General features: G+C 47.0%; 1 protein-coding gene across 1 annotated transcript; it reads right to left on the bottom strand.

Moving 5' to 3' along the window:
* Positions 1–14,096: 14,096 nt before the first annotated feature.
* LOC142575195 (PR domain zinc finger protein 12-like) lies at positions 14,097–40,221 on the bottom strand. The gene is made up of 4 exons (XM_075684361.1): positions 40,200–40,221; positions 31,546–31,718; positions 25,917–26,081; positions 14,097–14,273 (listed from the first exon to the last, which is right to left on the bottom strand). The coding sequence occupies exons 1-4, from the start codon at positions 40,219–40,221 to the stop codon at positions 14,097–14,099; spliced, it is 537 nt and encodes a 178-aa protein (XP_075540476.1).
* Positions 40,222–65,244: the final 25,023 nt, after the last annotated feature.

Raw genomic sequence — 65,244 nt, 5'->3', positions numbered from 1 at the left:
ACTGAAATGTTAATACTCAACGTCAACAAATGGCATTGAAAGCAAATTGCGCTATTGTTGAAACATCATTCAGAAAGTTGACAAGTGTTGATAATTGGCCCTCGACATTTTGTCGAAACACCATTGAGACATTTCAATTTGAAAATCATTGGGTGTATTGCTGAAACCATGTATTTCGATATTGAAAGCCCATTGGAGTGTTGTTATAAAGTGTTGTGTGTCGATATTGAAAGTCGATTGAAGCATTGTTGCAGATTTGTTGGGTTTGGCGATGTGTTGAGTTTTGGCGATGTAAATAAACTTCAACTTCTACTTTGTGGGTTGGCACTGGCATGACTGGGCTCACCACGTCTGGTGTCAGCAATTTGTGGGAGGCAGCGCAGAAAAGTAGCCGCCTTGGCAAAGGTTTATTTAGGCCAGCCAGCCATGGTGCAGCGGGATCTCGGGAGCGGCCAACTACACGGCCGTTCGCGTCGAGCACGCTAGCGTGTCCTACTCTTGCGCTACCTGCACGCGAGCCCTCTTCTTCTTCGCCGGAATTGGAGGCGATAGTCGCGCCGCTACAAGTCTCAACATTGAAAGCCCAATCAAATATTGCTCGAGCTGTATTCAGTGTAAACACTGAAAAGATTGAAAAATTATGGGGTTTTACGTGCCAAAATCACAATCTGATTATGAGGCACGCTGTAGTGGGGGACTCCAGAAAAACAACACTGAAAAAAATGTTGAAAGCCCATTAGGCCCCCAATGTGTATTTAGCAGTGTTTAAAACTGCACTTTTCATAAAATACTGCTCAGTTGTGTTGTCACATAGCATTGTTTGTGATGTCACGTTGATACAGTTCTTGAGGTGTGGATCAAATTTAAATACAGGCGCTTTTGCATTGCAGGCCTGGGGTAAAAAGCATGCTCTTTGATAGCCAGTAATAAACCATATTTAAAGCCGCTAGCAGAAGCGTTATGCCAGTTTTCAATTGGCTTAACACAGCAAAATCAACGGTCCTCCACGAAATCAACAGTGCAAAACTAATGCAGACAAAAACTATTTTTCTAGGTAAGGTGTACATTTGTAACCAAATATCTGTGTAAATGTATAACCATTTCTAGCTTGAGAACATCGGAAACTTCTTAAAAAGTATTGCGAAGTACACAATGTCCGCAGCTTGACACCATGACAAAATTAAATACTGACAGATCTGTTCTGTGTGGCCCTCAATTAAAACATTTCCCAAAAGAAATAAATATTAAAAAATAAATAAATACCTGAATAAATATATGCACAAGCAGTCTTATATGACAGTAAGCAAGAACACTAAAAAAAGGTACTTGCTTTCTTTATTAGGTAGTCAGTGGTACCATAACCATGGCACAATTCGCATGAGCCCACAAAAGACACTGCTATGTGGGGTGGTCGTCTTTGAGCTCGATGGAATTTTTAAAGGCTGGCTGCTGCAGTTAACGTAATTCTATATCGAGGTGGATTATACAGAATGCCTGACATTACTTGCATGAGAAATGAAAACACATATTCAGCTAATTAACAATTAAGTTAATTACTATTATAATTAATTACTTTACGGCACCTATTGCAATTTACGAATTGTAGCCCCGGTGACGTTACAAGGTACATGCACTTAAAATGAATTCCCAGAAGATGGCTTCATCAGTAACACAGATGACAGAGAAGCAATGTTGTGGTCTGCGTTTTATTGCCAAGATACGCACGCTCTGACGCAACGCGGCTTGCGCTTGGTGTAGGCCGGGTACACCATACAGTCATTGCACATATAATTCCAGAATGACACCAGTGACGATAAACGCCATCAAACTGTCAGTAAAAATGCACTGTTGTTCCATTTACTTTTTCAGCAAAACGTACTTCTATGCATTGAAGCAGAAAAGTAAATAGAACACCCACGTATTTCATCCAATATTCCTAGAAAAATCTCGAAACTGGTGTCATCCTGCAAATTAATTTCAAATCTATACGTTTTGCAAACTCACTGGCCACAATTTGTAAATTGCAACATGCGCCGTATAGTAACTAAGTGAATTAGTAATCTTGTGAGAATCAGTTGAATACATGTTTTCATTTCTTGTGATAGCAATGTCCACCTCTCAATAAACCAGCTCAAAAAGAATTATGCTATCTGGCAGAGGCAACTTAAAGAAAGATTATGTAAAACTGCAAAAGGATCACACTGTATAATGCTCATTTATTGGTTGAAAGGTGCTTGCCAATTTCACTAAACCTTATATACTTTTGAAACAACACGGAAGTTGCAATAAATGATGCCATGGGAGCAGTTTATTGTGCTGCATTACTTGTTGCATGATCCAATTGTGTTTTCTGCCATCATAACTAGGTTCCTGAGCAAGTTAGTCCATGTCAAGCAACTTACTCATTTTGACTACTACAAATTTTTATGTGAAAAACTATAGCTATTAGTGACCTTTTATTCCTCGTGTGAGTTCTATTTCAATTTTTTTTCAGCGCCACAAAAGATAATACACGAATTCACAAGATATCTGATTTCATGCATACATGAAAGGCACATCACTGCCATTACCGAAGAGCTTTTGTTTCACTTTAAATTTAAGCCAACTTATACCTCTTAATTCTTACTCATGTATTTTTGATAGCAAAATGAACCACTTTTGTGAACTTATGTAAAATACAGTTTTTATTGAACAGAATCACTCTGACAATGACACACATGCACTTGCAGGTTGGTCATTCCATGCCAAATCGACCAGTGTTTTTTCAACACCACAGATATAGCTGAAAAAATTTCCATGTTTACTGAAGTTCAAAACTCCTCCCCCACTTTTATTTATTTTTGCCAAAAATTTTGTTCTGGGCCGTCCAGCGAGCCGAGGAAGCTGCCAAGGGCCAACAACCCTTGGCTGAAACCTAGGCGGGGTTCAGGCCCACCCCACCAAATCGCAGGGGCCTGAATAAAGTTATTTGAATGAATGAATGAAAAATTTTGTGGCATTTTTGGAGACAGTTTATTTCTCCTGCCCAGCTGGGCTACAGGATGTCAATCAACATTTGTTTCAATGGCATATTGTACAGACTGAGGCCTTTAAATAGTGTGCTTGGAAAGACGGTGAAGTGATGTGACTGCCAAAATAGCCAATTTTTCAAATATGTGCATATTTCGAGTGCTTTTGGCACCAGCAAAAACGAGTAAAACTAAAATGTAATTTTTTCTCGTAACGCAGAAAAATTCACAAAACAGAATGTAAACATGGAATGGCAGGCCGGTTGACGTAGTATAGCAGAAAAATTTTAGAAGCTTTGGGGGTTCAGCTGATCGCCTGTAAAGAAACTGTAAAGTCCTTATCTTTTGCAAGAAGCTTCGCGTTCAAGGCCAGAAAAGCAGCTTTACTTGTTCGCTTAAAAATATACGCGATATATCGTTGCATAGCTCTACATGTCTGCTATGCATGGTGAAGTTGAAAAAGGTACTACAGTTAAAACTCGATCTAACGAAACCCAATTTTACCAAGTTCACGATATAACAAAGAAATTTCCATTCCGTATTTCCGTATATTTCCGTATATTTTTCAACGGTTGCTTGTAGGCGCATGAGTAGCGGCTTGCGAGTGCGCATCTATTTCGTATTTCGCGTATCTCGCGACATTTAGTTTTTTCTTCGAAAAAACAAAATCATTTATTATTCATTATCATTATCATTATTATTAAAATCATTATCATTATCATCATCATTATCAGTCATTTTTAAAATCGTTCATTTATTAAATGCATTTATTTCGTGCTGAAGTGTGCCTGGTTGTTTTATCGAAGAAAAAACAACCAGACACACTTCAGCACGAAATAAATGCTTGATTCGTAGGTTATTTAAGGTGCCCTACAACTTTGTAATTTATATGCTTGCGATTTAATCAAAAATTATAAAGTTCACTAATTAAAAGTAATAAAGAAATACGTTGTTCTGAAAGAAATACTGGCCGTAAGTACATACGACTTCGGCCACTGTGCAGTCGGTACGATTTCTCTAGAGCTCTTGGGTATCTTTAAAATCTTGGTCCAAGTTAGCTGGGACACCCTGTGTATATATACATATATATATATATATATATATATATATATATATATATATATATATATATATATATATATATATATATATATATATATATATATATATATATATATATATGCAATATGCGCATCTACTGGGTGGGCAGGCCGCGGTAGATAGATGGAGGAAGCACTTGGAGAGTGGTTTCGGTATGGCTGCGAGCGGACGTGCCGTGCATGGACTCCTCCTTCGAAGTCCACAGCGACCGGACATTTCGACTTGAGGCTCTCAACATCGCCACCATCGTATCCGGGAAGGTGAGCCGCCCATTTTGAGCCCACCCGGTTGTCACTATCCCGCCCGGGTCGGATTTTTCGGCCTTTCCTCCGTCTCCCTGGTGCACGCCGAAGCTACGCCTGTTTTAGGCCTAGCATCCGTGGCCCCCACAGCCCATTCAGCCATGGAATATCAAGTAAACGGCACTGACATCGACCCCGTCGAAGCCTTAAACGGGGAATGGGAGACTGTGCTGCGTCTCCGCAAACAGTACTGGAAGGCGACCACTCACTATCCCCAAACGGGACCCAAGGGCGGCGACGGCCGTTCAACCGCCGAGATATCCCGAGCTGCGGCGCCGCCAGCTGCGCAGCACCAGCTGCGTACGCAACACGCGCCTCTCCCGCAACTTCCGCGGGGAGACTTCAAAATCGTAGTCCGACAACGCGGCGGTTTGGACGTAACCAAGGAGACCCCTCGAACGCTCTTCGCAGCAATCTGTGATGCGACGAAAATCCACCTGCAGGAAGCGCTCGCTCAGGACCAGGTGCGGCTGCATCCAACAAACAATACCTTGACGATCAGCATTCCAGAGAGGCTCGAGTTCGGGCTTATGCCCAAATAACGTTAATCCGCATCGGCACGAGCGCAGCTGATGTCACCGCATACCTCGCTCCGCCCGATGACGCCGTGAGGGGCGTCATTCACATGGCCCACAGTCGCGAGTCGAACGGTGAAATCCTGAAAGGACTTGTTCCCTTCAATCCTCAACTACCAAATATTAACGCTCGGCCCTTCGGGAAAAAGTGATCCATTATTATCACTTTCGCTACCGGCCCCCTACCCAAAGCTGCCCGCTTTTGGGCTGGTATTCACACTTGCTTTCCTCATCGACCCAAAATGGAGGCTTGCTACAACTGCCGCCGTATTGGACACCGCCAGGATGTCTGTCCCGCCCCAACTGGCGATGTTGCCACAATTGCGGTGACAAGCACACGCCAACGGAACCCCCAACCTGTGCACCCAAGTGCATCGTCTGTGGAGACGGACATCATACTAGGAATATTCAATGTAAGTACCGGTACACCCGCCCGCCACCACGCACCCAGCCAATCACCGGACGCCAGTCAAGAACCCGGGAGCAGAAGCCAGCCCTGCAAAAGTAATCGCGCAGTGCAAGCACTGCGCGCTCTATTTCACGTGACCGTAGCCACAAGCCCCAGCAGGACCTCACCTGGGCTGACCGTGCAAGGAAATCGCCGCCTGCCCGCGCCCAGAAAATTCCGGACCACAACGAAGGGGAGCTCCGGGCCCTGCGGGAGGAGGTCCTCACTGAGAGTTCACTTCCTTCTCCTACTCTTTCTCACTCCCCCCAACTTCACCTCCTGCTCTATCACAAACCAACACCGCTCCCTCTCAATTACCCCCTAAAAAAAAAGAAACGTATCACTCCCCCACTCATCTCCGAGCCGATCGATGTCGACTCCAAACTGAAAGACCTCTCCGCCCAATTCGACAAAAAACTCAAAGACATTGAGGTTCGCCTCGAAAGCAAATTCAATGCTCTCATCACTGACCTCACTACGAAAGGGGAGACGCACATGGAATTTATACTTCAGAAAATGGTCAACCTCCTCGAAGCACGCCTCACGCAGCTCCCCCCGCTCTTTACCCCCTTCTCCCCACAGCACAACTAACTGCCATGGAATCCCGCATCCCAACAGACGCGAGACTAACCCCTCTTATCCATCCCTCTACGCTCCAATATGGCGGGACGCATCAACAATAACTCTCTTGACATCATAACCTGGAATTGCCGCGGCTTCCTGGGCAAGCGCGCGCCCCTGCGGCTTCTACTTCCTACACTTTCCCCAACACCCCAAGTCCTTCTCCAAGATACCGCCAATCAGGCTACACTCCCAGTTACAACTCCACACACTCTGACACCACAAACAGACCCAGGGCGTCCACACTTGTGCACCACACTCTAACACACGACACATTACATCACGTCAGAGACGCCCTGCGGGATCACCGAAATTATCCATCATACACATACACTCCCATCCATCTTTATTGCCAATATCTACCACCCCCCATCCCAACCGATGGCCTCGTTGGACTCCCTCCTCCGAGAGTTGTACCGCCTAGCAGGGAAGCACCCCGTACTAATCGGTGGGGATTTCAAGTCAGCACAATGACTGGGGATACAAAACAGCCACACACAGAGGTTGCAGGCTCTGGCTGCTCATGCAGAACCTCTAACTTTCCGTCCACTACAAGTTTCAGATGCCTACGCGAATCGGCAACAGTGTCAGCATGGACACTAGTCCGGATCTGGTGATCAGCCGCTCCCTTCGTGATGTGACCTGGACGAGAACACAACACACTGGGCAGTGATCATTACATGATACAAGTCACAGTTTCATTCAAACCACCCCGCCACACCTACATGACACCGAAACTCATTAACTGGGATGCTCTCTGCACCACGCGGACTGCCCTCCCTGACAACCCCATCACCGACATCACCGACTGGGTAGACTCTCTTCACACTGACATCCAACACATTCGCAGCAGAATGAAACCACCACAGACACCCAAACACTAGACACTGTTAGGATCGGCCTGAAGGGTTACGGCTCTGCAAAACTATCTCAGCCCGCTGCAGGTGCTTCGATCGATCCGCGGTGGTGGCGCCCTTCAGAGAACCAGTGAGGACGACAGCGCTAACCAACCATGAACTCCCTTCGGAGAACTAGAGACTACGGCAGCAGGGCTGGCCACATTTGGCGCCCCGTGTATTGTTAATTGATTTGCCGGGTCTTCATGGTCTCTCTCTGCAGCAAGAAGAGCTTCCCTAACAAAAGGGTGCTTTGCGGTACGTTTTCCCCGGGCCCCAGGATTCGTCACAGTCTGCTGACACTCGTGGCGACTACAGGAGAAAGGCAGCTCTGGAATTTAGAGGCGCAGGGCAATGGACAACCGGCGGGCACACTGCGGGGTCAGCTCGGGGAACAAACGCGCCTATCAAGACTCAAGATAATGGACAACCGGCGGGTAGACTGCGTTGACGTTTGACGCTGCGAATCGGCGGTGAACTGCCGTTTCCCTCACCTAGGGATCTAGGGAACACGGAGTGTTTATAAGCGGCTGTTGTCGGCTGCTAGGATGTGCTCGTCAGGTGCTCTCAGCGTGATGTGTGCTGCGTGTTTGGTGCTCTTGCTCGTCTGTGTGCTCGAGAAGGTGCGCGTCTTCGTGCTCGTGAGCTGTGCGCTCGTTTGCTGTATGCTTCGTCTTGAATGCTCCATTTGGGAGCCACGCTAGACTGTCGATGTGTCTCCTGTTTTAAATGTAAATACTGTAATTAAACCCTGCACGCCTAGTTCCTCCCAAGTTCCTCTCTACGACCTTCAACCCTTACAAATGGTGGCACCGGCAAGATCGCCTGACAACTCCTACAACTGTATGTACGCCAGCGGTGGGATGGTCCGATAACTCTAATAACACCCGACTCGCCCACGTCTGGGAGGCCTACCACAGCCTCCTAAAAAGGTGGAAACGGGGTAAACTTAACACAACGCCAAAGAAACGCTTAGCCGCTTTGCAATCCCAAATTCAACTACATTCGGAGGAGCTATGCAGCTCAAATTGGTGGCAAGTATGCGATGGCATCGCCGGCAAACTGACCACCAAACGCGCGTGGCACCTCCTCCGACTCCTCATCGATTCATCGAAAACAAAAAACACCCCCCAGCACCACGTCACCCGGCTCATACACACACACATGGACAACCCCGATGTTCTCTTGGGTACACTCCGCGACACATACATCTCACCTGGCATACCATCTCATCTCCCCTCATACACAGGACATTTGCAACCCGAACCCGACACCGACATAACAGAGGCGGAGGTCAGAGCAGCCCTCATGACTCTCCGCAATAATTCCGCGCCCGGCCCCGACCAGATCACCAACACAACGCTTCGTAATCTGGACAATCAATCGATTGCTCGCATCACGGAGTACTTCAACCAGTGCTGGAAAGAGGGCACCCTTCGCCAGTCCTGGCGACGCGCAAAGGTAATCTTCATTCCGAAGCCCAACAAACCACTTACACTCCAAAACCTTCGCCCAATCTCGCTAACCTCGTGTATCAGAAAGCTTTTCGAGCATGTGGTATCAGCGAGGCTCACACAGCACATGATAGACCATGACTTATACTCTCACAGCATGGTGGGACTCCGCCCCCATTTGTCCCCAAAAGACGCCATGTTGCAAATCACCCATGATATCTTCGATCCGCTCATTCCAAGCCACACCAAGGCAGTCCTGGCTTTGGATATATCCAAAGCCTTTGATCGCGTCGAACATCACGCGATCATGACTGCACTCTCCCCACTGAATGTGGGCGCACGTACGTACACCTACATTAAGGCATTCCTCACAGCACGCACGGCTGAGCTTCACTTCGGCCCGCTCACCTACCCCACATACTCACTAAAAAGCGTAGGCACTCCGCAAGGCTCCGTCCTCTTACCTTTCTTATTTAATATCACTCTCATCCCCCTAGCACGACAATTGGCAACCGTTCCTCACCTGAAACATACTCTCTACGCTGATGGCAATACGCTATGGACTACCCATGGCAGTGATGCCACCATGCAGGACACCATCCAAGCAGCCACCAATCTGACCCAAAACTATGCAGTTAGCGTAGGACTTTCTTGTTCTCCAGAGAAGTCTGAGCTGCTGTGCATTCGTCCCAAGAACAGCAACTCGCCCTGCTCCCCCATCGTCATCGAGCTGGACGGTAGACCGATACCAGAGGTCGACACCCTCAGGATACTTGGTATGCATATTCAGAGTGATGGGAAGCACACGACTACACTCCGGAGACTTAAGCAGGTAGTAGGGGCGATCTCGCACCTCATCTGCTGGGTCTCGGGCCACCACAGAGGCATGAGGGAGCGTGATCTATGCCGACTTGTTCACGCCTTTGTACTCAGCCGTGTACTCTACTCCACCCCCTATCTCAAGCTCTCTCGCCGTGACACTGACGCCATGGAGGCTCTTATTCGCCGGGCATACAAAGTCGCCCTCCACCTTCCCATAAATACAACTACCGACCGACTCTTACAATTCCTCCACAACACAATCGCGGCACTTGTAGGCGCGCACCGCCAAGCACAGTACCTTCGTCTCGCACAAACCAACACTGGCCGGTATATACTGTACTCGCTTGGAATCTGGATACCAGCCAACGATCCGACATTACGCCCCATATCAAAACCCTTACACCGCGAACTGCTCATTAAGCCACTCCCCCGTAACATGCACCCTGACCACCACGATAAGCGCCGCAGAGCTCGAGCTACAGCACTCCACCGTTATTACGGCTCCGAACCGACGCCGTATGGGTAGACGCAGCCTTCAAGGGTGATGAAGCGGTCGCTGCCGTGGTGAATCACACTCTCTCTTCGATCGGAACGAACACACTCCCCCCAGACACCTCTCCCGAAGCTGCAGAGGAAGCCGCCATTGCCCTAGCTATCATCAACACAGAAGCACCGGTATGTTTTATCAGACTCCAAAACTGTAATCCTAAATTTCTCATGAGGCCGAGTCCACGTCCCTGCTTTTTGCATACTGGACTCGCACGTTGCACCCCCGCCCCGTCATGTGGAGCTGATTTGGGTGCTCACGCACTGCGGGAATCCTGGAAACGAGGCCGCCAACCTCTTAGCCCGAGGTTATTTAAACCGGGCTCTTGCGGCCTCCGATCCGGGATTCACGAAGGAATGCGCGCACACTTTCAACGAGCCCTCCAAGGCGGCGCGTCAGCTGTACCCACACCGAACAAATCCCTTAGCAATCGGCAAGCAACCCTTTGGCGCCGATTACAAGCTCACACTCTGCCATCTGCTCTGACTCTTTCTCACTATCACCCACTTTTCCTCACATCAGCCTGTAATCTCTGTCCCGAACCTCGCGCTTCTGCTCTCCACCTCCTTTCTCATTGCCCTCCGACGGATCCTCCCCCGCGGGGCCTCGAGCACCTGAAGACCTGGGAGGACTGGAAGACCCTGCTGCACTCTGGAGACCCGGTCCTGCAGACCATGGCTACTGATCGGGCTGCCAGCGTTATGGACCGAAGCAACGTAAACGCTTGAGTGCAGTGGGGTCGTGCGGGGGCCCGGGAGCCTGCGTGCCCCAAACTCCTCAGTCTTACAATAAAGTTTTTATGATGATGATGATGATGATGGGAGCACTTGCTCACCCCACTCTCAAGAGCAAGGGAGGGGGCAGGTCACGTAACTTGAACCATAGGTGTATCCACCTGCATGGTTGGCAGGGGTTACCTGCCCCTCTACCCTTCCGGTAGATAAGCATACGATTCAAGTTACGCGAAGCACCCTGAATATGTCTAATAATGATTATATGATTATACTGCTCACAATAACTACCTGATTGCTCTGCGCATTACTAAGCACAAATCTTTCAAATGCAGTTTCATCCACTTTCATTTTCATTAATTTATGGTTTCTTTATTTCATTTATTAAGCACAAGTAATTTTCCCTATGTTGTCCTTGGTGTCAGTGTTTGTTGGCTTCTTATAATATCTCATGATGGAATTTACCTTTGTTATATAACAGTAAACTTTCTCTATCGACAGGCGTCGATAAAATGAATTCCAAGGTGTTAAAGAACGCCAGACATACCATTACTGGATATCTTTGTATTTTCTTTTTTGATTCGCTCTTTGTAGCCCACATGCCAAATGATGGGAAAGTGGGGAAGGTCATTCCTGTCTACAAATGTGGTAATGATTCTCACTAAATTACCGCCCCGTATCATTAATAAGTGTCCCGTGCAAAATTATTGAGCATCTCATTTATTCTCATATCATGGCACTTCTCCATAAAAAAACTTTTTCATCCATCCCAGCATGGCTTTTGAGAGGGCTTCTCATGCGAGACACAACTGGTCATTTTTATTCATGATTTGCATGTTAACCTCGGCACCAACATACAAACTGACGCCATTTTCTTAGATTACGCAAAACCGTTTGATGGAGTGCCGCATCAACGATTGCTGTTAAAATTAAACCAGTTAAACTGGGACCACAACGTTCCGGTTTGAATCAAGGAATCAGTTTAACCTATGTCAACACGTTTTTGTTAATAATCATACCTCTGACCCTGTTCCTGTAACATCTGGTGTACCCTAAGGTTTTTTTTCTCGATCCTCTACTTTTTCTAATGTGCTAACGACTTGCCTCAACACTTATCATGCCAAATCTGAACGTTTGCGGACAATTGTGTAATTTACCGATCAGTTTCTAACCATTGCAACGCAGTAAAACTTCATGATCTAGACCGTGTCCAGGAATGGTGCGACCGGTGGCTAATGACCCTTAACCCGACTAAATGCAAACTACTTACCAATACCCGCCAAAAGCGCCCCATTACATCCCCGCACACAAGTGTTAACGAACCTATAAAACCAGTAACATGGTTCAAATACGTAGGCGTTACGTTGTCCAATGACTCGTCATGGCGTGCGCATGCTACAAATATCATATCATCGGCAAATTGGACTCTCAGTTTTCCGAAACTTCAGCTTCGTCACGCGCCCCAACACGTTAAATTACCAGCCTATAAGTCACTTATTCGTTCGAAACTAGAGTATGCGTCTGCCATATGGTCTCCGCATCAAGTATGTCTCGTAGATGAACTTGAAGGGGTACAAACTCGTGCCGCCAGATTCATTCACTCATTCTCACGAAGTCAGTGTTACCGCCCTCAAAGCGGAATCTGGGCTGCAAACTTTATCCCTGGCTGACGCATAGCAACACCTTGTCTCTTGCATAAGCTTTACTATTCATCACTTAATAGTGCTCCTTACATCACCACACCCGCATACATATCTCCTCGCACTTGTCACCAACTGCAAGTTTCAAGTAGATGTGTGAGAACTGTTAATTTTTCAGCATCTTTTTTTCCTGGTGCAGTCAAAAACTGAAACGGCCTTCCTCACCATATCGTCGCTTTCACCTGCCCATCATCTTTTTCTGCCAATGTGGCTGAGTACCTGTTGTCGCAAATTTGAGTGTTTCATTTCTTCTTTATGTAAACCCACCCCTTATGTAATTCTCCCTAGTGGCATTTTTAAGGTAAATAAATGAAATAAAACAATATATATGTGCAAAAAACGCACACATATACATGTGTGTGTGCGTTTTTCACGTAAATTCCGAATCTCAATGTTGCTCGATAAGGCTTAATAATACACAATATTATTCAAGAACAACTCAACAGCATTTAATCTATGTCTTTACTATTGAGAACTACCGAACAACATTATTCTTGAGTTATTGCTGTGTGATTTCAATAAATGAAGCATTATTGAAATGATTTTGAGTGAAATGTTCGTCAACAATATGCCAACAAAATTTCAAGTCATTTTAAAGGGGTAGCCCCTGTGCATAAGCTTAACCTTGCCGGAGCTCCGTACCCTGTGAAGAACGAAAGAAGCTCTGTTCGTACACTTGCAACTTCAGTACCCTTGAAAGCGATCCCTAATGCACACAAAAACAGAGTTCTTCATGACGCGGGTAGCGAGAAAACTTAGCCCACCCATGTCAAATCGTTTGCGAATATGCCCCGCCGAGGCGACTCGACGGCCAACTGCCATGGTGGTGATTGCGCCGAGACGCGGAAAAAAAGAAGAAATAGAGAAAAGGGTGAGAAAACTACCACGTGACGGTGCTCAACCAAATTGGAAACGCGGACCTTTTCTCCTGCCTCATCTTAGGCTCCTGATAGCAGCTGGGATGGCAAGATAAAAGTATGTCGCTACCTTTAGTTTTATAGAGGGGACTTACTGACGCGCGGAGACGAGCGTCTTCTGGTGGTGCTGCAAGGAACCTGGCGGCGCGCGCAGCGTGCATGCTGCACGGTGATTGGTTGGCCTATTCGGCAAGGGAACAGCCAGGCCGCAGCGCCTACGGTCACGAAACCGGGCGAGGCTCGCAAAGCTTCGCCTTAAATACTTAAAATATTATACATAGTTATGAAGCCACTTTTCTTCAGGTCTGACCGGGATGGTCTCATGGCGAAGGTTCGCGGTTCCAACTTTAATTTCCTCCTCTTCTATATCATGGATCCAGGCTAAATTTCCTGATTTATGCGAGACTAACCATGGTCCGAAGGACAGTATTTGAAGTTTTAAATAAAAACTTTGAAACCACTACCAAAACGCATAAACAGAAAAAACGGCAGTGGCACAAAACGCACGCTTTCATAGCTCTGGGAGATCATACAAAAACTTCTCGAGTGGCAGCTTAAAAAAAAGGCGTTCTATAGGCTTCTTTTTTGTTTGTTTGTTCGTTTGTTGGTTGAGGCAACAGTGCAACATGCTCTGGACGAATCCTCTGTCGACCACTGATACTATCACTTTTGCGTGACGTGACGTCTGGCACGACCCATCACTAGAGCTACGGGTGTTCTGCTTGGCGGCTTAGGCAGTGCATCGTAATTTGAAAGTGATTTACGTGAAAGTGATTGCTCGGAAACAGCGTTCTTCTATGGGTGCAGATAAAAACTACAAAGAAGTCGATGTGTCTGAGGCAACGAAAATGGGTGATCGGAGCTTACGAGGGGAGCTTATGCCGAGTGCATTCATTGAACGGAATTGCGCTAGTTTGGCTGTGCTTTGTGTTTGCGTCAACCCTGTTTCTGTCGACTTGAAATCTGTGTGGTCGTCAGCGCACAACTGCTTCCTTCAACTTTGATAGAGAAGAAATAGGATAAACATCTGTACAACCTTGAGGCTTCTCCTTTACCGGCGTGTCCGAGGGCAGCAAGGCATCCGGAATGCCCATGTAGTGAGGCAGCTCTCCGTCGTACCACACCAGGAGCTCTTCGTCCGGGTGAATGGCCTGCGAGGCGGTTGGGCAAATCAGAGCTTCCAGCAAGTTAATTTTCTGACTGGTATAAAAGCATGCACGATTAGAGTAAATGAATGTTGGCAAGTGCAGTTTCAAGACGGGACAAGAAAAGACAGCGACACACGGGGAACGGTGTCTTTCTCTTGTCCCGTCTTGAAACTGCATGCGTTCACCAGTATCCAATTATTAGTATGAACCAACTAGCCGAGCAACGCATTTTGATAGCCTATGATAAGGAAGTTGCGATGGGTTTGCGAGTGCTCCGCCGACGAGACACGCTAAACAGCCAGGCGGCAAGATGCAAAGATGCAATATACGCACGTAAATAAACCAACTCCGAATATAATACGAGGGGATACTTTGGGTGTCTAAGAAAAGGAAAAAAATATATAATAAAATGTTGTTACGGGGATGTAGGGAGTATATAAAAACTGTTTTTACAATATATATACAGGATGAGTCAGAGTAGATAAGAAGGCTGACCACCAACAATACGCAGCAGGACCCCCCGGGCGGTGCAGCGCCGTCTCGGCGCATGGTAGGCGAAGAATTGCGAGCGAAGTATGGCCTCAGCCACGAAACGTGCACGACGTCAACAGGCGTCGGACTTGAGGATGCATCAAACTGTAGCGGCGAAACATCGTAATTTACGTCGTTAACTTGACGTAGGACTTCATACGACCCTGTGTAGCTAGAGAGAAGCTTCTGGGAGAGACCAACCCGATGACATGGTAACGAAAGGAGCACCCAAGCACCTGGCGCGAACTTAACATCGCGATGGCATCGGTCATAACGCTCTTTTTGTATATGCTGCGAAGCTAATAAACGAGATAGGGTAACCTGACATGCCATGTGAGCGCGATTGATGACTTCACGAACGTACTCAGTTGCAACATGTGGCACAGAAGGGAGGATGGTGTCAAACGGTAATGTGGGGTCGCGAACATACAAAAGTTAAAAGGGTCAACATCCTGCGGTGTCATGTCTGGACGAGTTATACGCGAACTTCACGTAGGCCAGCTTGGCGTCTCAGTCGCGGTGATCGTTGGAGACGTGCATGGACAGCATCTATGTGATTGTTTCATTGAGACGTTCCGTAAGACCGTTCGTTTGTGGGTGGTAGGCGGTGGACAGTTTGTGCTCAGGGACATAAGAGCGGAGGAGGTCGTCGACAACTCGAGACAAGAACGAGCGGCCACGGTCTGTAAGTAACTGTCGAGACGCACCATGGTGGAGAATAACGTCATGAAGGAGAAAATTGGCGACGTTGGTTGCGCAACTAGTCGACAACGCCTTTGTTATCGCGTAGCGTGTGGCGTAATCACTACCTACGGCGATCCACTTATTCCCACTAGTCGTCATCGGAAAAGGGCCAAGCAGGACAAGGCTCACGCGAAAGAACGGTTGAGAGGGAGCTTCAATTGGATGGAGTCGCCCGACAGGTGCCAGGGGAGGTTTCTTCCGGCGTTGACACAATTCGCAGGTTGCGACTTAACGGCGCACAGTGCGGTAGAGACCCGGTCAGAAGAACCGGCGTCGTACGCGGTCGTATGTACGCAAAACTCCAAGGTGTCCCGCCGTCGGTGCTTCGTGAATTTGTTCGAGAACGACGGATCACAGATGACGAGGAAGGACAAGGAGCAACTCAGGGCCGTCAGGGTTGATATTGCGGTGGTAGAGGATGCCGTCATACAGCACGAACATGCGGCACATGCCGTCGGTGATGCCCAGATTCCACTCCGGCGATGATAGACTGTAAGGATGCGTCACGTTGTTGTTCAGCGCGCATGTCGGTCAAGTCAGTCAAAGCCATCACGCAGGCCACCGGATCATGCGCAACAGGATCGGGAGGATCTATGGGGTGACGCTAGAGGCAGTCAGCGTCCTTGTGGAGGCGTCCAGTCCTGTAATAGGCACTAAATGAAAATTCCTGGAGCCGCAGAAGCCAGCGACCATGCCGTCCAGTCGGGTCCTGAAGGGAAGACAGCCAGCAGAGTGCGTGGTGGTCTGTGACGACCGAAAACGTGCGGCCCTACAAATATGGCTGGAACTTGGTGACAGCCCAAACAAAAGCCAAGCACTCCCGCTCGGCGATGGAGTAATTTCTCTCGGCAGGTGACAGCAGGCGGCTGGCGTAACGCACTCGGTACCATTCTGTTGTTGGGCGAGAACAGCGCCGATGTCATTGCCGCTTGGGTCAGTGTGGACTCCGGTCGGTGCAGATGAATCAAAGTGGGCGAGTACGGGAGGGGTGGTCAGAAACCCGATGAGAGCGGCAAACGCGTGAGTCTGCTCCGGGCTCCATGAGGATGGCGTGTTCTTTAGAAGATCTGTCAAAGGCCGAGAAACGTCGGCGAAGTTTTTGATGAAAGGGCGAAAGGAAGAACACAGGCCGACAATGCAGCGTACGTCAGAAGCAGAACGTGGCACAGGGAAACTGCGTACGGCGCGAACTTTTTCCGGATCTGGTTGAACACCGGATCGTTCAACGAGGTGTCCCAACACGGTAATCTGACGGCGCCCGGATTGACACTTCGTGGAGTTCTGTTCGAGGCTGGCTTTCTGGAAGACCGCAGGAATGTGGCTGCCGAACGTGGGAGAAAAAACAATAACCTCGTCAAGGTAACAAAGACAGGTGGTCCCCTTGTAGCCTTACAGAAGAGAGTCCATCATACGTTCAAATGTCGGAGAAGCATTGCATAGGCCAAAGGGCATGATTTTGAACTGATATAAGCCATCCGGCGTGATGAAGGCCGTCTTCTCGCAGTCCATTTCATCAAATGAAATCTGCCAGTAGCCCGTTTGAAGATCGTTGGACGATGTTAAGAACGGCCCGCTGAGGTGCAAGTTTTGCCAGCCAGTTGCGACAGCGGCGTCAACTTTTCTTGGAAAGTTGCATGCACGTTGATGCATGTTGAAGCACCATGCACGATGCACGTTGAAGCCAAACGGCGTCACTAAATCTACTGTGTGCGGAGGACAATGCCGCGTCCTTGCCTCTCCGTCGCGAGAGCCGAGATGAGTTCGACGAACCAGGCTTTATGATTGAACACACCACGGCCGACCTGGTCTGCCGCGAGCGGGGGAGTGCCCGAGGAAACGTAGTTGGTACCCCCTTCCCACGCGCCGTTCAAGACGCAAGACAATGGACAACCGGTGGCCGCGCTGCTGGGGTCAGCTCGGGCAATAAAATGCGCCTTTCTAGACGTAAGCCCCGAGCTCTGCGAAGACCATCTGACGTCGGTGGGGGCCGTGAACCTGTGCGGAAGTGTGTGCGTGAGGGTGTGTGTGTGTCTCCCGCAGAGAGACGACCAGTTTACGATGACTGGTCGAACGTTTCCCTCACCTTGGGATCGAGGGAGGACCGAGTGTTTATAAACCGCTTGCGCGGTTGCTCAGTGTACTTTCTCTCACAGTCATGCTAGACTGATGAACTGCAACGTCCTTATGTAGATACTGTAAATAAACCCATATTCCTCGTTCTTGATGAGAAGCAGTCCTTCCCTTCAACAGCGTCCTCAGCGTGGATAAGTTGGACGACGGCATGGGCCAGCTACCTTCGAATTCATGCCGGACTCCAATATTGACAACGGATCACGAGCGATGGGATTGAGCCCCCAATCCTAACAACTGGCTGACAGCGGTGAGATAGATTTTGCGACGTGGTGCTGTATCTGCGGTGAGTGCTTGATTCTTGCTTTGACTCTCTAGGCTTCATTTTGTGGTTGTTCTGTTTACAACTATAGGGAAGCTAGATTGTTGATTGTTAGCTAGGTTGTATTTTCCTAGCTAGATTTAGCGAGCTGGACCAAGGCAGTAAAGCAGCAATCATGGAGTTAAGGACACTGCTGAGAGACGAGTTGCTGATTGTTAGTGAGGAACTGGGCCTAAATGTACGCAAGGAAATGCTAAAATCGGAATTATTGCAGCTAATTTCCAAACAGGCCAGTGAGGAAGAAATTGAAATGGGGTTTGAACTTCTGAAAAAGAGAAAAAGAACGAGAGAGAAAAGAACAAGAGAGAGAGGAACGTGATAAAGATCGCGAGTTAAGAAAAATGCAACTTGAACTTGAACGCAAACGTTTGGAGTTGTCTCAAGGAAGTGAAGGGGCTCTGGGACGATCAAGTGAGGCAGAATCATACCGCATGGACAGGCTATTAAAGCCATTTGAGGTGGGGACCGACATAGGCTTGTTCCTAAGCAATTTTGAAAGGACTTGCGAGAAGATGAACTTCGGTCCGAGTACATAGCCACAGCGGTTGCTGTCTATGTTGCCGTGTGAGGCCGCAGAGGTAATCGCCAGACTCAGTGCGGAAGATGCATATGATTATGCGGAGGTCAAGGCCAGTCTTCTGAAAAAATACCGCCTTTTAGCCGAAGCTTTTCGGCAAAGGTTTAGAAGCACAGGCAAGAAAGATAGCGAGGGGTATCCGGAGTTTGCATACGGCTTAAAGGCCAACCTAGTCGAGTGGCTGAAAAGCGCGGAAGCGTACGACAGCAGAGACATGATCATTGAATGCATGTGTCTAGAGCAGTTTTACTAAAGCATCCCCCAAGCTGTGAAACTGTGGGTGCAAGACAGAGGGAATGTAAACACTGTGGAAAGGGTGGCTGAATTAGCCGGAGAGTACGCAACGCGTAGAAAGTTGAACGCCGAGGACGGAAATTGGGATGGTCGAAATGGACCGCGGAAACCGTTTCCGTTCAAAAAGGGTTCGCAGACTAGACGATCGGAGCCTGTAGAAGTGGAGGAAAAACCCGCAGAAAAGAGCGAGGGGAAACTTAACGGGGAAACCGCACAAAAAAACAGAAAAGAAAACTCGAATCTTTTAGGCCGATTCGCTGTTATAAATGCCACAAACTGGGACATATAGCTGTAAACTGCGGGAAGCCTAGCCTAGTTTTCTCCTACGTGGAGGAAAAAGACAAGAATATGGAACTTTTAAGTCCATATCTTCACGACCTGCAAGTTAATGGCAAACCATGCTGAGTGCTAGGAGACAGTGCCGCCACGATGGACATTGTCTATCCGTCTTACGTGACGGTAGATGACTTCACCGGAGAAGTAGCATGGATCAAACAGGTTGTAGAAGGACACAGCGTGTGTCTGCCCATGGCCAAAGTCAAAATCAGTGGTGTTATAACGTCATCACGCAGCCAAACCGGGAATGGAATCAGTTTATTCAGTGCCGGCGTACATATATATATATCGCTATGTGACGTCACATGGATCATGGCAGTTAGCCCGCCCAGTACACATGCGGCATGACGTGCTGCGCTATCACAAGTGGACCATTCGGGGACCTAGAGACTGAGGCTGCAGTTTCCAAATTTGTGTCACTGCAGTACCCTTACATCTTTTCGAATCGTTCGAATCGTTCGAATCAGTTACTGCGTGACAAAGGGCTTATATTGGGAGAGGGCGTAGTACAGGCATTGACGCGAGGCCAAGCTCGTAAGATCGCGTCGCTTTCGGCTGAAAATGCACAAGCTGCTCCAGCGGAAGCAGGAAAAGGTATAACTTCAATACCCGAATCCGAGGTAGGCTCGAGGGACAACAAATCGGTGGAGGAGAGCCTGCCAGCTGACCAGCTCAATGTGAGCGTAGCACTAGAGTGTCAAAGTTCAAGCCTGCAGGAAGAGCAAGCTGACACAATCTCAAGCGAGACAGGGTAGTTATTATCACCGGCCTCAAAGAACTTTGATCAGCTCTTGCGTGTGGATAGAGAGTCACTGGCAGCCGAGCAAAAGAATGATGAGAGCTTAGCTAAATTACATCACACTGCTAAAGAAGGCATTGCTAGGCGCAACGTGACGATACATGAAAGAGGAGGATTGTTGTATCGGCACTACAGAGATCGAAAGGGTAGGATTCTAGATCAATTAGTCGTACCTACTAAGTAAAGCGAGGACCTTTTGAGTCTCTGTCATGGAAATGGGTGGTCCGGCCACCGAGGCATAAAAAATCTAAGGAAAGATTGCTCATGGAATACTACTGGCCTGGCTGTTTCAAAGACGTGGAAAACTTTGTAAACTCATGCGACGCATGCCAACGCTCGGGTAAACCAGGAAAGACATGGAAAGCTCCACTAAAGGTAATGCCCTTAATAACAGAACCTTTCAGACGACTTGTGATAGACACGGTAGGGCCTCTACCAAAAACAAAATCGGGTTACAGGTACTTGTTTACCATGATGTGCCCGGCTACAAAGTTTCCAGAAACAATCCCTCTGAAAGAGCTCAGCTCCACCGAAGTAGTAGACGCGCTTTTGACAGTGTTTGCACGAGTTGGGTTTCCAGCCGAAATTCAGGCGGATCAAGGGTCAGTATTGACGACCGCACTGACTTCCACATACTCGCAAAAGTGCGGGGTAAAGTTAATACACAGTTCTGTCTATCACCCTCAGTCAAACAGTGTAGAGAGGTGGCATTCGGTGCTTAAGCGAGTTTTGCGTGCGCTCTGTTACGAGCATAAGGAGGACTGGGAGAACTGTCTGCCGGCAACTTTGCTTGCTTTGCGAACGGTTCCACATGAAGCGACAGGGTTCTCGCCAGCAGAACTAGTGTATGGGAGGACACTCCGTTCTCCACTGAGAACGTTAAGAGAGATGCGGGAGGAAAAAGGGGAGAGTCCAACAGTGGTTGAACACGAGCTAAATCTGCTGGAACGGCTCACCGCAACTCAAGAACTAGTCGAAAAGAACATGGGAGTAGCTCAAAAGAACGCCAAATTCTATTACGACAAGAACGCGAGGCTTCGTACGTTTAACACCAGAGACCAGGTCATGATCCTCAAACCTTCAAGAAAGAACAAGCTTGAAGTTCACTGCGACGGGCCCTTTAAAGTGCTGCACAAACTTTCAGATACTAACTATGCTCTGAAAATGCCCGGTCGCAGGAAGGAGGTTGGGATATATCACTGCAATTTGATGAAGCCGTATGTAGAGCGGAGCGGGGTCGTTAACTATACCATCAAAGAGCAGGATGGCACTAGTACCAAGTTTAAGGAGAATAGGGCAACCTCCAACTCTGAAATCGGCCTAGAAGAAGTAGTAAAACATTCAGTAAGCTCGCACGCTCTAAGACCCGAGCAGCTAGAGAAGCTAAAAGGGGTGTTAGGGGAATATATAGACAGGTTCAGCGATCGGCCAGGTAGAACCGAACTAATAACGCATGAATTAGAGCTGACATCAACCGAACCCGTAAGATCAAAGCCTTACAGTGTGTCTCCAAGACAGAGAGAAATAATGGAGGTAGAGATACAGCGCATGCTAGAGTTGGGAGTTATTGAGCCCGCTGAGAGTGACTACACGTCACCGCTAATACTGGTAGAAACCCCTAACAAGGACCCTCGTCCGTGTGTTGACTACAGGAAGTTAAATTCCATCACTAGGGATCAGCTGTACCCGATACCCAACATTGAGGAACGAATTGAAAGAGTTAGCGCTGCTAAATACATTTCAACTATAGATCTCGTGCGGGGGTACTGGCAAGTTCCCTTTCAGAAAGTGCCAGCCGCTATGCCGCATCCATCTCACCTGTAGGCACTTTTCGCCCTCTCGCACTCGGCTTCGGGCTGAAGAACGCCCCGTTTAGCTTCTCTAAGTTAATGGATATTGTCCTAAAAGACTTGCAGGAGTTCGCCTTGCCATATCTTGATGATGTAGCAATTTTTTCGGACAGCTGGGAACAACACGTATCGCACCTCAAACAGGTGTTCTCACGGTTGAGGGAAGCCGGCTTAACGATGAAAGCGGAAAAGTGTAGATTTGGTTGTTCACAGGTTACTTATCTGGGCCATTTTGTCGGCCAGGGCACGAGACGGCCGGCCAAGCTGAAAATAGCTACGATTGGAAAATTTTCTCAACCGCGCACGAAAACAGACCTTCGTTCATTTTTGGGACTTGTGGGGTACTATCAACGGTACATTCCGAATTACTCGCAAATGGCAAGTCCATTAACGGACGCCCTCCGAAAAGGAGCACCAAGTAGCGTACCGTGGGATAAGGACAAAGAGAACGCTTTCCAAAGTTTGAAAACGCTATTGGTTTCTCGTCCTGTGCTTCGCGCGCCAGACTACACAAAGGAATTCATAGTTCAATGCGACGCAAGCGACAGAGGTATGGGCGTGGTACCTAGTCAGGTCGGCGACGATAACGAGGAGCATCCTATCCTCTATGCCAGCCGTAAACTAAATGTAAGAGAGGAAGCCTACAGCGCTTCAGAGAAGGAATGCGCTTGTTTCGTTTGGGCTGCCCAGAAGTTGTCGTGTTACTTGTACGGAGCGAAGTTCATCTTCGAGACCGACCACTGTCCTCTGACGTGGCTCAATCAAATGTCACACAAAAATGTCCGCTTGCTCCGATGGAGTCTCACTCTCCAAGAGTACAACTTCTCCGTTAGATATAAGAAGGGAAAGTTGCATAGCAATGCGGATGGTTTGAGCAGACTAATTTGAGTTCTGCGTTTGAGGGTCCCGCCTAAATTTTAGGGTTACTAGTGTTAGTTTTATTAAGCCAAGAAGATCCCCTCTCATTTAGCAGGATTCCCTCCATGATTGCTGAATTTGTCAGCACGAAATTGCTTCAAAAATTGGCATAGCGAAATGCAGCAGTTTCTGTTTATGCACTTATGTTTTTTTGGAAGCCTAGCGGGTCTAAAGTGGGAGCCAATGTACGTCATCTCGGCGCAGAGCCGTGTTGTGGGGTTCATGTTGCAGTTGCCTGTCCTTGTTGGATGTTTTGGGGGGGTGAAATTACACAAGTGGTCGCTGCGAGCCAAGGCATAACCCCCTGGCCACCAGCCGTTCTCTTCCTGCCCAGCGGTTGTCAGCGCTAGACAGTCGAGATTTTCCGGGCCATGGAGGCGCTGTTAAGAACGGTCAGCTGCAGTGCAAGTTTTGCCAATTTAGTTGCGACAGTGGCCGCAACTTTCCTGGAGCGCCGCCGCCAACCTCTAGCCATGGCGTGACTAAGTCTACTTTGTGTCGGGAACAATACGCGCGTCCTCCACTCTCCGTCGCTTCAGCTAGGATGCGTTTGACGAAGCAGGCTTTGTGCTGAAACCGCCACCGTTACGCTCTATCCTCGTCGCCGTTGTGACTGAATGAGTTCGGCGGGCCAACTATTGTTACCGAACCCACCAACGCGGACCTGATCTGCTATGAGTGGGGGAGTTGCCGCGGGAACGTCGTCGGAGACCTCTTCCCACGCGCCGACCAAGACGCAAGACAATGGCTACCCGGGCGCACTGCGAGGGTCCGCTGCGAGTTCTACGAAATCCGTGTGATGTCGGTTTCGGACCGAGAACCTTTGTGTGTGTGTGTGTGTGTGTGTGTGTGTGTGTGTGTGTGTGTGTGTGTGTGTGTGTGTGTGTGTGTGTGCGCGTGTGTGTGTAAACCGTCCCGCGGAGAGGCGGCGTGTTTACGATGACTGAACGAACGTTTCCGCCACCTTGGAATCGGGGGAAGACCGAGTGTTTATAAACGGCTCTTGTGCGGATGCTCGATGGACTTTCTTACGCAGTCATGTTAGAATGAGACACTCTCTCAAGCAGTCGTGTTAGACTGACGTACTTTCTCTCGCAGTCATGCTAGACTGATGAACTGCATGTAAATACTGTAAATAAACCCATATTCCTCGTTCTCGATGAGAAGCAGTACTTCCCTTCATCAACGTCCTCAGCGTGGATAAGTTGGACGGCGGCATGGGCCAGCTACCTTCGAATTCATGCCGGACTCCAATCTTGACAACGGATCACGAGCGATGGGATTGAGCCCCCAATCCTAACAGGATTCACACGCTGGGCGTTGTCGCAGACGGAGTAACGCTTCACGGCAGCGCAGCGCGCGCTGCCGTGAAGCCAGACTTTAAAGCAAGGTTCTCCGCCATTTAGTTTCGTTATCGGTTAGGGATCCCACGTCCTCCTCACCCCTGCGTGTCGAAGATCCCTTCTTCTCTCTATCATGGTCGCCCATTCTCTTCCGTTTTAAGGGTCGCCATTTTGCGTTCAGTAGTTAGCGAATAGCTCACGCGTTGCCGGCAAACTCATACGCCATTCGTTCCCGCGGCGATCCCTCAGTCAGCGCGAAGCGCTACGCGATACAGTGGTGAGCCAAATCACCGTGATGAGTATCGGCTCCGTCGCGCTTGCTCCGTCGCCGTTGCGGTTGCGAGGGCTTCTCCGTCCGCGCTGTCACCCGCTATCCTATCCTATTCATGAAGAAAGCTCGCCTATAATCCGCGCCCCCACTTTACTGTCACATATTTTTTGAAATTTGGTGCGGTTTATAAGCGCAAATTCACGGTAAATTCCAGATTTTCCTTCTTAAGCGGAATATTGGCTATGAGAGCTTCCATATAAATATACATGGGAAAGGAGAAATTGATTTGCTTGGATCCCACTGCACTGATTTCTGCTTAGATTTCTCGCATGAGAAAGAAAGCCTCGGCGTCTAGCTAATATATTAGGCAGATATTTTTTTACTCGGTCCGCGAGCTTTTTTTCAAAACGTATTTTAATATGTAAAAAAAAAGCAAAAGAACTGATTTATCCAGTTTCGAACTCTGTAACTCAGTAATACATTAAGATATCACAATGTTTGCCATTCTGAAAGCCAGCTTTCTAGCTTTTTAGGCCCAAAGTATGTTTGCGCAATGTAACCTAAGCAGAACGCTAATCCGGGGACCCCTTTTAGCATCACTTTCTGCGTTTGAAATACCTACATTTCAACCGCGTTTTGTGCGTTATCCGAAGAAAACTTCTTTCATTGGCACATAAAAACTTAAGCATTTAATTTTTCTAATTTCCTTTTTACTAAAGTTAATTGCACTTCTCTGTATCAAGGGTATCCTGACAACAAGAGCAGTAAGCTTTATTGCATCCGCAACCATGGGACTTGATTACTGGCCTCTGTATTTTCTTAGGCGCTGCACAGAAGCTAAAAAAAAAAAAGCGGAATCGAACGCGGCAGGCTTTTGTACAGGCAGTACATTCAGGGCATATTCGTCCGCTAAGCTTGAAATATGACACCCTGATTCGACAGCTGCGGGGAAATGCAAAAACTATCCTGGGGGTAGGTATTCTGTGAGACTCTACCTAGTGGTCATGTCCATTTCGTCTGCTGCTGAAGTGATGATTGGCTGTGGCGCCTGGTTGCTGCGCACGCGCAGCCCACCAGAGCCAATCAGCATTTCAGTAGCAGACGAAATGGACATATCCACTAGGTAGAGTCTCACAGAATACCTACCCCCCTTTACTCGGATTTAAGTAATCGTTCGAACTCTTAGAATGGTCGAGAGAAACAAAGCAAATGGGGGAAATATGGAGGTTAACTAGAAGGGCAAATCCCGTTTGCTACTTTGCACTGTGGAACAGGGAAGGTAGAGAGATTCAGAGAAAGGGAGCACATACACACACAATGTGAGGCGGTCGTTATCACCGCAGGCTATCGCAGCACACGATCGCTTTTAGCACAACGAACGCCACAATTAATCCGGAAACTTCTACTACGGCGTCTCTCACGTGATATCGACCAACTAACCAACCAATGGACTATTTCCTTCTCAGCTGCCTCGCTAGCAAAGCGGTGCACTTTGCATCCGCGCGGCGCAGCCTGGCCGCTGTAGCCTCACCTTTGTGGCCCTGTAGTAGAGGTTGCCTTCGTGAAGGAGCAGCAGCATGTCCAGATTCTGCTCCTGCTCGTGGCGGGCGCACTGCACGTACGTCATCCACGATGGCATCACCGCATCGGCACCGTCCACGAAGAAGCGCACGCGGCCGCTGGCACCATCGATGGCCTGCGAACATGCGACCACGTCACTCTTCGGCTCAGAGACCAGAGGAACAAAACACGTCCTTCGGGGCGTAATCGGGAATTATGGAATTTTGGAGCAGATCATTTTGAGGACCATAGACAGACAGACCATAGACTGCGAAATGATTCCTTAGGAGAGCTTGTCTCACTTTCTTGCCTCGTTACATGGGCCGTTTTGGATTTTAGGAAAATGATAGGCATCGATGTTGAGAGACAGTAAGGTGGCTGTATTGATTAGGAGAGCGAACCCAAGTAGCGAGTTATTCTAGCTGAGAATAAGAGAAAGTAGTGGAGTTTGGAAATTGGGTAGCGCGTTGGGTAGGAGTTGGGTAGGAGCTGACTTTATTTGAATGACATTTCATCAGTAAAAGAATAAATATCTGCAGACATATGCACCTGTCACCCGCTACAGTAAACACGCCTTTCGCTGTTTTCCGCCCTGCTGAGCAGTAGACTGCGTACAGTCTTCAGTATTCTTCAAGTTAAACATCATGACTGTGGCGATAGCGGCATTCGCGTGAGAAGGACGTTCAGTAAATCTTACATTTTAGTTCGCCTGTCTTTTTCATTGATTACAGCAAGAAGAACAAGCCGCAACTTAGGAGCAGGTAGGAAACATCCCGCGATATCAACTGCAGTTTGAAAACATCTCCGAGGTAATTTGCTTATTATTCTACATTGACGCGCTGGTAAGCTGATCCGGTGAAGCACGACATACAAAAACGCTTTAGCAAGTCATCGCTTCTTTGTAACCACAAATAAACAACAGCGCCATTAAATATACTTCAGAAAACATTCTCTAGCTGATTCTCAGTCTTCACAGAGATCACATCATAGTTTGAAGTCTTAACTTGAGGACCGTTAAGAACATTAATAAGGTTTTCCTCTCGTTCATACAGCGTTCTGCCTCTCTTCCAATGCAATATTCAAATACGTATGTTAAATAATTTCAGGCTATATGGCATCACCAGGCAATGTTTAATGAATTTTCTTTATCTGTGAAAATTAAGGCTTCGATAACAACCTCTCTTCCCATCTGTGGGCGTGAGGGAAAAGCGAAATGTGATTGTATGTTCATGGGCATGTAACCTTTTATCTGAGAATAAACTCGAAAACAGCAGGCGAAACTTAGAACAGCTTATAAATTTGGCAGCTTAAACACCGTAGTAGTCGTCGTCATCATCATCATCATCATCATCATCATCATCATCATCATCATCACTAGGGCTTTGAGGAAATTTCGCTCTGGGCCTCAAAATTTCTTGATCGGGCTTTCAAACAGAAAGGAACAAAATCCCCCGCATCATGTGGAGTCTCAAGTAGTACGCCAAAGAATTCGCTAAGCAAATCGAAGGTGGGAATGTAGATAACAGACTTGTGCACGTTAGAGAAAAAAAGTAACCAATTACAATGGCAATGCTTTCATTCGAAAATAGATTACACTGACCATCTACTTCCAGATAAAAGTAACTAAACAATTACTAAAATGTCATTGTTTACTTGTATGTTACATTGGCCGTAACCTTCGTGACCATTACACAAACGCATTAAACAGAACGGTCTGGCTTGGCTGTCTCATGCGTCATTTCCAGCCCCTTGCACGTTCTTTATTTTCTTTCAAAAGCGCTTTTCGAAATTCTCGTCCGTGATCTCTCAACCCACCGCGGTGGCTTAGCGGCTATGGCGTTCCGCTCTTAAGCAGGAGGTTGCAGGCTCGATTAGAAAAAAGAAGTACAAAGAAAAAAGAAAAGCGCACGTTAAATCACTCCAGATTGTAAAAGCAATCCAGGGAGCCGTTCTACGGCGCGCCTCACAATTGTATCCCGGTCGTCGCACGTGAAAACACAGAATTTCATTTCATTTCTTTTTCATATTCTCACGTTTTCCTGCAGAGACACCAGCAGCCAGACTGAAAACTCGCTCAGCGTTTGCATGGAAGACTGGAAGACTGGCGTTCTAACGTGCACCTTGTGCACACGGTTCTGGTTACTCAATGCAGTGATGCTCGCGTTTGAGGGCCCTGCTGTGAAGCGAATAGCCTCGCTATTGCCGAGGCTTGCAGAAGGCGCGTCTGGTAGGCCTATATAAAGCAGAAGAAGTCGCTCATAGGTCATTTACTGGCATCAACACCCGAAGTGGTTATATATGTATATATATATATATATATATAAGCTTTCCTTTTTAACTACTCGAGTCGCCGCTGTCGGCATCTACCTGAGTCCCCGGTCTAGGCGGTGCGGCGATCTGTGTGGATCTATTGATTCGTTTGATGTGGGGCATCAGCAGTGCCCATAGTGTAGGGAACATATCTTGCGAGTCAGAGCAACAGCGATTGAAATTATCGGTCAACATCTGGTGGCACCCCCGTTAAAATACAGGAACAACTACCGACGCCCGACTTTCACTACTGTAACGCGTTACGCTACTGCCTAACTAATGTGTGATTGCATCATTTTGCACTGATGCTTTAATCTTCTGTTTCTCATAACATATTTCGCGCGAATAAACACTACTACAAACAAAATACAATCAGTTTCAGAATACTAACACCTAGTTGTCTGGATAAATGAGAGAAATTACTATTTGGAAAATCATAAAATGGCACTCAAACCTAAAGGAAAGAGAAACGCTGCCAAAAGGAAACGCAGGGGGCTGTAAGAGAACTACGCGATAGCACAAGGCATCTGTGCTGTTGCTCAGACTTACCTGCGGTGTTGTGTCTAAAATCAGACGACTAATCCGGATGAAACGATTGCATGATGTAGGCTGGCCAAAAATAATAAATATACAACTGCAGCAGTACAGTGATCCACTGGCTCGGCGTCCTTCCGTGTTTTGCTTACAGCAAAATATTCGCGAAAATAAAGCCAGAAGGGGCATTTGGTACATGTACAAAAAGAAATGTTGAATCGCAGTCGAGAAAAATAAATGACAAACGAACCGGTAAGGATTCCGCAAACGATAGAAAGCTCATTTCTCCTCTTCCACCTTTTTTGTTATCTTCAAAAATTATGCCGAGAAAACGCCGGAAATAGCGGCTGGATTTAAAAAACAAAAGTAGCAGTCAAACTCCGAGATAATATGATTAAAAGCGTCAATTAGAAAATTGTAGGGCGACATGAAAAACTCGCGATACAGCTTTCTGTGGCTCAATGCGATTGGCTCCCTCGCGCAGCTTGCGCAAAGGAACCAATCGCGACTGAGAATTGCGATCCCGATCGGGCTTGATCAGAATCAGAAATGTGCCCCGTGACCCCCGTATTAGATATACAAACCAAATATTTCGTCAGCGCAGTGCCCGTCGAGTTTTGATTATTTAGTCATGTAATTAAACAATGAGTTTATTAGTACGAAAGTCGCTATAATCAGCTGTTGTAGCTGTTTGCAGGTCAATCGGGTAATTAATTATTCAGTTAGTACTAATTCATGCTACTCAACAGCAACTGTAGAGGTCAGCAAGCCGATCGGTAGGAATAGTAGGAATAGATCCAACGATAGTAGGAATAGATCCAAAATACTAGGAATAAATCCAACGCACCTTCTCGTGATATACAGGGTGTCCCAGCTAACTTTAGCCAGAGTTTGAAAATATTCCAATGTCACGTAGCAGGTCAGAACCAAGGTAGCGTTATTTGCCGTCGCTTGCAGATACTGAAATTATTGTTTTCATTACGCCTATTTAGACAATTAGTATTAATTAATTAAGTTATCAAATATTATAGTTAGATGAAAAATGTCAATGAGAACATTGTAGAGCGACATGAAAAACTGCCGATACAGCTTTCTGTTGCTCAATACGGGCTGCATAAGAGTGTTTTTCCAAGCGTGAAAGAAGCCCGAGAATACATGCAAAGTGGCTGGAGCGGCCAGTCGCGCGGAAATTTTGTGTGCATTTGCGGGCTTCTTTCACACTTGGAAAAACACTTTTATGTAGCACGTATTGAGGAGCAGAAAGCTGTATCGGCAGTTTTTCATGTCGCTCTACAATTTTCTCATTGACACTTTTCATCTAACTATAATATTTCAGGAATTGATTAATTAATTAGGACTAATTACCTAACTAGGCGAAATGAAGAAATAATAATTTCAGTATCTCCAAGCGACGGCAAGCAACATTACCCTGGTTCTGTCCAGTTACGTGGTATTCGCACATTTTAAAACTCTGGCTAAAGTTAGCTGCGACACCCTGTATATACAGACTCCCAGCACTTCATTTCGGGATGAAATAAAATGAACCTAGCGCTGTTTCTTTCATCGGAGCACCACATTGACAAGTGCAATGTGAAAACCTGTAGTATACGTGAGCTTTACTCGCTTGCGAGCAGGCTTGCGCATTCAAGGCAGTTTCTCGCTGCAGGAACGGAGCATAAATATGCATTCGCGTCACCAAATAAAATTGGATTATACGGGCCGCGAACTCGTCAATATGCAAGCGGCATTGAAAACGCACAAGAGTGTCATAAAAAGCACCGAGACTGCAGCAAACACGCATGCATACACACCGCCAAAACGCGCGAACAGCCGCGGACAGTGCTTCGCCGCCGCGTCCGCGCCGTGCTGACCGAGCAAAGTGCGACAGCAGCGCCGCGAGATGCGAGGATTGGTAGTGGGTCCACGCAGCCACAGGAGTTTGAAAACTGGACCTAGTCTGGTAACGATGCGCCGCCTCGCAGCAAGGATTGCTTACCAGGCGTGCAATCAGCAGACATGCAGCTTCTCAAAACTGAGGTCACAGCAAGCACTCTTTGTGCGCATGAAATAGGTCTATTGTCGCACTAGTATAGTCAATCTGTGGAGCCCCTGATCATATGAATGTGCGGGAGGTGAGCGCGAGGGTGACGTCGTACGCAGGCACATAACACCAAACATAGAACGCAAGGTTCAGATGCGACGCTGCAGCAACAAGGAGCTTATATTTACTGTTTGTCCACATCTGATAGTTTCATTGGATTTTTTAACCAGAAATATGCTTCCTAAAAGCGAGATTTCCGTCCTCCTTCCCCTCGCTTTGCGGGTGCTTTCTCCTGGCTGTCGCTGTCTTGCCGATTAGTCGGCAAATTGGGCCACTGGTTGTGCGCGCAATATACGTGCCAATTCTTGGCCAATCCGCTCGATAGGGTACGTGCCGCTGTGACACAATGGTTGTAGAAGCCTTGAATATATTTAGGCGCGTGTCGCACTGCTGCGTGCGTACATCTCTCATCAACATTCTTTCATCAACTAGCGTCATACATCGCCTTCGTCGTCGCCGCAGGGAGAGCTGAAAGCTACAGCTGATGATGCCGTGCGCGTGTCATTCATTATTGCTGCTGCTAGCTCGCTAACTCAGACAAGCTTCGCGTCATTTAGGCTTCAATAAGGCGTTCTTTCTTTTTTTTTGCAATCTCTCTACCCCTTCCCTTTTGTCTATTTATGGGATCTGAGCACGCGAGCCTCGCAAGCCTCACCTCCCAGACTAGCGCCGGATCTCTGCAGAGGGCTAGTGCCAGCTTTGATGCGCCCGGGTACGGTCCCATCTGCGTGTCCTTCGGAATGTGGTCGGCAGCGAAAACGCCCACTTGGCAGCCGGGTACAGAGGAGACGCCCAACCGAAGCTGCCTCGGCGTGCCTGCGACAACCCCTGCGCACACCAGCCCAAATGAGTGGCACGACACCCATGAACACTCGACACGACTGCCACTTTCTCACGTCATTAGCGAATAACAGCTCCGCCAACTATTCATGCAGCAACTGAGAACACATAATTAGAACAAAGATACTGCAGTCGACCGCATGCGCGGGTCCTTACACGTCTGCATTATAGTGCTGATAACGCACTAAGGCAACTGTACCGATATTGTGGCACTCGCCCCGTCTCGACAAAGTCCAAGGAAATGAACTTTGACTGATAATGACGCGTGCCAGTTCGAAAGTAGGCATGTACGTAAGCTAAACGTTGATGTGACTGCCGATGTTTGCGTGCTCACGAGAGAGAGGAAGAGAAAACAAACATCTTAATTTAACACCTATAGATGAGTTCTTCTACGGCCCCAGGATATGCGAAGCATTTGAGATACGTTTCCTAGTGATATCGATGTCTTTAGTCGCTCGTATCATTACCGACTGCTGACTGCTGCCAGTGTCAGTGACCATGACTGCTGCCAGTGTCAATTCGAATATTCCATTTTCGATATTCATTTTGTTTTCCGTTATTGGCCCGCCATGTAAAGAGAAACTGCACAAGTAGGCTGTACCATATTTAGACACGACTTCTTAAACAGGCGTTATGTCAATAATCTGCGGACGATCTCTTTGTTTTTCTTCTTGGGGCACTAATATACTATAATGGGGCTTGATAACATTCTGGATCATTGTCGGAGTTTCGCTACTATTTTACTGTTACATTCTTTCTCAATTGCTAGAATTTACCGGAAATGTGAAGAAATTTATCGGCTTCCTAGACTAGTCCATGAGCGGGGCCTAATGTAACTCCAGCGTGAAATGAGCGAACAGGAAACTAACACAGAGACTCTTGCGCGACGTGCATGCTTCTGGTAAACTCTTCTGTGCTTAGCCCTGTCCTTGCATCACTTACCGTGTTCAACGCTGGTTTTCAGCACTCCGTTTATTATACCTTATTTGTATAACAACAAGGAAAAAAATTCACGCAGAAACTCCTCTGTGAGTTATCTAAAACGTATAACCATTTCATACTGATGGCCTCTTTTCGTCGTACGCTGCTTTGTTTGGTATAATGGCGAGAAACACCGTGAGAGTCGTGTGGAGAAACGTGGTTGCTACGCCGTGATATTAATTAAGCCAGCATATGACGACCGCGTCATGCTGCCTGTGGCGTCGCTGTCAGATGGCGTGGGCGTCTTTCTTCTTCTGTTATTGCTGTAGCTCTTGGTCGCCATCACCATTTATTAAATCTTCCTGCTGCTGTTCCTCGCTTGAAACTGATTGTCGCTAATTTACGTGTACAACCATCTGATATGTCTTTATGTTTTGTTGATTTATTCTTATTAATACAACATTTTCTTGATGCAGTGAAAGCGACACGCGTCAACGACGGTTTTCCTCACTGGGTCGAGAGAGAAATGCTTAGACACTTTGAAAATCGCGCAGAGAAAAAACTGAGTTCATGGTGACGCACCCCTTGTTTCAACAACGGGAGCTCTATTTTGATTTACGAACATGTGGCGTCGCTTCCTAGTTTTCTTCCTCTGTGTGTTCGTTACTGTGAAGGCCTTGCAACATTAAAAAATTGAATACAGTTACAAAAGTGTATTATTGAACAGCACATTTGGTGAGTTGTGTTAATAACAGCAAATTAGTCCTTATTGATGTCAGAATATTTGCTAAGGTTATACAAAAATGTTAATTATGGATGATGGATGCGACCTGCAACGTGCGACGTACGTACAAAAGCAGACCATATTGAATGTATAGACCCTTTTATCCATGCTGTCGACGCAGTGTGGTCATGACACGAAAAATTTTCTGGTCGTGCATTTTTGACAGCCACGTTTTCCAAGGAGAAAATAAGTATCTTGTCTCACAGTTCACTCTAAGTATGCATGTTCATTATGCTTAAAGATATAAGGAACGTGTCCAATGTGTACAGCGCATCTATGCGACTTTCTTGTTGTACTTAACTATGCAATTTCTTTGTAAAGCATTCTATCTATGCAGCGAAGCTCGTGCTAGTTGGCGAGTTCTATGTATCTAGTGTATTGCAACTTTTGTTGCTCCAGACGGCTTAACGTAATGAGTTTTCGGACTTGAGTTGTGTAAACACAAAGAAAGATTATATATATATATATATATATATATATATATATATATATAAAACTTGAGTGGTGCTACAAGGTAAACAGAACAAATATTTAATTGCAACAGTTTCGATCGGTGGACAGATCTTCATCAGGGTTTACAAAAAAATGGCAGTTCGGCCCTGGTAGTGAAGACACCAGACCGCGTGCCCGGTCGTTCTCAGATACATCAAACCGAGAGGGACAGTTGTGACAGTGATTGACTTTCGGTGCTTTGGCAGATTTACAGCTGCCTTTGGCAACTATGCAGGGCAAGAGGAAGGCAAAGTCCCATGTATGTAGAGCAAGGAGGTCAGTGAGAAAAAAAAAAGAAAAAGAAAGAGAACGAAAAAAAAAGGAAAAAAGCACACAGGAGGAGGGAGACATAAGTCGGAGAGTGAAAGGGGCGGCAAGTAGCGGCAGCTAGGTTCCCGTTGACACGAGGCAAGGAGGGAGAAAACGGTCGCTGAGCAGCACCAGCGCGTGTGCTGCCGTTGTAGCGGGAGAGGGCAAGTTGAATCGGGCGGCAGGGGGCACGATAGAGAATGGGCCCAGAAGGAAGACGGAAGAGTGGCAACTTGTGGAAAGAAATAAAGTGGCATAGTACACATATACAAGGCACGGCCCGTTCCGGCAACTCTGTGGTCCAGCTACGGTGCGAAAAAAATGTATAGTTTCAAAAAGAATATATGCGTGGGATTCGCAAAGCGAGTGCACCCCTGGGCTTAGGTTTAGTGAGCCGAGTTAAAGAGCCTCCTTGTGGTCCAGTTTTTTAACTTTTAATCGACAACTGACATCAAGTCAGCTCGTGCCGATTCCAAGAAGGGGCAATAGGTCACTCAGAATGGCCACTTAAGTGGCAGGGTGCAGTTAACTGGACTTATTGGTCCTCCGCTCGCCCTCTTGAGGCGCATGCGGAGGGACGAGCAAGCAGTGGCCAGCGTCTCAATTTTAGAGTACAGAATATGTATTCGCGCTTCCCATGCACTCTCATGGCATATCCCTGAGGCACGTCAGCCGCCCCGGACTCTCATTAATTCATTTAGCGTACGTTCCAAATTTATGTTTGAAAAAAGATTCTCTCTGCTCGCGTGCACGGGTGTGTTGGAAACCAGACTGCAAGAGCACGACGCTCACGCGTTCAAAGGAGTGCTCTGGCTGTCGAACGTGCTTGGAGAAGGGTAAATTCGGGAGACTTCACATGCGCGCGGTGATTGTTGAACCGCAGGCGGAAAGGGGTCTCTGTCCGATATATTCCTGATTACACACCTCGCATCGAATTTTGTACACGACGTTACTGGAATCACAGTCAAGATTTGCGTTAATTTTATATACGAAGGACGAGTTTGATGCCTCAGCCGTGTCTATTGTTGTCATGTGACGGCATACCTTACAACGAGGTTTCCCACACGGCCGATGACAGCCCTTGGGCGTCTTTGACTTCTGTGTCCTCGCCCTGACTAACAAATCCCTTAAATTTTTGTTTCTTCTATACACAACCCGAGGCGGCCGCTTGAAGATAGCAGCGAGTCGGATGCTCTGTTTCATGATGTTGAAATGGCGGTTGAGAATGGCATTGACCCGCGGAGCATCGTAGTGTATGTGAGGACCAAGTTCGAATCTGATTGTGTATTGGTATTGCTCACCCTTTCTCCCATTATATGGGCTCGATCTAAGCTGCGGGCGCGTTCAATGGGATCGTCTACTATTTTTGGAGGACATTTTTGGCGTATGAGAGCAGATTTCAGTTCCTCCGCGTGTCGCTCAAATTAGGCAGATTAGGAACAGACTCTTCTGTACCTGTGGGCCTGGGAGTAGGGGATGCTTGTTTTGCAGTGATGGGGTGGCTACTATAGAAACGCAGATATTGCTGACGATCTGTCAGCTCTTTGTATAGGGACGTGGAAATGCGACTGCCACTCAGTGACAGAGTGACGTCGAGGAAGTGGATACTATGTTGGGAGAAGTTGTGCGTAAAGCAGATTGACGGGTGCAGAGAATCGAAATTGGAAATGAAGTCCAAGGGACTTTGTTAATTGTCGGCCCACACAAAGAAAATGCCATCCAGGAATCGCTTATAAAATATTGGTTTGATGGCCGAGTTTGCGAAGAAGGGTATTTCTAAAGATGCCATAAATATATTTGCATAATTTGGCGCCATTTTCGTTCCCGTGGCGGTTCCGCTGATTTGCAGATAATGCTTGTCCTCGAACTCAAAGTGACTATATTTCAGCACTAATTTTAGAAGAGTCTCAACTGTATCTTTCTCTAATTGCCTAGGTTGGCTTGAACCAGCGTAAGCTGAAACTGCGGAAGCTATGCCCACGGCGTGAGGTATGTTGGTGTACAAAGATGCGACATCCATAGTGACGAATACCCCCCCCCCCCCCCGGTACCGTTATGTTTGATACCTCCCGAAGGAAGTGATTTGTGTCTTTAACGTACGAGGGGAATGAAGATGGGATGTCCTTAATGAGACTGTCAATAAAGCTGGATATTTTCTCAGTCACTGTTCCATTAGTGGAAACGATAGGCCGACCGGGATTGTTAATTTTCTGAATTTTGGGTAGTAGGTAGAAACGGCCGGGGCCAGAGTTTCTTGGTAATTGCATCAATCAATATAATTAACGTAGCTTTGTTAATTACGCATGCAACGTCTCAACTTATCCGTATCTATAGGTTACCTATATGAACACTCGAATGAACAAATGATCTCACCAAGACTTACATTGGTTAGTATTTTTATTTGGTGCAGTAAAAAATAGCCGGCATATTGATAGTGCAGTAGCCTTCCTATAAAGTAAGTGTGAAAGCATGTTCACTAGGGTGGAGGATTGGACGATTTGGTATTGCATTCTAAAACTGGTGCAGCGCAACATGGAAAGGAAGAAACAGTTGGAGGTCAGCGCTCTGTTCCTCTGTCTGGCCGGCTCGGCTTGTTTCTTCCTATGTTGCGCTGTACCAGTTTTAGAGTGTGAAAGCATGAACAGGTTTTCTTGGCGCAAATCAAGTTCATGAGCTTAAACACACGTGCCCAGCCGTGCACTTCTGCCTTTACAATGGATTCTTCTACATTATACAAGAAGCTCCTCAGCGCTATGGTACATCACAGAAGATGTGCGTGAACATTGTGTGCGCTCCCGATTACACTTCTGAGCGTTGCTGGCATCAGGCTCGATTTCCAGGTGTCATTAAGAATAAAAAGACGGGGGACGCTTTGCCTTTAAGAGTGGAACGCGATAGCCTTCAAAGATCCGCCACTGCTTCTCACGCTTCCCGGCAACTGCAGCTTATGTAACTGTAATGTTTACCGGGAAACGCTGGCGGCGAATGCTATGCACGAAGGCGAGTGTTCTGGTAGAAACGCGGCCTCTTGCGTGGGCCGATCCCGGAGGTAGTGCACAGCCGCGCCAGGAATTTTTCATCATTTTCAGGTTTCTAACGTTGTTTCGCACTTTTAATATTTCAGTTTTAGAAGGAAGGAAAGGAAGGAAGAAAAAAGAGAAGCAGAAGGCAGGTAGGTTAACCGGAATAATGTCCGTTTGGCTACCCTACACCGGGGGAATCGAAAAGGGTAAAACAAAGATAACAGGGAGAGAGTGGAGGGATGGGAAGAATGAAATTAGCGGTGAGTTCACTGATGAGTGTAATAGTAATTGCGCTAATAGTCACAGACGTTCACACAAGCCCGTCGTCCTCAAGAAGCACAAAAGCGCCTTCACCGCTTTATGGGCCGATGAGCGATGGGGGCGGTGTTCCAGCAGCACGTGCACGGAAAGCGGACGATTGTCGAGTTTTTGGAGAGCGCTAGCAAGTTCTTGTCTTTCTGGGGCATATCGTGGACAATAGCACAGCAGGTGGTCGATGTTTTATTCGATGCCACAGATCTCGTATGCTGCACTGGCGGTCACTCCAATTAATGTAGAGTATGCCTTTGTGAAGGCAACTCCTAACCAAAGGCGACAGAGAAGCGTAGTTTCACGTCGAGGAAGTCCGAATGTAGGTCGGAGTTGCAGTGAGAGGTTTAATGGATTCAGTCGGGTAAGTCTCAAGTTTGGCGAGTTCCACTCGGTCAGTGAGAGACTGCGTGCCAGGTGTCGAAGCTGCCTTGCGGCGTCTGTCCTTGAAAGCGAAATCAGAACGCTGTGCTCTTTTTGAAGGGATGTGCGAACAGCGTTATCGGCGGAATCATTGCCACTGATTACACAATGGCCAGGTACCCATTGAAAGACAACCTCGTGAACTTTTTGTTGGACGTGATGGTGAAGTTTCACGATTTCGTATGTCAGCTGTTCATGACAACCGCGTCGGACAACTGACTGCGTGCACATGTATGGCGGTTTTAAGTCAGAGAACACAGCCAGTTTTCTCAGTTTTGGAGATTTAACATAAAAGGTATGCGCGGTGGATCTAGCGAGGCATGGCATATACATATACCGAAATATGTGCGCAAATGTTTGCTCACTGACAACGCCGCCGACGCCGACACGAGATCTGAGACACGGGGCCCTTAACGCTTTCGCGTTAACACGGCGGCCTGGGGGAACGCACTGTATATATTCTTCAGTACTTTGCAACAGATGGAGCAGCGCGAACATGTACGTTAGAATGAAAAGTACTAGTGTATTAGGAGGAGTGTTTGCGGCATATATTTTGGCTGTCTAATGTTAAGACCTAAAAAAGTAAATACCCTGATTTTGTGACCGTTATTACTGACATAGGTAAGGTAACGTGAAATATGAGCTCCGACACAGCGCCCGTGATGGAACTGACCCTTGGACTACAGGGCTTCATTGACACACGAAATACTGGTTTAATAACTACCAGTAACATGAAAGTGTTTAGCTCTGGAGTTTTTGGTATGTCTGCGCCGTTGTACAGTCTTGGGGGCCCCTTTTACCGCGCGCATTATATTTGAGCTAATAATTGAAGCAACAGTACAATATTTTTTTACGGGTAAGCTTCCTTTAGCGTCTCACAACCGTTCCAAAGTTATCGCTTAGCTCAAGACACGCCTGCATCTATTTCAAGTATTCAGAATGTATTCTAGAACTGGTACAGCGCAACATACAAAGGAAGAAACAAGCCGAGCCGGCCAGATAAAGGAACAGCGCTCTTTATCTGGCCGGCTCGGCTTGTTTCTTCCTTTGTATGTTGCGCTGTACCAGTTCTAGAATGCAATACCAACTCGCCGAATCCTCAATCGAGAATGTCGTCACGGGTTCAATAGCGAGAGTTATCTAATCAGATTGCGCGCGTGAAGCGAATACTGGCGTCGTATACATTCTCGACCACATTTCAGCGCCCGCGATAGCGCTGCAATGTACGACCATTCCAATCCGATGAACCGATGCCTTGATTCGTAGATTACATTCAGAGGAAGCAATATTTTGCGCGTCATCGTTGTCCTTTGATTGTTACTTTCTTTTACAGCGCAAGTTATATTCATGACTCACTCTTTTCGAGCAGCCTTGTTCTTCATATCACTACGACTTCACAGTGTAGACGTGCTACATCTTCATTGAGTGAATACTGAGAAATGGACTAGGATTTTTGTTGCGTGTGCGTTTACTCATTTTTACAAATAATTTATTATGAAAAACTGACTTTTTAATCTAAGAAGTTGTGAATGACAGCAACCTGGACACTCACAGAAGGTCTCAAGAATAAAGAAAATTTAAATGCTTATTAGTCTGCTTTCACCTGATGGTAAGGAAGGAAATTTTAATAAAAATATCCTCATGATAATTAAAAGCCTTTCCACTTAAAAACGTTTCATCTGAGTTTCCGCTTTGTAAGCTGTTACCCACTTGAAGGTGTTTCGTATTGTGGGTCCTTGACGTACGTCCAACCTTCGAACAAAGGGTCATTCCGAATTTTTCATTTCGAGAGGGCGTGCTACCCCCATGGCTTTCACCCCGGTTCACAATTACGCAAAAGACCAAACTTCTGCGTGAGTAGCGTCGTTAGTCCAAACCCACGAGCTACCCTAACTCGCCTCGCCTGTATCGCTGTATCGCTGGATAGGAAACGTCGCTTTCAAATCGACGCATCAGGAATCCGAAAAAAGCTGCGCTCGACTACCGCCCGTAGGCTTTTCATTTTGCACTTGGTCCTGTGAGAGATGAGGCAGGCCACCGACAAAAAAGTGCAACATACTAAAGAAAACGGCAGATAATGGAAGTGCGAAAGGCAAGGAGTTTAACCATGGACAAGCCCGATTGGCTACCGTACAATTGGGGAGGGAAAAAAGTTAATGGTAATTTAGCGGTAGATGTGAAAGAAATGAAGTAAGCATTACGTCGCACCTCTGTGAGGTCCCGGATCCATGATTTATGCCGAGTTTACTGAATTGCAGTGTTGTTCAGTACCTCACTCGACACGCGTCCTGTCTCTTCTAGGAGCGAAGTGTAACCGACGGTGGGGTCTGGAGCACACACACACACACACACACACACACACACGCACACGCACACGCACACACACACGCACACGCACACGCACACGCACACGCACACGCACACGCACACACACGCACACACGCACACGCAGACACGCACAAATATATATATATATATATATATATATATATATATATATATATATATATATATATATATATATATATATATATATATATATATATATATATATATATATATATACTTCAGCGGACCTCTCCCACGTGACCAGCTTGCCAAACTTCACACGGTTACACTTTTCTTCCAATGTAACAATCCTAATGCTACGTATTAATGTATAAACAGAGAGATAAGGAAAAAGAATGGACAGGTGGCGAGAGTGAACCCTGCAGTACACACAGTGTAGGCACTTTCAAGAAGCACAGTTGGTCTTTTGTGGCCTTGCGAATCGAATAATGCTTCGACCAAGTTCGCAGGATATTTTTCTCCGATAGTGGTCTGCCTTCGAACCGGGTAATTGTTGCTCACGGAGCAGTGCGCTGAGTGTGGAAATGGCAGAGAAGCTGCTGTCTCATCACCCACCGAAAATTGCAGCGCACTGCTGGACATTCCCAGAAAACTGTATATGCGACGCCCAGCCATACGCAACACAGCAGCACTGTTTTTCGGTGGCAGATTCCAGGTGAGAGAGAGGATGATTATGGAAATGAAGAAACGCTATCTCCTGCAGCAATTTAGGAATAATTAAATGAGTGAATGAATTCATTAAAAAAAAGGAGTACCGAACATCGGTGGAAGCACGCCTCCGTACATTGGGAAAGGAGTGAGGTACAAAAAGAGAAAAAAAGAGTCCAGTTGGCAGGCGAAGTCGCAGTTAAGGGTCGAGAAAATATAAGCGGGAACTTTTGGAACCAGTTTAATTTCAGTGTATATGTGTGATGTAGCGAGCAAATGATTAGTCACCGCCCAGCATGCGTCCTTTGCGGTAGTATAAGCACCCGCCGTTCTTGGTAATTAACGTTTACCAAATACAAATCTTGGCAATTACTTATCCATCGGCCATACCTCGCCGCGTATCCCTTAGTGACAGGCTCTGTGAACTACAGCTGCTCTGTCGCGGCAACTTACGACCATACTGTGACTCTTGCGGTTACGGTTGCCATACTCGTGGCCCTTGCGTTTGCGAGAATATACTATAAACATCGGTTTAGTGCACAGGTTAGAGAACAGACACTTTATAACAGCGTTTCTCGCCTTACATGCGCTCAACGCAAGCACCCTTTGCAGTATGTTCAGTGCGCGTCCCTTCAAGACAAAAGAGAGTTATAGCTCAGCGAGCCAGCAGACCAGCGTGCCCAGTGGACTAGACGCCAGTGTGCATGCGTGCTACAACATGCGCAGTGGCGTCTACGCTGGCCCGCTGTGCCCGGTGGCTCAAAGACGCGAACGCAAGCATAAGAGCGTGTTAGAAGACAGGGTGCTGTCTCGGGCCTCATGCCAAACATTTCCAAGCCAACAATCTATTAGCAACCATGCTGTCATTTCTATGCAAGCAGGTTATCTACTTCAACTTCTGGAGTGCCGGTCCCAGCCGCCGCCTACGGGAGCGCGTGAAGCCGCCGGCGGCTAACCGGCGGCCACATCGCTAGAAGAAAAATTGGCAGTGGCTTAGCTCGGCTATGCCAAGATATACGTAGCGTAAGCTAAGGCATAGCATCGTTAGCGTTGGTTAATCTTGATAGCAAGTCCAGGTTAGTATGGTTGTCTAGCTATGTTACGGCGTTTAGCCAGTCGTTCGGCGTGCTGTTCGTCTGTTTCCTAGGCGATTCGTTTTTTCTTCATCTCGTTCCGATGTCGATTCCAGGCCTCCTCCTACTTATCAGAATTGTCGCCATCTATATTGCCGCCTCAACTTTGGTTTCGGCGCACGCGAGCTCTGCTTTTCAATCCTCCGACATGTTATCAGGCATGCGACACAGCTGGCGAAGCGAGCGGAGGTGAGCGCAACGACGAGGAACGCGGTGTGATGTCATGTGCCCCCTCGGAGCACGGCGACGGCGAAATCGCAGGTTCGCCGCCAGTAAAGCTTTCTTTTTAAAAAGAGCGCGGCTCCTGCATATATGTGGCCGCAGTGGCTTGTGTACCCGCAGCGTAGAACGCTGCCGATGCACGGGTCGAATCACGTGGCTTGTTTGTGAAAACACCTTTCTGTGCTCTCTGGTGATGACGAAGCTCAGGATGAGGCGGCGGCCTGACGACAACGGTCGAGGTCAGCGTAACAGAATAAGCGGGCGTGGAGAGTCGTATCTGAAGCCGAAAGTATATTCAGAAGAAATACAGTATGCTCCTATCGACAAAAAAAAAGTGATGAATAATGATCGCTGTTGTTGAGCGAGGTTGCAGACCGATAATTTCACCAAAGACAGGGTAGCGCTCCTATCCCGGTAATTAGAGGTAGTTAGAGGGAATGTACATCAACAGCATGTCAACAAGCGTGTAAGTGATACTTCATTAAGTGCGTTGCGTGTTTGTGTTCTGTGTAGCACGAGCGAGCAGTGTAAGAGATGACCCTGAAGAGAAAGCGGTGAGGCAAAGTCCGCGAAAAGTAGTTGAGGATAGCCATATTGAACGTCAGCGCCGTGCTGAAGAAAGCCTGCGACTTCAGTTGCTCAGGTAGCCGGAAAGGCTTGAGTGGTAGCATACCGTAGGGCGTATTTGGTAACCACAGCGATAGACACAGACTTTGCGAAAACGAAAAGAGGAATAGGGCCGAGTGAGTTGAAAATTAGATTAATGAGAGAACTGGTGTGGTGTGTAAGAGATTGAAGAAGACAATCAGGTTAGATGGACGGCTTTTTCAAGCCAAATAGTATATACTAACCCAAACGAATCAGCGTGTTCATACTTGCGCGACACGCCATGGTTGCCTGCCACCAGGACATCATGGAGTTACGGCGATGACAGTTTACATTGGGTGTTTGAGAATAAAAACGAGCACATCAGAGACGTCCGAGGGACGTTTCTACGGTACAAGATCACATCCTGAAAAAAAAAAAAGAGCTTGCGAACAGGGACGTCAGAAAATCGAGTACTACGGCCCTTGTTGAATCGGACAGTTGGCTCTAGCAGTGATGAAACCTTGCAAAGGACGCGATAACGCCACGAAGACACGCGACATTACGCCAACAAATAAAGCCATTTCTTTAAAGCAAAACTTTCGTTGCATCTGCTTTTGACTTTTCCATTGCTGCTGCTGCTGCCTTGCACGCCGCGTTGGGGGGCGGGGGGTGCATATACATAAAAGGAACGGAGCACAGAGGAATGGCGACGCGAGAAGCTCGTTTGGAGCTTTTGATCGCGTCACACGTGCACCGTGGTCTCTGGAACTCCCTGGGAGTCGTTACACAAGCCTCTTTACAACTGTAACATTCTGTGACTCCCCGCAAAAGCATTGCAGAAACTGCAGCGCTTACTGGTATACTAACGTCCAAGTCCTCAGGAGAGGTAAATAGAATGGTAAAGAGGGAGCTAGGAGATGAGGCAGAGAAGGGGTAAAACCGGCGCAATCGCGAAAGGAGTGAATAACAGCCTTGCCACTCTTCGCTCGCAGCTCCCATACAGGAGAGAAGGTCGTGACAGGGAAAAGGTTACGTTAAGGAAACGAACATAAGGAAACTCTACTACTATAGACACGACAACAGTTGCGGGCCAAATAGAAGGTACGGTACTGTACGTTTCTGCTATTGCTCAAAAACGAACACCATGCAAATTCGTCAAGGGAACTATTGACGAAGGGCGTGCAGATGCAAAGCCACATTAAATCACCGTAGGGTCTATGCAACACTAAGGAAGCGGTCGCACGTCAAATCAATGTTTCTGTGCCCGCCAAGGTAGCCGTACGGCTATGGCATTGCTCGACGTCGTGGTTTCGATCCCTACCACGGGAGCTTTTCGACGGGAGCGAAATACAAAAGAACAGTCGTGCACTTAGATTTAAGTGCACGTTAAAAAACACTAGGGTTTGAAAGTTAATCGGGAATCCGCCACTACGGGCGTGCCTCATAATCTTATTATGGTTTTAGCACCTGAGCCTCATACTTCTGCCAACACATCTGCCGCGATGCGATGTGCCATGTGAAGCAATGACAATGCTCAACATTCTCATAATTTATAAACAATGGCGCACAACGACGCCTCAAGGAAACACGTCTCGCTGTAAGTTGTGTACTACGGAGACAAAAAGCAGTGGTGCACGCAAGGTAACATTTGCCATCAACGCGCTACTCTCTTACTGCATTGAATGGTGAAGAAATTATACATTCGCAGTCAGCATTACCGCTAATTTTCATCAATAAAAGCAAACAACACAAAAGCTTCAGTCACATCGATTCGCACAGTGCGTGGGATCCGCATAATTTTTAGGCTGTGAATTTATAGGCTTAAGACTGGCGCTCTTTAATACAATATTTTCATTCGCAATGAGGAAAAGCGGCTGTAGTGTCCACGGTAGAACGGATTTAATCCCATGGCCATTACATCATTGCCAACTTCCGTGGGATCGTAGTCGTCAAAATGGGATATAAGTGACAGGGAAATCAGGAAGTTGTTGAATGGCAAGAAGACAGAAGCTTGCACAAGACCTCAGTAAAGTAAAATGACTTTTTAAGCAGCATGGTCAGGGGCCGTGCTATGGTTTCAACGTCTATTAAAGATCCCCCCAAAAATGAACAGATGCCGACAAAACAGCAGGCCCGAGCGCCCTCTGGAGTTCTCTACGGGGAGGCTGAGAGCCGCCCCCCCTCCCGGCGATGCCGAAGCCCCCTCATCCCCCCTACACACACCTAAAGTGCCATTGCAGAGCTTTGTCACCCACATCATTTGAGGTTTCTTAGGCTTGCCTCGACCCTTTCGCTTGAAATTTTATTAGGGCTAATTGCTTACTACATCATTGTTGACCCGGACGTGCACAGCTTTTAATTCGTACGTTCGCTTTATTTCTGCAAATTCTGACAACAGGACGATAAGCGCATTAGAAGCACCAGCGGTGGCTGCCTCATCCGTATTTTCTCACTTCAACATTGTTTTAAATTTACGCTGTAAACACCATACACATACACAATGTATTGAAAAACGCACATGACAACGTTTATTATATTTTTGAAAGAGAGAGGTAGCCAATTAAAAATTATTTCTAAAGGTATGGATAGCCTATGCCTAGAGAATGATGCTGTATGTTCACCTCGCTTTAAATTGCTTTGCGTGCTTTTTTGACCATGAAAAAAAAAAAAACCTAGATACTTCAGTGACCCCTTCGGCAGAGCCTTTTATCAACGGCATGTGAAATGCGCGTGAATGATGTGTGTCTCAGTATTGCTACTCTTCCCAGTAAGCAATGGTAACGACTCACGAGAAAAAAAAACATTTCTAATAATTTACACCATTTATTAGGGATGGATTCATCGCCACAAGCATACGAAGGTGTCCCAATTAACTATCATGCACCAAGATTTAAAAAAAAAAGAACAATGCGTTAGTCGAAGGAAACCTAGTGCATATTGTTTCCAGTAGAGTGGAATAGCTGCCAGTAATTTTATCGTTACTGATATTTAATTAGGTAATTGTAATGAATTATCTGACTCGAAACGTACTAACACAATTATGGAAGTGTGAGTGAGTTGTTTGTAGCCGCAGCCAATGGACATCTAACTGCGATATTTTCAGCGACGTACTAATTGCGTAAAAGTTTTTTTGTGACTGTTAAATAGCCCCCGCGAGATATGGACAGTGCCACATGACTGCGCTCCCGCCCGGATCATAAAGCAGCGCCCTCGAACAAGCTCCCTGCGAGTTATCCAGAACGAAATAAAGGAAATAAAGAAAAACATCCTGATCGAGCTAGTTCCTTATCTGCCACGCCAAGGCGGACATAACACGTCGCGTTTGGTGTTAGTTGGAAACAAACTGTAATAGCTATTGTCTTAGCGTAGATAAAGTGCACGGATGTATTTTTTTCCCGCAAAACATATCCCCACAAAAGCGAATTGACAACGTCAGTGCAAATGTTTAAATGCGCGTTTTGTGTCGTCCCAGTCGCCATGTCTTTCTCTCATGATCAGAAACTAAACATGATCCTTGCCTTGGGAGCTGCCAATGGCAACAACAGGAAGGCCGCAAATACATATAAGTCATGGAAGTGTGGCGGTAGACCAAACGCATCGACCATCATCAGAAATTATGAAAATCTGAGACACACCGGCAGCTTCAAGAAACAGCGGCAGAGGACTCCATCTTTGAGTACTAGCCTACGGACGGATGCTCTAGCAGTTATGGCCTGAAACCCTCATGCTAACGTGCGGAACATGGCCGCCAGGCATCAATTTCCAAGTCATCAGTTTGGAGGATTCTAAATGACGGCCTTTCACCCGTACCACCTTAACCAGCACCAATGCTTGGAAGATAGGGACCTGTAGAACTGTACAGATCTCTCAAATTGGGTCCTCACAAAAGCCGAATAGTCACCGGACTTTTTGAGAAACATCATGTGCACAGATGAAGCCAATTTTTGGAGAAATGGCCAGTTAACTTTGCTTAATGCACTCTAGTGACTCCAATCCACACTGGGTAAAGTGCACTCGGCACCAGTAGCAGTGGTCGTTACGCCGGTCGTTACGCCAGTAGCAGTGGAATTTTACGCCGGTGCTTTAATCGGCCTCATCTTCTTCGATCACACACTGAACTGGACCGCGTTACATGGACGAAATCGTTGAAGGAGGGGTGGACGTGTTTCTCAACGAAGTCCCGCTGTCACGTCTTCCACTTCTGTGGTATCAGCAAGATAGGGCACCAGCACACAGCAGCAGCCGAGCACGAAACTGGGTGGATGCGACTTTCATGCGCAATAGATTGCAATGCCCGAGCCTGTATATTGGCCGGCTAGGTCACCTGACCTCTCTGCACTCGATTTCTTTCTTTGCGGTTAAGTGAAAGATCGTGCTTACATGATCGAGACGGACGTCAGATTAGTTCAAGGCAAGGATAACGGATGCCTGCCGCTGAATTCCAGCGTCTTTCATCAAGAAAGCCACTGAAGATGTGATAAAGCGGACTCAGTACTACGTAGCTGAAAAAGGAGACCTATTCGAACACATCCTCTAGACAGCGGCTGGTGTTCAACGGAGCTTACGAATTCATAGATAATAAGGGCGCACTGAAATCTGATATTTTTATTTTGTAGAAATCCTGATTGCCGATTCGGCTCATTCAGAAGTGGTATATTTATTTTCTTGAACGCATCGGTTTTGCCTTTTCTGTGCACATTGGTCGCTACGCGGTCTGTTTATTTCTGTTTTATTTTTTGATACGAACCTGTTTTTGCAGCACGTAAACACTTTCATGAAAAATAAAACGGTCACTCTAATTTGGCTTTGGTCTGAAGCAAGTTTCTGGCGTGAAATGTAGCTTCGCACGCACTCTTTTGATGCGGTGCGAGCGAAGCCGGGATTTTGCTAGGCTGTTGGGATGCTAAGTACGAGGTCGCGGGATCGAATCCCGGCTACGGCGGCCACATTTCGATGTGGGCGAAATGCGAAAACACCCGTGTACATAGATTTAGGCGCACGTTAAAGAACACCAGGTGTTCCAAATTTCCGGAGTCCCCCACGACGGCGTGCCTCATAATCAGAAAGTGGTTTTGGCACGTAAACCATAATTTTTTTAAACCGGGATTTCGAAACATTCTATATATGCCTATTACACTGCCTCTCGCATTTCGTACGTGGTCAGAGCGGCGCTCAGCCACGTTATCAAGGGGCTTCTGCTATCATTGTGATCAATCGGCCTTGAGAGGAGGAGGCGGAATAAACTTTTATTGTTGAAACAGTATCCCGGGGTAAGCGCCAGTTCTACTCTCGCTGGGAAGTCTCCTCATTCCAGGAACCCTCGGCCTTGAGAGACGGATAATAATTGTGACTTAGAAATGAGAGGAAGGAACAGCTGCGAAGCCGCGAAACCTGTTGTTGGTGCTTATTCCGTACCATTACCAAAGTGATGCGCCGTCTCTTCGAGTTTGCGACAGGCAGTGCAGTTGCCTTCAATCGGATTATTTGAGGGCGTTGCTTTGTGGATGCGGGTGGGAGCGCACTCACGTGATATTTTCATATTTCGCGAGGTTTCTTTGCGACTCGGAAGTAAATTGTACGCAATTATTACGTCGCTTAAAACACTGCAGTTAGATGTCATTTGGGGGTGCCTACATATGCCTCATTGAGACCTTGATAACTACGACAGTACTTCTCGAGTTAGACAACTAATTGCAATTGCGGAATTAAATCTCACAAACGAAAGTATTACTGGCCGCTATTCCACTGTACTGGAAACAATATGCACTAGGTTTTCTTCGAATAACGCAACTTCCCTTTCTTTAAGTTTGGCGCATGATAGTTGTGGAACATTGTGTAATTCACTCAGTAACCGAAATGAGGCCAAGCCGGATTCACTCGAAATCAGAATCAACAGCAGTCATGCGCAGCAGCGCTTATACTCGGACTCACAGAAAAAGAAAGGGAGAGTGAGAGAGAGAGAGACTGCAGTTTCGCCGGAAAAGCAAAGCAGGATTATGGATAGCCAAGTATGCGACAATTACACGAAGTTAGATTCTAGCACTCACGCTCCCCTTAGCAGAGTTGAATACCGCACATACAAGGCCCACCAGACTGCACAGACTAAACGCTTCACTGCAACTCAGACCTCTGGCCGGACTGCTTAGACGCGAAGCGTTTCTTCTGTGTCAGTTGTGGCTGGGAGTTGTTTTCACGAAAGCCTACTCAGCACTAATTGGAACGGCTGATAGTCCTGCATGTGATGTTTGCGGATGCGAGGAGAACATTGACAGCTTATTGTGCCACTGTCCTCAATTTCAAGCACAAAGACAATCTTTGTCCAACACAATGAGGAAATTAGATTATAGTCCTCTGAGTGAACAGACAGTACTAGAGCACCGGCCCCACCGATCATCGGCTCAGAAGATAGTGAAGGCACTTTTGTGCTTCCTCAGAACGTCTGGTTTGTACGTGCGGCTTTGACTCGAGTACCGTCCGTGAACGTCTCCATACCGTCTCTCTTCCCCTTCTCCCTTCACCCAGCGTAGGGTAGCCGACCAGACGCTTGACTGGTTAACATCCCTGCCTTCCTTATATCCCTCTCTGTCTCTCCTACTGTGAGGTCTTCTATATACTCGTATGACGCCGTCACTTGAGCGATCAATGCTTCGAGGTCCCACAAATTTTTTTCAAGTGCCAGAAAATATATATATATATATATATATATATATATATATATATATACGGAGTTCGGGAAGCTGGTCGGGCTCCAGCACCCCCTCAATAAAATCCATCCATCCGTCCGTGCGTTCGTCCACCGATCGCGACCCGCGCAAGAAGCCGCGTTTCTAGCAGAAAGCACGCCTTGGTGCATAGCGTTCGCCGCGAGCGTTTCCCGGTAAACATTACGGTTGCATGCGCTGCAGTTGCCGGGAAGCGGGAGAAGCAGTCAAGGATCTTTGAGTGCTATCGCGTTCCACTCTCAAAGGCGAAGCTTAAGCGTCCTCCAAATTTTTATTCTCTCTTTGTCTTAACACCAGTGTAGGGTAGCAAACCGGGAGCTTGTCTGGTCGATCTCCCTGCCTGTGCTCTCCTAGCTTTCGCTCTTTATGTGTAGCAAGGTAGGAATTCCTACGATTGGCAACACTATTCCCCCTCACCAACGCGGGCTGCCTGCAAAGACTCACTTGGAGCACGCCATCTGCGTTTTTCGTGACCCCTCCCCCCACCCCAATTTGCGACTGTACAAGCCACGTCATGAGTGGAGGAAGCCGCTCTCTAAGAACCGGCTCTTTGTTCGCACTGAATTAAATCACGGTGCAGTGATAACTATAGCCAGCGGGTTCTTCATAACCAAGCGTCGTGACGACGAATAAATCAATCGTTCGCTATTAGTGGCTTATCACTCGCAGCAAGTGCAGTAAACTGCTTTTAAAGTTGACCCACTCACCTTCTAACTGGTGCCGATAAATTTTAAGCCTTGAGAATACAAAATTAAGCTAGCTAGCTGTAAATTTCAGGGAGTATTAAACAATTTCTATATTGAATGGTGCAAAAGTCGGCTACGTATATTTTATGCTATGTTTTCTTCTTCAAGTTCAAGGTGAACATTGCAGCACCTCTAGGAAAGTTCAGTGTGGAAGAGCTGAGGATCAAGTTCCTGTTTCTCCAAGAGAAACGTGCGACGCATATCCGTGGCGAAATGTCAGACATTGTGCGACGGTAATCTTAAAGCTGGCCATTTCGGTTGTCAAAGCAAGAAGCCCAGTGGAAGGCTTGTTTCTGTCTCTGTGCCTGCAGATGTGAAAGCCACCCGTGCCATGTTTATGAACGACCGCCGAATGTAAGCCAAAAGTATTGCTACATATTTGGGAGCTTCACGCGAGAGGAGATGATTTGCCGACGACGGCTTCGAAATGATAAAGCTTGCGGCGACGTGTATCCTATAGCTATTGACAACTGAACAAAACAGGAGACACGCGAAGATATTGGTGACTGTTTTGGAAGGCTTTGCAAAAAAAGTGACTCAGATTTCCTGCACAAACTGTTCAATGGTGATGACACATGCATCTACTCTTATGAACTCAAGACCATGTGACATTCTCAAGAACGGAGGCGCAGTGGTTCACCCAGGCGGGAAAAGTTGCGTGTGCAAAGAATCGGTGCAGAAGCGAATGGATAAGGGAGTTCTGCTGGCAGCCTACCTCCAACAGGGGGCAACCATAATTGCCGGATATACTGTGCTTTGTTGACGATGTTGAGGGAAATCATAAGGGAAGAACAGCCAGGGAAGCTCTTCATGTGGCATCCAGTTGCATGACGATGCTTCGCAACGCAATGCAAGTAAAACAACGGCAACACTGACCTCCGTTGGTTGTCCAGGGGTGCCCTGTGCACCCTTCTTCTGACAAATGTTTCCCCCATTCTCGAAAAAAAAACCCTAAGGAGACAATGGTTCGAGAGTACTCTGGAGCCAACTAATGCTGCGAATGAATTATAACACCAGCAGGGTGAAGAACTTTATTCGCAGCGACTTAAGGAGGTGCCAGGACAGATGTCGCAAGTGCATTTACTTTCCGAGGGAAATTGTAGAGTAGGGTGGCAGTTGGCAGCTGCCTAGCTTTTCTTTTTTTTTCTTTTTTTGTTCAGGACAAGACTCAATGCTTATCAGCACCGCCTCGTATATCCAGATCTAGTGAAATGAATGGTAATTCAAATAACCACTTTGGACCGCTTAGCGGCTTTAGGGTGTTCTCTTTTTTTTTTCTTTACCCGTTTTATTTTATTTTTTTCTCCTTTCCGAGCTAGAGACTCTACTATCCCGCGACGTCTCACTCGCAGGCTCGGAGGCGCCCTCTCTGTGCCTTTACCGACGGTGTCGTCGTCACTGCCTCTCTGATGATGATAGGGATCTAAAGAATGAAATGACGCTCAATTTTTTTCCTTCTTTATATCACTGTCATTCAGGGAGGCAGCGACCACGGCACTGAATGGAACCGGAGCAATCGCGCTTGGTTCTTCCCTTCCTTCCATGCCCTCGTAGATCGCCCGCCGTTCAGCCGCTTTTTTTTTACCCCGCCTTCCTTACGTAACGCGGCGCACCCTCCTGAGCCTCCAACGCGAGAATTTGAGTTACGGATCGCCGACGCGGGGGGTCGCCACCGAAACATCTGGCCGCGGCCGCCCGCCACACGCTCTTCACGACCCACATCATGGCGAGAAGTCGGCGCTCACCGCGATTCTCCGTGAGATTTGACGTCTCTCTCTAAAGCTCCCTCAATGTCCGTTATTATTATTATTATTATTGACTGCCAAACTCTCTGCTGGGCGCTGTAGGTGCGACGCACGGCAGGAAAACGAGCTGTACGGCTGCCAGTGCTGGCGTCAAAATGATGCCGATGCGGAGTCAGAGTCGCGTGTAGACTTGTGGCAGCTGTTTGGACCGGACTCCGCGGGTACCGACACTGAATAATGGAGGGGTGTTTGTCACATCCACGGCGCAACTCACACCATGTAGGCAAAAGTAAAAAAAAAAGTTCGTTGTTGCGTGGCCTCTTAATGCTCCGCTGGAAGCGCATGGAGAAAAAGAGCATATCGAACTGAAACAGAACAGAAGGCGGCGTGTTTTTAATGCTTACTTTCTTTTCTTTTTTTTTACATAACATATGAGTACCCGTGCACCTGGTCCCATCGGAGTTGCGTAGTCATTTGTTGTCCGATAGAGCTGTTAGGTCATTTCAGCCGCTTGCTGAAGAAGAATTACCCGATCTACCACGACAAATATATATTGTAACGAATACGAGAGGCAGGTGCAAGAAGAAACAAGGGAAAACGAGGAAAACGAGCAGTTTGAGAGGCTGGACTGCGCTACGATGCCGCTACGATCATCGTCCATCTCCTGTAAATAAAACCATTTCTTCGCAAGTCTTCGTAACAGTTGTGGTGGAAGGTGCGGGGTAATCGACACCCGAAGACGGAGGCTGAACCACAACTTCTTCGACGGAGCCGTCGCCTTGCTGGACTGCCACCGAATCCACCGGAGTTGAATATGTCCCACGATGCAGACGAACAACGGCCCATTCCAACTGCTGCGCCGACCAGTTCCGTTCTACAACTGAGAGATGCGCGTCCCTTCGCCGGAAGATCAGACGAAGACGTCGAGGAATGGCTCATCAATTATCACCGGGTGAGTGCCACTAACAAGAGGAACAGCGCTTCTCAGCTTTCGAACGTCGTGTTGTTTCTAACGGATACTGCGTTGGTTTGGTTCGACAATCACGAGCAAACCTTCACAACATGGGGAAGATTTGTTTCGCAAATCAAATAGCGATTTGGCGGCTCCTGCGACGAAAAAGAAAAGGCCAGTACAGACGCTACTGCAACGCGCGCAAGTGCCAGGCGATACCTGCACGACCTACATTGAGGCAGTAATAAAACTGTGTAGGATGGTGGACTCTGGAATCTATGAGGAATACAAAGTCGGGCACATCCTAAATGGAATTGCCGAAGATGTTTACAAATTCCTCATCGCAAAAGATAACCTGGCTTCCGTCGCCGACATCATTCGGCACTGTCGCCCTTTCGAGCAACTGAAGACGAGGCGCATCACGCCGAAGTTTGGCAGGCTAACCAATGTGACGACAGTTGCAAGCGTAGACATCAACCAGCCTCTCGATCTTGCATCAACGATCCGACAAATAGTTCGGGAAAAGCTCAGCCTGCACGCGCAACTGACACACCCAGGCACTCATAGCTTCCGCCTACCACCAGATTTCGAGCCAAACGTGGCATCGTTCTCCCCGTGTCCTGCGGCGAGGGACATTGATGATTATGAACTCGCGCCCCGACAGCAGCCACATCTCTACGACAGAGGCCCTACTTATGACGCTCGGCCACAACAAGAACAGCCTCGTTTTTACCCCCGAGGCCCTGTGACTTCCGTCAGGCCGCGACAGGAACAGCACCGACCCTACTACCACAACGTGATTTATGAACGATATAACGGATTTCAGAGAGCAGCAGAGACACGTTATCCATCTGAGAACGAACTTTCTCGCCGCCCGCAGCAGCCAAGGCGGTCGCCAAGGCCGTCAATCACGAAGGACACCACCGATGTTCTCGCCGCCCGGAACCCATACTTCATATGACTTGCGGACGACCGACTTGCTTCCAATGGACCACTTCTCACACGAGACCAGACGCAGCGATTCGCTAGCATCTGAGCGGAGTTTGACGCCCCCAAATAACCGTCCCCATCGCTCTCCGTCCCCTCGGCGCCGTTCTTCCTCACCGTCGCCGGGAAACTAGCATTCGCGGCCAAAGGAGGTGAGGTCGCCGGACGGTCTTTGCAAGAAATAACTCTGCCTGTTGTGATGCTTAAAAACAAAGTGAATGTGCCGATTGACGGAATGTCGACCATGGCGTTGGTTGATACTGGGGCGACTGTCTCTGTGATGAGCCTCACTTTCAAGAACTGTCTAGGCCACAAAGTTATGTTTTCTTGGAACGACGGTATTACCTTTCGTGGAGTAGGCGGCGAGTGGCTTCATCCCCTTGGTGTTTGTGCTGTAAGTGTTTTGTTTGCTGGGAAAGTGTTTGTGTCGGAATTCCTTCTTCTTTCTCGTTGTTCGCACGATGTTATTCTTGGTATCGATGTTCTTGAACAGTGCGGCGCTTCCGTGAACTGTGGTTGTGACGAAATATCATTGAACAAGTTATTTATATCAGCGCATTCCGAACAAAGCTCGCGTGGCGAAGACAGACACACAGACACACTCAGTATTCTTGATGAAGTTATTGCAGGGACACAGACACACTCAGTAGTGTTCTTGATGAAGTGATTGCACCATCATGGTGCCTGACGCCCGTTCGTGTTTCTGCAACTACTGTTGACGCTAATTGTGTTGACCTTGTAGTTAGGCCTCTCCGCATAAACTGCGCAAAAATATATACTTGTGCCCTGCTCTGTCGTGTGCATGACGAAAGGAGTCGCCACATTGTGGGCGCTGAACTGTTCCGCAATGCCGGTTGTCCTTCCTTGCGGTATGAAAATCGCTCTCTTCGATTAAGCCGCATGTAGCTCAAGAGCGACACTAACTGCGGACGTCTCTACAGCTTGCACTTCTTACGATAATCGCCATTCTGAAGAGCTAATGCTTGGCATGATCAGCAAGGCTCTCTGTACATCGGAACGGCAAGCACTGCTACAAGTCCTTGCCAGGCATGAGGCTGCATTCGACTTCACGCATGGAGATGCACCCCTTCATTTACCCTCATTCCACGCCGTATCATCCACAGACCAATGGCCTTGTTGAAAGGACAAACAGAACGCTGACCAACACGCTTGCCATGTACGTCTCCTCCAATCATAAGAACTGGGACGACGTGCTGCCCTTCATCACTTACGCATACAACATGGCGAAACACGAAACCACGAACTATAACCCATCTTATCTCCTGTATGCAAGGTTACCGCGAAGCCCTCTGGACACTTTCATACTCTTCGTTCTGGACAGTGACGATTCTGTATCGTAGACTTTGTGTCTCGCCGAAGAAGCCCGTGGAATAGCTCGTCTTCGTACTCTGGCCTCGCAAAGTCGTTCGAAAGAGCGATACGACGACCGTCACGTACAAGTATCGTTCGAAAAAGGTGACTTGGTCCTTCTCTGGACACCGCAACGCAAGCGTGGATTATGCCAACAGTTCTTGTCACAATATTCAGGCCCATATATAGTTGTGGACCGCCTGAGCGAACTCACTCACGTCATAGCTTGCCTCCTGTGCAATGGTCGGTGGTCAAGCAGAACTCAGCTGACTCATATTGCACTCCTGAAGCCTTTCTACCCTGCTTGTCCATCCTGACTCGCCCCACGGGCTTCGTCTGCTTGCGGGGAAATGTAACGAATACGAGAGGCAGGTGCAAGAAGAAAGAAGGGAAGACGAGGAGAACGAGGAGTTTGAGAGGGTGGACTGCGCTACGATCATGCTACGATCATCGTCCATCTTCTGTACATAAAACCATTTCTTCGCAAGTCTTCGTAACAACGAGTTGATAATATAGATATAAATAAATAAATAAATAAATAAATAAATAAATAAATAAATAAATGCACAACAGTCGGCATTTACGTTCGTGTTCGGCGTTGGTGCTGCGTACACAGGACTGCCGCTAGTCCACGTAGGACAGGTCTGCAGTTACAAGGATTATTCGTGTAGTTGGCCGATGCGCGTATTCAAGCCGAGAGATACTGGAAAGGGCGGATATTTGCTAGGCGCAGTTTGCGGGAAGGTCATGCGGTATACCATCGCATCTTTGCAAGAGAAAAAAAAATAATAAGAATGTCCGAACATCCACCTAGCCGTCCGTGGAACAACTCAAAAGCTTTCGCAGGTAGTTCACAGAGACATGTGAGTGCAGGCTTCAAAGAGGCCCTTTGTTTGAGAGGTTGTTCGATAAGTACGATCCTACAAAAAAAATACATTTACTTATTTAAACTGAATGAGGAGGGATATAAAACGTGAGATCAATAACCTGCGCACTTTGGCGCATCTTCATGCAAATACATCCGTGTATAAGAGCCAGACTTGTACGTAACGAATTACACATAATTACTTGTAATCAATTACATTTTTGTCAATTTTGTAATTGAACGATTACTTTCTTTACTCGGTAACACTCACTTAGGTCAATTACTTTCTTTTCGTAACAAATTGCATGTAACCAACTACATTATTGACGAGACAAGCTGTCAGAAACGCTTTGAGAGCCTGAATTTGGCGAAAACTGCAGCAGAAACGCTCGTTATTGTGCCACGCAGCAGCCTTGCAAATGCGCATGCTCAGACAGCCAAACCTGGGGCCTCAGTATTTCTTTGCTCATCTTAACGCTCCGCCAGATGTTGGCCGACGAATTGACCAGATGCTAATGCGTCTCGATAGTGGATACAACTTAGGACGTTACAGCCATGGAATCACATACGGACGATTTTGGCAGTTGTTCATTCTTCCGACAGGCTCCGGAGCGTCTTCTCCAAGTCCCAGCGACAATTAAACGATGTGCACGCGTCATAGAGGACACAGATGCTGAGCAACCATATTCTCGTGTGCAAGATCCGTATACGTTATACAACACCGCCGTACCCCTCAGCGCGAACCTCAAGCGAACTTCCTAACCTACCTGTCTTTGCTTCTCTTTTTCCTCCTATAGAACAAGTTTTCAGTGTCGCTGCTGATGTCTTCGCAACGATTAAGAGGGACGATGACCGACGAAACGTTTTAGAAGCAGTTGTTAGTGCAGATGTGCAATGTATGAACTAAGGGCTGCAGAGGACGCACTGAAGGTTACAGGCCAGATCGTTCTATTTACTGCATCTATGCAACGTTAATAAAAGTTCGCAAGAAAGTAACGGAGAAGTAATCGATTACTTTGCGTAATTGCTCAAACACTTTCATTGGGCAGCAATTGGTTAGTGTAATCCATAACACTTTTTTAAAAAAAGTAATTGTAATTGGTTCCTTTGTACATCAGTCCCTCAGAACTCTGTCATTTTCCTAAATGCAGAACTAATTACGGAACTCAGACTAGATAGTGCACTACTACGCCTATTACACAAGTTTAATAAAATTGATGTCGATGTATCTAATATGCCTCGGAAAACTCTGGTTCATATTGTTTCTAATGTGTCTAGCCAAGTGAAACGATTTCCGTCTTATTTACTCTACCATAAACACGATTGACCAGCTCGGAATTAATTATTGCCTGCATAATTTAGATCAGTGGTTCAAGCCATTGGGCGTGTAAATCAATTATACTCAATCAACATGCAAACACGTCAATAAAATACGACAACATTGTATGGTCCATATTCTAGATATATTCATTTACTGGTACGTGCTAATCAATTTAAATATTTAGGCGTCACGGTCGATTTGATTTGATAACGCAAAACTTAGCATAACGTGCACCTATAGATAACGTGTCCTCGAAGAAGCGAATCAAAAGCTAGAATTCTGAAGGAAGAACCTAGAGCCAGCAACGCGAGGTGCATAGCTGATTGCGTATAGCACTTTATCAGACCCGTCTTTGCATATGCGTTACTCGTGTGGTGGCCTCGTGAAGGAAGTTTACAAAATAAAGTCTTAGAAAAAATTCCACGCCACTAATACGCTTCATGTGCTTTAGGCATCGATGGACAGACAGTCACAAAAATGCTGCCACCCAGCCAGTTAGAAATTTTGGAAACAGTTAGGCAATAGAATCGGTTGAATGTCCGTTTTTTAGGCCCTGCAAAGAGCACTGAAAATTGATAAGGAAGTGCATCTAAGGCATATAAGAAAGCGAAGTGGCCATGTTAATCACAGTTATGCTATGGATCCTTATACTTCGCTCCAAATTATGTATTTCGCTTCGCCCCCGCTTTTTTTCTGGCCGTGATTGAACTATATATAGGAAAAGTTGCAAAGAGAGGGGAGAGGGGGCGGGGTACGGGGCTTTGTAGGGATAACAATGCATGTTTGCGCATTTCAACTCTTTAGATCCGTGTTTTCAAGATTATGCGGCGTGGCGGTCGACGCTTCCGCGAGATTAATAAAAATATTTGAGCGCTGCCCATTGATCAGTTTTATTGATACAGTGGAATGCTGTTGCACTTAATAATAATAATATTTGGCGTTTTACGTGCCAAAACCACTTTCTGATTATGAGGCACGCCGTAGTGGAGGACTCCGGAAATTTTGACCACCTGGGGTTCTTTAACGTGCACCTAAATCTAAGCACACGGGTGTTTTCGCATTTCGCCCCCATCGAAATGCGGCCGCCGTGGCCGGGATTCGATCCCGCGACCTCGTGCTCAGCAGCCCGACACCATAGCCACTGAGCAACCACGGCGGGTGCTGTTGCACTTATGCTTAGGCAATAAAGCACGATTCTGTTGTGAAGCTAGTGGTTGACAATGACATTCCACATTTGCAATGGCGCACAGAATTTAGCCGCATAACGTTCCTTCGCGCTGTTACAAGCAAACTGCGCATTGCTACACGCCACTGCTCTTGACTGACATAGAACGCGATATACATCCGCTAGAGCGAGCAAACACTTGGGCTTTCGCACGAAAACACGTTTAAATACAGCTTTCTCATGTCGTATTTCAGACTCGAATGCTTTCTTAAAACCATTTTTGAGGCAATTAATCATAACACATCTCTGAAGGATCTGCTGTTGAAGTAGTCGATTCTTGTGCAGATTTATTAAAGTGAAGGAATATTTGCCTTGCTATACAGGGGCATTGCTGCGCGATCTCTCGCGCCCCGGCGAAGACAGCGCGACGCCTTGGGGTCGATACGGGACAAGCGCCGGCACCTCTGCTAACTGCTACGGGGCTTGTTTGAGGGCGCTGTATTTTGATGCGGGCGGACGGTTAGTCACGTGATACTTTTCATTGGTCGCTGGCTTTCTTTATCAGCCGGCGAAAAAAAATAAACGGGCAAGAAGTACCTTGCACACAAAATATACCAGCTTTAAGTTTCTTTCAATTTCCTACAAATTATTCATTGACAAGACGGCATTCGGAGCAGTAATAAACAAATAACTACTTGCAAGTATTATAAATTGAATGGCATCAACAAAACAATTACTGGCGGTTACTCTACCCTACTGCAAACAATATGCACTTGGTTATCATCGCGCGGAATGGCCTGTTTTTCTTTTTTAAAGAAAGAACGCCATGTAGGGATAGCTGGGGCACCCTGTATAGACGGACGCAGTATACAGCTAGACCTCATAGTGGAGGGCTCGCTCATCGGGGAATGGCCTAAATTGTCCGTTGCCTTTGGCGATAGACGGTCTAGGCTGTTGGTAGTGCAGCCTCAGAACCCGCAGCGGACTTTGTACTGACGCACCCAACGCGCGTCTGCTGTTGAATGTAAGCTGCGATCTTCTGAGGATTTAAGGGAAGAACTTTAGCGTTGTATAGAGTTCCCAGGAGCTCTTCATGTGGCACTGGAGTCCTCTAAGTTTTCTAAGAGTACCGGGGCATTTGAACAATAACCGCCGTGTCCGTAACAGCTGTTCGAAGTAACGGAATCGCAGGGACTCCGGCTATGGAGAAGGGGTTTTCTTTCTTTCTCTTTTTCTCAAACTCTCGCGAAAGAATGGCACTTTTTAGTATACGTAAATCATTCGCTAAAGTGTAGGAGGGCCGTATTGATTGTCTCCCCCAATCTTTTCGGTCTACAGTGGGGGAGAAAGCGTCTGACAGGGCGCGCCTGGTTCTCAGCTTTCGCTTTCGCCCTATGTCGTCTGTAGGGCCCGGAAAGAACACCTGTGCGGGTTTCCTCAAACACGCGGCCAACTACAAAGCTGTGTGTTTTCCTTCGTTACGTAACGATAGCCAGTGATTGACGTTAACCGTTGCGAACTAAGTCCTCTTGAGTAACAGGAAAAAATAGTGACCTAAGCGCCAGCAGAAAACACAAAAACAGGGGCGCGATGCGCAGACCAACATTTCAGGCTGCACACATAAAGACGTCTTGGGTGTAAAATACCGGTGGGACACTTATACAAAGGCACGCAAACGTCGGCTTTGCTGTAACGCATATAGACACAAGCGCCTGTCGCCTCCGCAGACCGTAGATAGCGGTATGGCGGGGAGCGAGGGAAAAGGTCGCGCCAAGTTGTCGGTCAGCCATGTCGAGTCCCGGCGGTAATCCGTCTCAATCCTTAAATACGGCCCCCTTTTGGCGGCGATAATCCCCGAGCAGAAGTCTCTTTTTTTGAATCTGACGCCTCTATCCCACGCTCCTTGCTGCGTTTGCGTTTTGAGGTCCATCCATCATGCGCCGCTGACGTTCTCTCCCTCTCTCACACGCATTCTTTTTTTTTTAAACAAAACCATGCGCCTCGCATTCTTCGTTATTCGGCTGACTGGGTAGCCTTTGCGCGAGTTGTTAGCGGGAAAACGCGGACTCCGCCGCCCATGCTTCCGACAAGGGAATGTTCAAGGTTCAAACTGCAAGGTTCTACTTCTACATAGTTCTACCGGCAAGCTTCAAGCAGGCACGTCAGCCCTTCATCAGTGATATGATATATTCATTGAGCAAGTGAGCAGAATAGACTGCGGAGAATATACTGTTTCTCCAATTCATTTCTCAAACATCCAAAGATATGTTAAGTCAAGATAGCCGGTCCTTCCAAGGACGTGAAGCTACGAATGCTTTGTTGTAACAGCAGCACCCCACGGCCCGGAGTCAACTCCCGTCTCGCAAATATCCTTACTTCTGATAGAGGGCGGACATGCGCGAGCTCCTCACTCACTGGCTTCTCACAGCCGCGCATGTGCACCACTTCAGCTCTCTTTTGTTGTTCAGCTCCGCTTAGCTATACGTGTAGTGTACGCCTACAGAGTAAAGCCCCTCGATAATTTGAAAGTAGCGACACTCTCCTCCCCACGGCGCTTTCCTCCTCCATTCTCCTCGCCTTTTCTCATTGGCTCCCGCCGACGGGCCACTGCATTCTATGGAGGCGCGTTATTTTGGGCCAGTTGCACGGCCCAGTGGTGTTCAAAATTTTTGAGAAACGCTGATACCGCATCGATTATGCTCAAGGCAACGTTTATAAGGAGGTTGGTTTTTTCCTAAAGCCGTATGAACGGGGCATACTGATGTAAAAGGAGCTTTGAGGTGAGCTCGATACTACAGGCAATTTTTCTGCCACAAGATGAGATGCTTTACTTTGTGCGTCTGAACTAGTATTGCTTGTGGCACATCCCTCTGCGTGTGGCTTATTAAGCCAAAGCCTTAGATCTCTGTTTCAAGGTCGCGTTGGGAAGTATTCAAAATATCACGCGACCCAAGGAATGCCGAAAGCGAATGAAAGCATGTCCAGACGTGTATAAGAGATGATTACTGATTAGCAAAGGTAATTAATGATTGATAAGTGATTGTATTAATATGGATTAAGGCGTATTAAGGAAGAATAAGCTGTGTTAAGCAGAATGAAGGTCGATGAAGGTAGATTAAGTTGCATTAAGGAAGATTAGGCCGGATTAAGGTGCATGAAAGAGGATGAAGGTGGATTATCGGGGAATGGGATGAAATACGTTGCGATCTTAAACATTATTGCCTGCAGAATCTTTCTTGCATTACTACTTCATGAACAGAATCACGATTGATTGCTCAACCTTCGTAATCAAAGCGCATTGATGAAATGATTTCGGCTCATGTTAAATCAATAGAAAAAGTTTCCCCACAGAACAAAACCGCGGAAAGGTGGTTTTAAAACATCAGCTATTAAAGCGAAGATTCTCGGCCTCCGCCTAGATGTCGATATCAACAGCAAGCGTGCGCGATCATGTGAACACCCCCTGCACATTGTGTGTATTCATGAGAAAACCAAATAACAATCGTCGCCGACTCATGTGTGCGTGGAAGTGCAGTTCAAAGCAGATTCCAACAATCCAAGGTGTCCTTAGGTATCGCCTAAGAGACGCAAATGCGAAAGTCTTGTAAAGCCTTCTGTAATTCACCTTAATCCACCTTCATCCACCCTATTCCACCTTAATCCTCCTTAATCCCCGTTATTCGTCTTATTTCTCCATCAACCCTAATTCATCTTAATCCACCCTAATCGACCTTAATCCTTTCATCCACCTTAATCCACCCTAATTCTCTTTACTACGCCTTAATCATTGTTCATGCACCTTCATCCTCCTTTATATACCCTGATCCACCTTAATCCCCGTAATTTACCTTAATCTTCCTCTATCCACCTTAACCCCCTTAACACAACTTAATCGCTGTTCATGCACCTTAATCCGCTTTAATCCACTTTAATATAACCTAATTAACCTTAATCCTCCCTAATCCGCCTTAATTCAATCCATAATAAATGATCAATTAACTTGGCTAATCATTAACCTCTTATACACGGCTAGACATGCTTTGGGTCGTTTCTGGCCTTTTTGGGTTGCGTGATATTTTCTGTTTACAACGCGACCTTGAAACAGAGGTCTAAAGGCTTTCTCCTTAAAACTTAAAAAAAAAAAAACGCAATCTGGACTATACCGCTCATCACCATGCTGGCTCCAAATAATTTTTCTAGGTTTTCACCAACTTCTCAGCTTGCTGTCCCATAGATGCCTCGCTCCCAACTTCTGTCAGCAATTTTAAGAATCCGAACCTTTCGCAGAGTAAAGTGTAGGCAGCCTTTCGCACTTGCAAAGCAGAGCCTAGACTGTCAAATACAACCATTGTAGGTCTCTACGGCAAACTTTTTTTCTACCTTGTTGTGCACTATCGCTGTTTCCGTCCGGGTGCTTACTGAAAACGATGCGTTTGCCCTCATCGTGATAACATTGATTAGTACTTAGCACGCGTGCTCTCTCTTCGAAAGTATCAAAGAGAGGTCGCAAAGAATTAATAAAGCCTTCTAGAGAGCTGAGCAGGTCTACAGCAGTTGAAATCTCTAGGCCTGGTGTCCGAAGTGCTACGCTCGTTTTGTCAAAGTGTTCCAAGATTTCACTCCAGAAAGTCGACATGAATGCATGTTTTGTCATTTTCTTGAAGAGAGAGTGCGCTTCGTTCCTAGTGTCACCGTTTTCTTGCTCGTTCTTTGATACAGCTTCAAGGCCACACAAGGCTGCATTTAAATTTTTCAGAATGGCCTTACATGATTCAGCGTGTTTTGACTACCTGGTCTCAGAGAGACCTTTCAAAACAAGCTGCTGGCCAGTTCCGCCCATGCTGTCCAAAAGATACCTCCATCGCTTAGGTGAGGCAGCAAAGAAGACATACAGTCTCTGAATTACAGTGAAAAATTTGACTGCCTCAATGCAACTGTCAACGCTACACGCGCCAACTAAGTTCAGTGAATGACCAGCACACGGGATGTAGACTGCCAATTCGTTCAGGTGTTCGATTAGAGCTTGCAGTCCTTTGTATTTTCCACACATATTACTCGCATTATCATAAGCTTGGCCCTTACAATCATCAATTGAGATGCCATTGGTGGTCAAGAGGGACATCACGGTATCGAAAAGATACCAGCCGGTATGCGATTCAAGTGGAACAAATCCAAGAAAGCGTTCGTATACTTTCCCATTTAAATAGTATCGTAAAACGACTGATAGCTGATCAACGTGAGTAAGGTCTGGAGTCGAATCAACAATTAAAGAGAAGTATTTTGCGCGTTTTACTTCGTCAACGAGAAATTCCTTGACAGCCTTTGCCATATGCTCGATAAATTCATCACAAATGGTTTTTGATAGATATGATGGGTGACCTTTTCCTTTGTTCCCGTAGCGATTAATATGCTCCTCTTGAGAGGGATCAAACTTGGCAATGGCCTCAAGCACTCCTATATAATTGCCATTTCTCGATGAACCAAAAATCTCACTGCCCCTAAACGCTAGGTTACGCTCAGCTATAAGCTTAACTACAACGACTACGCGCTTCAACACCTCTGTCCAGTAAGCGGTCTCAGTGAAAAGATGCTTAACCAGCTCCTTGTCAATTGTGCTGCTCGGGTTAGAGCGGGTGAGCCATGCTGCCACGTAGTTCCGCTGCTCGAAGCTATCTTCATGTGCGCAAACTTTCTGTTCTTTTCCAATCAGAAAAGCCGTGCGTGGTGAAAGGACTGGGGATGCTTGAAATCGAAAATAGTTTGCACATGAAACAGTAAACGGAACCTTTGGACTCCGAGTACATTAACCAGTGTCGCTGGTATGCCTCCCCATTTACAGCCTTTCGCACGAAAAGATGAGGCGACATATAGCGTTTCTGAGTTTTGTATTGCCTTTCGGAAGACGGAAAATTTTCTGCCCGATTTTGAAAATACAATGACCCTTTCTCAAGGCATACACTCCGAAAGCTGTCAGTAATAACGTCCGGCCACTTAGCAGGGTCACTTCGGAGAATCTCGCAACGTACCTCTTGCTGCGGGGGTATCCGCACTTCTCTGTTGCCGCAACGAGAAGCCGTCTCATTCGTCCTCTCGAGGCACACTTTGTGGGTGGGAACATGATTATTTCAAGCCAAACTAACAGGAAACAAGTGAGTCGGTTCTTGGAATGTTGTTTCCTGGCGCTCGTCAGTAGGAGGAGGCTCGGGAGGGGGGGATGGCACCTGTTGATCAGCAGTAGTAGAAATCGGGCGTGGCGGACCGGTCACATGGAGCTCTATGGTATGGCCCAGCCGAGTAACATAGACGTTGCTGACTCAGGAACAGGACAGGGCTCGGTTAGCGTCGGTTGCTCAAAAATATGGACGACCGAGGTTGACACCATTTTCACAGGATCCAGACAACCAAGACGAGTGAAACCTTGCTTCTTGCCAGGAAACCG

Source organism: Dermacentor variabilis, chromosome 1, assembly GCF_050947875.1.
Source record: "Dermacentor variabilis isolate Ectoservices chromosome 1, ASM5094787v1, whole genome shotgun sequence".
In the NCBI taxonomy this organism is placed as follows: Eukaryota; Metazoa; Arthropoda; class Arachnida; order Ixodida; family Ixodidae; genus Dermacentor; species Dermacentor variabilis.
This window is presented reverse-complemented; position numbering and strand designations above follow the sequence as displayed.

Excerpts from the sequence above, each read along its gene's own strand:
- LOC142575195 (XM_075684361.1), bottom strand. The coding sequence starts at position 40,221 with ATGGATCCGGGACCTCACAGAG. Across the intron at positions 31,719-40,199 it reads GGATCCGGGACCTCACAGAG|GGGTTGTCGCAGGCACGCCG; the intron begins GTGCGACGTAAT and ends TGGTGTGCGCAG. Across the intron at positions 14,274-25,916 it reads TCTACTACAGGGCCACAAAG|GCCATTCACCCGGACGAAGA; the intron begins GTGAGGCTACAG and ends ACCGCCTCGCAG.